General features: G+C 33.5%; 11 protein-coding genes across 15 annotated transcripts; 6 read left to right on the forward strand and 5 right to left on the reverse strand.

Moving 5' to 3' along the window:
• Window positions 1-448: 448 nt before the first annotated feature.
• LOC105158336 (S15/NS1, RNA-binding protein) lies at window positions 449-4,634 on the reverse strand. The gene is made up of 5 exons (XM_011075060.3): window positions 3,526-4,634; window positions 2,146-2,228; window positions 1,473-1,584; window positions 952-1,004; window positions 449-818 (listed from the first exon to the last, which is right to left on the reverse strand). Exons 1-5 carry the CDS (start codon window positions 4,481-4,483, stop codon window positions 675-677), a joined length of 1,350 nt encoding a protein of 449 aa, XP_011073362.1. The 5' UTR covers window positions 4,484-4,634; the 3' UTR covers window positions 449-674.
• A 9,332-nt stretch (window positions 4,635-13,966) lies between these two features.
• Window positions 13,967-18,556, forward strand: LOC105158337 (uncharacterized). The gene is made up of 5 exons (XM_011075061.3): window positions 13,967-14,566; window positions 16,568-16,618; window positions 16,855-16,917; window positions 17,013-17,081; window positions 17,910-18,556. The coding sequence occupies exons 1-5, from the start codon at window positions 14,225-14,227 to the stop codon at window positions 18,165-18,167; spliced, it is 783 nt and encodes a 260-aa protein (XP_011073363.1). The 5' UTR covers window positions 13,967-14,224; the 3' UTR covers window positions 18,168-18,556.
• Window positions 18,557-24,624: 6,068 nt separating this feature from the next.
• Window positions 24,625-25,792, reverse strand: LOC105158338 (Integrase-type DNA-binding superfamily protein). The gene has a single exon (XM_011075062.3). The coding sequence runs from the start codon at window positions 25,686-25,688 to the stop codon at window positions 24,816-24,818; it is 873 nt and encodes a 290-aa protein (XP_011073364.1). The 5' UTR covers window positions 25,689-25,792; the 3' UTR covers window positions 24,625-24,815.
• Window positions 25,793-30,508: 4,716 nt separating this feature from the next.
• LOC105158340 (acetylornithine aminotransferase, mitochondrial) lies at window positions 30,509-33,870 on the reverse strand. The gene is given in 6 exon segments (XM_088878460.1): window positions 30,509-30,971; window positions 30,974-31,151; window positions 31,852-31,982; window positions 31,985-32,270; window positions 33,148-33,244; window positions 33,246-33,870. Coding segments are annotated over 6 exon segments (1,329 nt in total). The 5' UTR covers window positions 33,524-33,870; the 3' UTR covers window positions 30,509-30,612.
• Window positions 33,871-34,579: 709 nt separating this feature from the next.
• On the reverse strand, window positions 34,580-37,405 carry LOC105158341 (RNI-like superfamily protein). 3 transcript variants are annotated; one of them, XM_011075063.3, is made up of 2 exons: window positions 37,304-37,405; window positions 34,580-36,509 (listed from the first exon to the last, which is right to left on the reverse strand). In XM_011075063.3, exon 2 carries the CDS (start codon window positions 36,466-36,468, stop codon window positions 35,065-35,067), a length of 1,404 nt encoding a protein of 467 aa, XP_011073365.1. In that variant the 5' UTR covers window positions 36,469-36,509; window positions 37,304-37,405; the 3' UTR covers window positions 34,580-35,064. The 3 variants fall into 3 exon arrangements, with proteins under 3 accessions (XP_011073365.1, XP_011073367.1, XP_011073366.1); XM_011075065.3 differs by lacking the exon at window positions 37,304-37,405 and adding an exon at window positions 37,180-37,297; XM_011075064.3 differs by lacking the exon at window positions 37,304-37,405 and adding an exon at window positions 37,125-37,143.
• Window positions 37,406-39,067: 1,662 nt separating this feature from the next.
• Window positions 39,068-44,185, reverse strand: IMD2 (isopropylmalate dehydrogenase 2). The gene is made up of 11 exons (XM_011075068.3): window positions 43,888-44,185; window positions 43,653-43,782; window positions 43,428-43,539; window positions 42,306-42,381; window positions 42,094-42,182; window positions 41,699-41,785; window positions 41,024-41,140; window positions 40,833-40,940; window positions 40,675-40,728; window positions 40,410-40,562; window positions 39,068-39,479 (listed from the first exon to the last, which is right to left on the reverse strand). Exons 1-11 carry the CDS (start codon window positions 44,093-44,095, stop codon window positions 39,405-39,407), a joined length of 1,209 nt encoding a protein of 402 aa, XP_011073370.2. The 5' UTR covers window positions 44,096-44,185; the 3' UTR covers window positions 39,068-39,404.
• A 1,559-nt stretch (window positions 44,186-45,744) lies between these two features.
• LOC105158343 (pentatricopeptide repeat-containing protein At1g80550, mitochondrial) lies at window positions 45,745-50,736 on the forward strand. 3 transcript variants are annotated; one of them, XM_011075070.3, is made up of 3 exons: window positions 45,745-47,632; window positions 48,705-48,942; window positions 49,951-50,736. In XM_011075070.3, the coding sequence occupies exon 1, from the start codon at window positions 45,840-45,842 to the stop codon at window positions 47,274-47,276; it is 1,437 nt and encodes a 478-aa protein (XP_011073372.1). In that variant the 5' UTR covers window positions 45,745-45,839; the 3' UTR covers window positions 47,277-47,632; window positions 48,705-48,942; window positions 49,951-50,736. The 3 variants fall into 3 exon arrangements, with proteins under 3 accessions (XP_011073372.1, XP_011073371.1, XP_011073374.1); XM_011075069.3 differs by having other exon boundaries at window positions 48,712-48,942; XM_011075072.3 differs by lacking the exon at window positions 48,705-48,942.
• Window positions 50,737-52,502: 1,766 nt separating this feature from the next.
• On the forward strand, window positions 52,503-54,416 carry LOC105158522 (putative UPF0481 protein At3g02645). Its single transcript, XM_011075304.3, has one exon. It carries the CDS (start codon window positions 52,574-52,576, stop codon window positions 54,290-54,292), a length of 1,719 nt encoding a protein of 572 aa, XP_011073606.1. The 5' UTR covers window positions 52,503-52,573; the 3' UTR covers window positions 54,293-54,416.
• Window positions 54,417-57,393: 2,977 nt separating this feature from the next.
• On the forward strand, window positions 57,394-59,459 carry LOC105158523 (putative UPF0481 protein At3g02645). The gene has a single exon (XM_011075305.2). It carries the CDS (start codon window positions 57,443-57,445, stop codon window positions 59,168-59,170), a length of 1,728 nt encoding a protein of 575 aa, XP_011073607.1. The 5' UTR covers window positions 57,394-57,442; the 3' UTR covers window positions 59,171-59,459.
• A 3,784-nt stretch (window positions 59,460-63,243) lies between these two features.
• LOC105158344 (uncharacterized) lies at window positions 63,244-67,219 on the forward strand. The gene is made up of 9 exons (XM_011075073.3): window positions 63,244-63,637; window positions 63,741-63,928; window positions 64,750-64,931; window positions 65,027-65,311; window positions 65,397-65,455; window positions 65,549-65,585; window positions 65,708-65,779; window positions 65,877-66,201; window positions 66,570-67,219. Exons 1-9 carry the CDS (start codon window positions 63,550-63,552, stop codon window positions 66,939-66,941), a joined length of 1,608 nt encoding a protein of 535 aa, XP_011073375.1. The 5' UTR covers window positions 63,244-63,549; the 3' UTR covers window positions 66,942-67,219.
• Window positions 67,220-68,496: 1,277 nt separating this feature from the next.
• Window positions 68,497-68,799, forward strand: LOC105158524 (uncharacterized). The gene has a single exon (XM_011075306.1). The coding sequence runs from the start codon at window positions 68,497-68,499 to the stop codon at window positions 68,797-68,799; it is 303 nt and encodes a 100-aa protein (XP_011073608.1).
• Window positions 68,800-70,438: the final 1,639 nt, after the last annotated feature.

Here is a 70,438-nt window from a genome sequence, read left to right on the forward strand (position 1 = left end):
TATTAACATCTATCATGATATTCAAATTACTTCACACATATGTAAATTACCGAAAAATAGGATAACTACACTTTCTGGTCTCTATATTTTGGGCTAAAATTAATTTTAATTCATAAATTTTTCAACTCATAATTTTGGTCCCTAAATTTTTTGAAACACGATTCTGATTCATAATCTTTACAAATTATTACAATTTTTGTCCATCCCGTTCCCTTATTCTTAAACATCTTTAACCTAAATTTTAACAATTGAACCAACATCGTAATAAATTAGAAACCAAAATCAGATCTTGAAAAGTTTAGAGCCCAAAATCAAATTTAGCCCAGAATAGGGACCAAGAGTGTAATTTACCCCTAAAAAATACATGCCTAAGGTAAAAATGCTTGACGGAGCTGGATACTCAGAAATGGCATTCCGAATTAAAAGTTTAATAGCAAGTTCAAAGGCATCGAATAAAATTTACATTTATTGCCTGCCTAGAAATATAAAAGTTCTGGAGCTACAAATCCCATATTTTCCCTGTGTTTTCACGTGATTTGGATGGAAAAGCTCATATTCGATAAACAAAACTGTGTCATTCCCATGAAGAGTGGAACTTTGGAAGAACTCAAATTCACTAGAGAGGTTTAAGTACAACAAAGATTCTATTTCTAACGGAACATAAAGCCGATTGTCTAAGCTTTAATATCAGGGTTGTCACGAAGACCGAGCTTTGAGAGAACGAGGCAGTAAGAATCCCAGTCAGTTCGTCGCAAATATTTTAGTAGCTTCTTTCTTCTCTGAACCATTGCTTGGAGGCCCCGCCGAGAATGCTTGTCCTACAATTGAACAGAGAAACATATCCTTAATTTTGCATAGATACCAGGCAACAAAGAAAACAACTGGACAGAATTTGGGGATATTTCATCCCAGATTTATGACAGAAGTGTGACAATTTGCGAGTATGCTGACCTTTTTGTGTAGAGCAGTTGACAGATGCTTAATCTTCGTGGTCAGCTGAGCGACTGCAACAGAAGGAAGATTGTGTCAGAAAAAGATTTGTCTAAACAAATTAGATAATATATGATTAATTCGTTAGCAGAAATATTGTTATCTAACACACATGCAACCACATTTTGTCTGGTTCAACCGCACAGCAATTTTAGCACAATGATCATCCTCAAAAGATCTTTACTCAATGCAATCACAGGACCCAATATAGAGAAGAAATAGGAAAAATAGGTCATAATTTGCTCCCATCCACTCCTGGGCCAGGACTCTTCATAAATTATATGTCACAGAATAGACTTGTTTCATGCTACAACGAATGCACTAAAAAAGAAACATAAATTGGGATGAACTATTTAAACCTAGGGAACAATATTTTTTAACTTATATCCATAGTGATTAAACCATTTGTAAATTCTTCGGCATCATTGACATGGTCTATCTAAAGCTAGCGACTACAGCGATAAGAGCTGAGAAAACTTTACCTTGGACGCGAGCAGAACCACAATCTGACTCCGACATTTTAAATTCATCTCTAACTTTTTGAAGCTCCAACTTTAGTTTCTCAGCAGATGACATATTGTCAGGATGAAAATACTGCAAAACATGAAGAAAAATCATCAGCCCACAACAGCTTATATTTTAATATTTGATGAAATTGACAGACTGAAGGTTAGTGTAATAAAACTTCATTGAACTTTATGTGCATATTATTCGTCACAAGATAACATATTTGCGTTCACATCAATTATATTCATCAGATGGTGGATCACTCATAAGACCACTGCACATAATTCCATGTCATATATCAAAGTCAATAGTATCACCAAGCAACTTAACAAGAGAAACTAGCATTTTCAAAATCCAAAAGCATGGTCTGTTTTATCTGCAGAGCCAAAACCAGGCAATATCTTTTCCCAAGCCTTTCAGCAAACACTCATTGAAATCAACAACTTGCACAGAAGTTGAGGGGAAGAGACAAGCGGACAATTCTATCATTCTAAAGCAGTACATGTTTCAGGTTGATACCAGCATATTACATGATTGACCTCCAGTACATAACTTAATTTTGAAGGTGGTACATAAAGGGGCACACCAGTTTTAAGCAATGGCCTCGACAATGTAAAAATAAAATTAAACCAAGAAAGCAACACTTACCTTCTCAACTAATTCGTCCTTTGGTGCTGACAACATAAAGCTTGGGGTTCCACCTAACTGGCCCAACACATCAAGTCTCTGCACTGTAACAGTGGTGATCTGTTAACAGATTAAATTGCTAGGCAATCAGAGTATTTATCCACTCCCCACAAGATATCCAGAGAGAACAAAAGAATTAGTTCGAAATATTTCCCAATGCAATACTTGAGAAATTAGGAGATGACAACTTTCGTTTCATATTGAATGACACAAAACAAAGTTTGAAGCAACAAAAAAATTCAACCTACAAGAGACTACATGAATCTGCTACATTGTTGAGAATTTGACAAAAAAAGTTTCATTCTCTTGAAGAAAACAAACAAGCAGGTAAAGCAGGGACAGGAGACCCAGAGAAAGAGATATGAAGCAGGGCAAGCAAGTCCTTGTTAGAGTTGGCTCTGTCTCACTAGTGGTTCTCTATTATCCATGTACATTTCTAGAGTAAATTTCTTTACATTGTTTATAAATCTTTTATCTGGTCCACGCTCGTTAAATAGAAAAGGCAAGTATTTCCCATAAGGCTCACTGGAGAAACTTTACTTTTTCTTTTGGTCATTGTAGGGCAATATTCACACTGAGGCTAGCTAAAAGTACTCCATTGACACCCTTATAACAGCAGACAGTCAATTTATTTCCAAGTCATGATATGCTGTTGGCATGTTGCTCAAGAAGCTTGAATATCTTCTTAAATATTCTTAACCTATCTTTATGATTCTTTCTGCAAGTAACTCACAGCAGAAAATCCAAATGCTAATTCTTGCTTCCCTGTATCATGTTTTGTCTGGAAAATTCTACAAACAGCAGTTCAAGAGATATTTGACTGCCCATATAACTAAAGATTAATTATTGGTGCTGTAATATAACTTTTCCAGAAAGTTCAGACAGACAAAAAATATATCTACATAAAAACACATATACAGGTAATGGCTAAACAATTTCACTGCCGAAAGTTGCTGTACCTTTATGTATAAATGCCTGATAATCGAGTAAACATTGTGAATACCATGCTCGCATGAATCCCACAACCAGTAACCAAATACAGAGGTTATCAATTAATAAACAGAACCAAATTGAAACTTATCATGAATTGTTGAGTGTGTCTGTCCAATTGCACATTTTACCATTTCCTACATTAACACAGAGTAACTCATCATGAAACTGTAATGCTCCATCCATAGTCTCTTGGGGCCATATTGATCAGTGAAGACAATACTTGAAGAGTAGACTCATTTTTTCTTGTTCTGTCACTCTCCAATCAATTGGTAAATTAAACTCTGTCGTGTATAGAACAATGTCAAGCACAAAGCAAAATCAAAGTTTTATGCCAAAACATTAACTTACTCTTTTTCTTCTTCTTATCCTCATCCGCCAGACTCAACGATACTAGAGTATCCCTCAAGTCCTTAAATGAGATGCCTCCGATCGTCACCTGACCCTCCTTCTCTTCTATCTCCCTCAGTTTTGCAAGCCTCTCATTTAATTCATTCAACGAAAACCATTTCCCTTTCTTCTTTTCTGGCCTTAACATCTTCAGCTTCGTCCCCAACTCTGAATAATCGTACATCTTCACAAACCCAGTCCTCTTTGCTGCCGTGCTGCTCACATTATCATCCTCACTGCCTTCCTTCTCCTTCCCAAAAAAAGAGGGTAAACCACTAGTTCCGCCAATGATCATCGGGGATTCAAGGTTCCCATTTTGGTCAGGTTTCAGCTTCAAACTCTCCTTAAATCTAGCAAGTGACAATGGGTCAGTGGTTTTCCCACGAGAATCACTTTGATTTTTAGCAAGAGCGGAGTTGGCCCGCAGCTGACGAAGGCTCTCGCGTATGGCATCATACGAGGGGCCCGAGGGTGATTTTGCCGCTGGGGAATCCGAGGATGCGGCAGAATCATCGTTCTTGGCAATGACATTTCTTTTGTAGAGCTCTTGAAGTGAGATGTATTGACCAGAGGCGGACGAGGGAGGTGGTGGGGCAGACCGGCTGCGGAACTCGGAAAGGTTTCGGCGGATTTCTTCTAAAGAAGCGAGTTTAGGAGGCGGCGCATTGCTGGAAGATGCGACGGGCTTGCGGAAAAGTTGGGGACGGTTCTGCTGCGTAGGCTCTCTTTGGAGAGTGGATTTTACGTCGCTGAAGTATGAGGAGAATGAGGGCTTGGGTCGGGATTCGGATTCAGATTCGGGTTGGGGAACGTAGGAGGGGGGTCCGGAATCGGAGGATGAGGAAAAGTGGTGGAGGGAATATGGGTGGGGGCGGAGAACAGGGCGGAGATGGATGAGGCGGTGGGTGATCGCCGTCATGAGCGGTGTCGGCGGCGGAGCTTGAGGTTTTAGGGAGCAGCAGTTAGGGTTCTGGGGGAGGCCGGAATGCGAGGTGCGACGCCGTTGGGAGTGCAGGCTTAGTGAACAATAGCGATTGAATTACTCAACAGGGTGAGCCACACCCGATTTAGCGAGTAAATTCCACCTTTGCCCCTCGAACAAAATCTTTTCTCAAAGTGTAAAATCATCAAAAATATGTAAAAAGAACATCATAAATATATCTTCTCCTTGGGGATCTCTTTATTTTTAGGCAAACATGAGACATATTGGAGAAAATTATAAAGAGAATGAATCCCATCAAATTCGATAGAGAATCCCTAGCAGTTAGCTCGGATTCGTGGGAATTAGTTGGAGTTCGCTGAAAGTATTTTTTGGGGATAAGGATATTTTTTTGAATTTTAAGAAGTTAGGTGGTTGAGGAGCTCATGGAAGCTATATGAGATGAGTTTTTTGACTTTAATTGGGGGCTTTTAAGTCCCTAAGCTTACTTGTGAGCTTGTGAGGTATTCTTGGATCTGAACCCTCTCAATGGATCGTTTGGACTTCTTTTTATTCAATTTATATTTTGGGAGATCTACCTGGACCGAGCTTGGGTCCTTCCCCAAGCTAGGCCTCCTGAAGCCACTGTGACTTGCCTTTCTTTCTTCTTTTTTGATATTTAACAGCTCATTTTTATGGACATCAATTATTATTAAAAAAAATATTATTGTGAAATGTTCTATTTAAACTATAAATATTACTTAAAAAATGATGTGGAATAAGAAGCAAATACATTTTACAAGCATTTGAATCAATAAAAATAAATATAGTGTATGAAGTGTATAATTTCCGTTGCAATTTCAATTAGTCAATCTACTTATACACGTAATCTTTTTTTCTTAAAAGATTCTAAAATCATTATTCATTGCGAAATTACATCATTTCAACCACTTTTGAACCTTTCTTGACTTTTTCTATTTTTCAATAAATTTTATTTAATTTGATATTTTGTTTATAGTTATATTCTTACCTCTACTTTACCATGTTTTTGCTGGTATATTAGGGTGTTTTTAAACCAAATTTGGTGATTTCCTAAATAGTACAAAATTAGTCCATTTAAGGGTCCATTGACATGTAAGAATTATATCGTGAGAATATCCACAAATTTTTTTATATATTTGGTACTCATTCAAAAATAAAAGTATTTTTATCAATATTCAAGAATTAAAAATAAGTTCTCCAAATTACTTTTTAAATTTTATCGCTTCCACTCCGTCACAAATGATGAATCAATCACTGCAATTTAACAGAGATATAAAATGAATCGAGATCACTTTATATAATTTAATATATAAGTTTATTTTTACAAAAAAATCATAATTTAAATTAATTTGATCACATATTTTATCTGATAAGAAAATGCAAATTATCTCATTTTAACGTCCAGATAAGCTCAGACTCACCTCAAAATTTTCATAGTGGAATTTCACCCTAAAAACCTTGGCTTTGGCCCCTACTCGCTGGCAATATGGACAGATTCTTATTTTTGGGCTGGGCTTGTTGTCTGCAAGCCCAGCCCACTTCACTCTTTGCCCTTTTATCTTTTTTCTACTTTTTTAAGTTTTGAAGCTCCTCTTTTAAATTTAATTTTTTCAGAAAGTTCTCTTATCGAAATTACTAACAGGCATTGCACGCCGTCCTTGCAAGCACATGGGTATCCCCAATAAATTTCTACTAGATTTGCATCGGCTGATCTATCAACACTAGGTAAAACAGATTCCACAATACTCGCCTTTTTTTGTTGGCTAGCTAACACATGCAACTTTCAAACGGTGTATCATATGCACCAGTTAACTTTCAAATTCTAATCTAAGGCGATCTGTAAATAAAGGTCATGTTATAGCCATAACGGTAACTTTTGTCATTTTCACTCACACACTCTTTTTCTCTCGATCGGTAGCAAGGCTACGAGCTCCCTGCTCAAAGTTTGCATTGCACACGCATGTTTTCACTTATATTGTCTATATTTTACTATTTTAGCCCACTTAGCACACCATGATTCTTACGTTATTTCAAATACTCTTTTTTTATTCTTTGTAGATTCATTTACATGAACACTTGAATGCTAACTCTGTTTTACCTATTAATCCTCACTTTATCTAGGATTTCTTTAAAAAGAATTTGACCAATATGGTATTGTTAGATTTCAATACGCATCATTAATATCAATTTAAATTATTAAAATATCTTAACAGTTTCGTAATCTTATTTTATTAAATTATTTTAAAAAAAATCAAAATTAAGTTTATGAATTATATTTTATTAAAAATAAATTTAATTAAACACACTCTCTTTTAGATGTAGTTATTTATTTACCTTGGGAAATACATCTAAAAACCCAATGAACTTAGGGTAGGTTAGGAGTTCAAGAAGAAGGGAAAATGCTTCAGTCCACCATCACTATTCACTACTCACTATTCCAACTTCTCCTTAGTTAAAAAAACATCCTGCGGACTTACACGACAACTAAGAAAGAACAAGAAAAGAGATTCTGGTTTTGACAAAGTAATGCAAAGTCAAACTCAGTTGAATTTTAAATTTATTAAATTAAAATAAATGAGGAACAGGGTTTAGGTTTGTGCTTGCCATAGCTTAGACATGCAAAGTCCATGTAGCACAAAATCAGAAAACTATTTTATTCCTTGATTATGCTAAGGTTGACCAGTTGAGTTTTACACTGAAAAATTCATCTTTTCATGAAATTTAGTTGAATCCAACGAATTATATAGTAAATACAACTACACTTATAATGTGATTTGTCAGTTTCTTTGAATTGTTTATCAATGATGTAGCATGTGTATTACATTTATTATACGATTAGTTTAAATTTGACTAGATTTTATTCGGATTCGCACTTCTTGTTGATAGTATACATTGACTGGTCTTTAATTACACTTATTATGTGACTGATCGTTCTCTTTGAATTGTGCATCAATCGCTTATCATGTAATAATTCAGATCAGGTCAAATATGTTCCGTCTGTCTAGAATTTTCCTGTTGATAGTATAGATTGACTGGTATATTCTCAACTTCTTTCAAAACTTATATATAAAAAAGAGAAAATGATAGACATACCAAAAATATTTTTGTGATCCGTTGATATTTTTTCGTATTTGTTGTCACTCGGGGGGAAAAATCATTTAAGAGTAGGGGCTAAAAGGTAAAAAATGAAAAATATTTAAACGGGCAAGATAGAGATAAAAGGTGAAATATGAAATTAAAATTTGACCCCAGTAAATAGTGAAAATTACATCTTAACATATAAAAGCGTGCATTTTAATGGGGTAGAGATCTACTTGAATAAGATGGTGATGGGTGATGAAAATGTCACCAATGCTATGGAAAGTAGCTCACAATATCATGCTTGAATGCTGGACTTCAATTTAATACAGGTATTTAATGCACATACTTTTTTTTTTTTTTTAGAAAAAATGAGGGATCTACCCGTATAGTTAATCGTATAATCTTTCCCAAATTATATTATTTATTTTAATTGGATATAATTTATAATAAAGTTGAAAAGGTGTTTGTTTTTTTCATTTTTGTAGCTTTATTTTAGAACGTTGAAAAGGAAAGTGTTTTAAAATAAAAAAAAAAGTTTAAGTGTTTGAAAAAACAGCTTAATACTTACAATTTTACTTATAAACTGTGGAAGTTGGTAGGAAGTTATATATAGCTTTTAACTTAAATTAACTTAATTTAAGCAGTTTAAAAACCACTCATTTCAGTTAATTATTTCCATCAATAAATTGATAAACACTTGAAGTAAACGTTTGCAAACACCCCTTACTTTTTGCTTTTAAATAAATGTATAAGTTATCAACATTATACATGTTTTTTATTTAATAAGTTCAATTTAGTAAATAAAAAATGACTGAATATTGAATTTTCAAATAAATAATAATTTCTACATAAATATCTATGATACGGTTTCCAAATAAGAGGGTGTTCGACTAAGTTTATTTAGAAGATCTTATGAACCCATACATCTTATATGATATTTTTAGAGTTTATGAAATGCAACATCTTATTTTAAATTTATAAGTATTTAAATAAAATAAGATTATAAAACTTATATGATGTTAGTAATGATAAATTTATAATTAATTTGAATGAATTTATTCAGATCTTATAAATAAATTAGCAACTCGAAACCTTTTTTTTTTAAAGAAAAAAGAATAACTTATAAACTCATAGCATCTTATTTTTAGACCTTACGAGATATTTACTTAAAAAAATAGCAAATACTATATAACATCTTATAAACTTTCAAATATCCTATAAAATATTTTAAAAAGCTTATAAACTCGCCCAAATACCGTTTGGATTATGCATAAATCAAGATTCAACTTTAGTTTATTGTTTAAAGAAGTAGCGACTTTCCAATTCAAAATCAATCAGTGTGATGTGAATACTTTATCGTCTCTATGCATGACTACTCGTGAGGACGCGCCCACACAATATTAATGTTCTTTTCTTTCTTTTTCTTTTTACTTCTTGTAGATATATCAAAAGAATTCGATGTTTGAGGCCTCACGATAAAAAAATATATATATTATGAATTTCATGAATGTATGTATATATATCTATAGTATTTTAATTTTAATTTTAATATACTTATTGATTAAATTATTAATAATTTAGTATATAGTTGAGAGCACATTTGTAAAATATATTTTCAATAAATATTTATTTGTAGAGAGGAGTGAATCTTATTTCTCCTATAATAGTTTTGCTATAATCTTACTGCAATTTTAGAAAATAATTAACGCTCAATTAAAGTTATTTATGATTTTCCACAATTTTCAAAATCTAGCAAAAAATTTAATAATGACTCAAATCTCATAAGGGGTTTATTTTCATTTCTCCAAATGGCACGTGACTAGCAATTAGAGGGCGTTTGTTTGAATTTATATTTTTTTAGAAAAATATATCTATAATCATATATTAAAATATAAGATTTTTAAAAATTTATATAATATTATATTTTATTCTCAATAATATTGTGGATATTGTGTTTATAATTATATTCTCAACATAGTTTTACTTATTATAAAATATACACAATTTCATAAGCAATGAAATATCGATAAATTAAAAAAAACTGCACAGATGAATAGTCACGACACAGTCACTGACATAAAGTTATAATTGCCTTCCTACGACTGTGACTCCAAGTCTCATCCCACGTGCACGAGCAGGAGGAGATTGGGAACTAATTTTTAGTCATGTTGTCGAAACACTTGTGGGAAAAAAAAATATTTCTAGAGCTCATTTGAGAACTCCTACTCTATGTACCAAATGAAAAGGATGATGGCCTTTTAAATAGCTTAAAAAATCTGACCATTATAAAATATTATGCTGACTAATTAAAACTCATACTATAATAATATACCCAATATAATGGCCAAATTATTAAATCTCATAATATCGCAATTAAATCATACAATAATGGAGTCATAAATCTCAAATAAATATTAAATTAAACTGACACATTTAGTTGAAATAAAATATTAGAAATAATTCGGCAATTTATAAAATTTTACAGTTTATTGCCAACAAAAATAAATTTTCATAGAGTTTGAGTAAAATAAAACAACAAAAATTATAAAATATTAATTAGGAAACAATTTTTTTTGTCTTAAATGTTCGAAGAGTTTATTAAAATTTTAAAAATAAATTATGAACTATTTTTTTTTCTTATAAAAGAAAAACTTATATACTCCTAATATTTTATTTTTAAATTTAATATGACGCTCTTTCTTAAAAAGAAGGATTCAACATTCTATAAATTTTTAAATTATGGTATAAAATATTTTAAAGAATTTATAAGAAACCCTCCAAATTTATAAATTTTGATGATATTAATTAATATAAAAATTTATTATAATTATTGAGAAATGAATGTATAGGAGTGTAAGTACAGTTTGATGGCCCATTTTAGGACAGCAACTTCAACTTCAATAGTGTCACATGCTGCATTAATGTATGCATATAACCTGCGGCCTCCTAAGGTCCCCACCTCCACATCACCCCTAACAGATTCAAACAGATAACGATATTTTTTCCTTTTTTTTTTTCTTAAAGAAAGGAAAGAGAAAAGAATGAGAAAGAGAGAGAGTTGCTGGCTGTGCATACATTGATTTTGAAGGGTATTCCTGTCTTTACACATGTTAATCAAATATGGGGGTTTACAGCTATTTTTTTTAAATTTGACATAATTATAAATATATTATCGTTATTTGATAAATTATAAATATTTTTTTAATTTTAGTATTTGTCTAACAATGATTCTATTAGCATCCGTTAGTTTTTAATCCAAATTTTATAGTAAACTGATCAAAATGTCATTTTGGATTATGAAGTATAATTTTATATATTTTTTAAAATATTTTGTGGACTAATATGTCCTATGAATTATTTCTTTTACCCACTCTTTTTTTTTTTAATTTTCTCAAATGTTTTTTTTTTTGGTTAAAAAAGTTAATAATGGTAAAGTAGTAATGTCACGTCACTGTTTATGGGTACATAATTATTTTTCATTTGACGGAAGTATTTGTAATTTCTCAAACTACGATAGAGTATTCGTAGTTATACCAAAACCTAAATAAGTAATTGTAATTTAGCCTTTTTTTCAACTGGCTGACGACGAGTGACCAACATAACAAATTTTCTTGAACGTAACGATAGAAGCCCTTCATTATAAAATGTATAGTTTGAGCTATAACTACTATGAAAAAAACTCCATTGAGATGCAAAGTGCATAAAAGTTACATTTTATAATCAAGTTATGAATGTACTATCATAGCTTGGTTGGCGTTTAAATCAATTCGATCCCAAAACTTATTTTATTAAGAAAAATTCAGTCGTTTTTACTCAAAATAGTCAATCCTTCTAGTCAAATCCATTTTAGCTCGTAATCTATTTGAAGTTTAATATGAAAAAGTCTTGAAAACATGCTTTTATTTTAAAGGTAAATTACAATGGACTCTCCTGAAATTTGTCATAATTACAAATATCCCCTTATTATTTCAAAAATTACAATACATTTGTTGGACGACCCTAAATTTCAAGAGTATTTATAATTATTTAAATAACAAAAAATATTTATAATTATAGTAAATTTCAAAATAGCCCTTTATAATTAACTCTATTTGGAAGAATAATGTTTCATTCTTTATTTGTGGGTGGTCTTTTTCTTTGTAATTTACCCATCAAAGTTGAAGTATGGAAGATTGCATAAAGTGTAAAAGTACTGTCCCATGCATGATTTTTGAAGCGCAAGTGCGGAAAAGAAACATATGGAATGGGCTTTTTATTAGATTCCCCATCTCATACCATTTTTTATTATTAAAAGACAATAAACATTTTATATATTATTTTAAGAATTTTCAACCATTAGTTTAATGTGTGTATATATATCACAAATCCGAAAATTCTAACTTAGTCGCTCTAATTAAATTTTAACTGATCATATATTGTATAATTCAAGAAGAATGGTCTATTACATGACAAGTGTAATTCTCTTCGTCGAAATCGGATTTTGATAAGAACTTTTCATTACATGTTACTAGAAAAAATATAACATTTATTTCTATGGTTAAAAATAAATAGTCGTAATAGATAGTTGTTGAGCACGGCCACACAACCGTTGCTGGCAGTAGTTTTTGCGAGTGTTGCTAAAATATTCTGAATGACTCATAATCTTGATAAAATTTGTGTGTATTATAATGAAAAAATTCACACATCAACTATTTATACTATAGCGCCAGTAAAATACTATGAAATTATATTTTCATCCTTTCAAAAGTTTTTTTAGGTCAACCTCCAAACCCCCATCTTCAATTGAATCGAAGATATTGAACTAAAATGTAATATTAGATCAGACTCTACAATGGTCGTGCATTTGAAACTGGGTTGATTTGTGAAATAAAATGGGAGGAGTGGAGGAGGAATGAGTATCACACATCTTTACAATTTTTACTTTAAGAAGGGACAGTGGTAAGGAATCTTCATCATCAATCACATGCCACTTTCAAATGTAAACAATGTTTCTTGAAAAATGGACATTAACTGTAATCATGCCTTTGTTTAAACACACCATTCAAATAGCAAGAGAGGGTCTGCATCTTTTTTACTGCTCGAATAAGAAAACAATATTTTTAAATAATTTATGAATTTTCTTTATAATGAATTTTGTAAAACCATCCCATATTAAATAAAAGAGATAATTACATTGCCAATTTCCTAAACTTGGTGTAATTATTCTTAAAAAGTTACATTTTGGTAATATTGATATTTATTTTCGACTAACAAATAGATTTTTAACTAGTCAAAATTCATCGAATTTGCTGATATTAGCAAAAAAAAGATTCAAATGAGAATCTATATATACTTATGATTGATTACTAACTCATTACAGGTCAAATAAAACTTTTTTCTGACAAAACTATCCGTGTCCATTTTCACACTTTAATGCATGTGAAGAGATACATTTTTATTTTTATAAGGATAGTTTGGTACGAAAAAAATTTATTTAACGTGCTATAGGTTATTAATAAGTTAATCAGTGGTAAATATGAATTTTATTCATTTTGTTTTGCTAACATCAGCAAGTTTGTAAATTTTTGAATAGTTGATGAATCTATTTATTAAATAGAAACAAAGAGTAAGGCTATTTATGTAGTTATCTTTCGGGCCGAATATTTTACTGGAGCATTGCTACTGTGGTAAGGTTTTCTTGGCCAAGTTTCGTAGAATTTTGAGACAATCCAAATTATTGTCGGTTCTGTGGTTGTGTTTACCTCTACTAGGATTATAATTCTTTTTCTTGAAATGACTGATAACTCTGTTAAAAAATTCATCCAGCAACAAACTAATTTTACTTTCTACACAAGTTTTCTAGAGTATCGGAGACTTATATTTTCACTATTATTTACTTTGAATTGCTTTTGTCCCGTCAATTATTCAATCAAATTTCTTATGAGTTTCACAATTTTATATGAAAAGAGTATTTTGTCGACTTAAGACTTATATACAATTGATATGTAAAACTTGTGTATATCATACACTACAAATTAAAATGTATTTAGTTGAATTGCGATGAATCAAATTGGATTTAAATTAGAATTTTTGAGAATAAACTTGGAATTAAAACAAGGAAAGGGGTGGGGGTTGTATTGTGTAATACTATGAGTAGTAAGCAGCATAGTAATAAAAAAGGGGAGGTCATGCGACGTCTTTTATATGGGGCCCGGCCCATCCCATCCCCATTGTTACAAAACAATGACTCCCAAGTCCCAATTAAAAGATAAAAGAAAAGAGAAAAGGAAAATGATGAGCCCATCCTCCCATTTACACCACCACCACCACCACCACAAAGTCACCCCCCAACAGCACAAGGAGTTGTCAATAAGCATCTTCACCCCCCCCACACACACACCAAGGACGTGTATACGTATATATATATACACATGTGTATCTATATATATTTACATAAACACACGACATGTCATACTCAAACCTCTTTGTATTTATTATTCTTACTATAAATAATTCATAACTCATAACTCTCCCTCAAAGTTTTCTTTGCCACCACCATTCCATTTTCCCTTTTCCTCTCTCTCTCTCTCTCTCTCTCTACCAAAACCCTTCTTTCTCTCTCTCTCTCTCGAGACAGCCATGGGTGGCGCCGACGAGGAGTGGGTTAAAGCCGCCATGACGGATGACATGATGGTGGTCGAGCTCTTGGTGCGTCTTCATCACGCACCGCGGCGGCAGCCGCCTCTCAAGCCTGTTGCTGCTGCCTTGCCACTGGAGTGGAGCGTCCGTCAACGCAGGTCAAAGTCCGTTTCGGTTAACAACCACCCGAAGAAACCGGCTCACAGGGCCAGCCCCACCACGCCGCTTTCCTGGAGCGGCGCCACATCCTTCAGCGGTGGCTCCGCTGGCGCCGGAGGCGTCGGTTCTGAAGAGTCTAGCCGACCAGTACCCCTCAAACTCTCCAACACAGCAAGATCTAAGGTTCGTACTTTCGACATGCGAAACTGCTTACCAGAATACGTATTTCTATTATACGTATCCGTATTTTAGTATTTTTAATCTTTACCGGTGGCCGGCGTCGGTGAGTCAGCGGCGGGGTTATGGTATTCTCCATGCGTCGTTTCTTTTATATTCTTTCTTGAAAATCTCGTGTCAGGTGTCATTCGATGACGCCTGATGAATTGACGAGAATATCCCTTCAGAATTTGGATATTTACTGCCACGCCCGTGGGAAGGAATCAGATTCAGCCATTGGAGGCCTTGTTTGCTTCTCTCACTCAATCACTTTCCCACAGTTCCCCCCTCACCTCCCGAAATGACAACAATACCCCTCCCCCCTCCCTCTGCATGACGCCAACAATCCAATCCCAGGACATTCCCAGTAATTTCAACCGACTTACTTGACCGAAATGCCCTTCCAAGTTTCCATCCAAGGGGTAAAAATGGGGGTGACTTAGTTTCATCGCATACGCGTCAGAACGACTCTGTCACGTGTTTTTTCCACCACTTTTCAGCCCAACCCCATCATTATTATTATTATGCACCTTGTGTCCACACACCCTTAATCAAGCCAAATGACGAAAATAGCCCTCTCCTGGAAGGGCACATCCGTCTTTTAATCTGTCTCCGAAGTATCGCAGAAACTATCCTCCTCTGTGGTACATGTAGTAAAAGTCAGCATTATTGCTTGGAACCCAATTTCTTGAACTAAGTCAATCAATCTGACCATCTGTTTCTTGATGTAAGTGGGGGCCATTGGAGGGCAGTTGAATGAGAGCCGTGAGATCTACAAGATAATCAGAGGGGTGAGTGTAGGGGTACTTTGGTCAATTGAGGGGGTGGGGTGGGGTGAAAGTCGCCCAGCATAAGCGGTGGCGTGTTTTCGTGGCAAATAGGTCTGCGTTTGGGTTTGGTGGAGCGTTGTTAGTGGTTTGTTTGCTTTATATAAAAACCACTGTCCTTTTTCCAGTATTTCCCGATTTATTTATTAAATTAAATTAATAGGGTGGGGACTATCGGGTGTGGTGGGGAGCAATTTGACCAACATGCAACCTCAACTGTGTGTACATACCAATACCATACCATATATCTGCTTGTCTCTATCTATCTTCAAACTTCGAACCATCCCATGCCATTTGTACACAACACAAACAACCCCCCACTACAACATCTGTACGACGTCGTTCTCTTTCCTTTTTCTTCTTCTTACTCATTTGATTACTCGACATGCAGAAGACACGCTGGTGGGGTGGGGTGGATTGGTGCAAGTATAGATTGTTGGTAATTCTTTCTGGTATCTGCCGAAGGTCAAAAGCTGGAAACTACCTTATTTTAGTCTCTGTAAAAGACGGTGATTAGCGCTGTAATTCTCATGCATGACAGTGTTTTAACGTGGGTGGTTGTTCTTTTCTTGAATTTGATATTCCTCCTTTTTGCGGGTTCAAGAGAGATGTAGCAATTTTCTTTTTTCTTGTCCTTTTTTGGTTCAAACAAGTTCAACGTGCATTAAGGGCTTTGAAAATACCATGTCTAGAAATCTATATCTTTGGGAAACTGTGTGGTGTGGACTGCGCATTGTTGTTGGAGGTGGGGTGGGGTGAGCGGGGACCGGTTTTTATCCACTAAACTCTCTGTTTCTGGCTGATAATATATTGCCAAATCAATTGAATCTCAATGTCCTCTTTAACCCTTCACTTTCTGGCTGTAATTTTGATTTTTGAGCTTATCCAAGAAACACCCTTATTTAAATTTGAGCTTTCTGTGGCAGAACATTTAGAATTGGAGGAAATATGAAAAAAATTTATTGATATTTTGCAGTGTCGTTAGGATGGTTATTGCTGGCGCTCTTTGTCTGTAAAAATCTCTGTTGCGTATATGTTGATTAGCTTGCAGTTTGCACTTATGGATACTTGAAATACATTTTTTAATTTATTGTCAAAGAATATGAAGTAATCGAGCGCTGATCTTAATTCTCTGTTGCAGGTTAATGCCGATAATGACAAAACCACCTCCAAGAGGTCAAAAAAGAAGAAGGTGAATATATTAGTTTTTATTTAGCTTTGTAATGGAATATATTTTTGTCAAACTCGTTTGTTGTATTGTCTGCATGACCATTCGATCCATAATACAAATATCAAATATTATGAAATGTTACTTGGTATTTCTGAGTATCATGAGTAATTGATTCACATGCAGAAATAGTGCACCATCAACCTTTATCACGTAGGTTCGAGAGTTTAATGAATGTGCTCTTTTTGGTTTGTTTGCAGACCTTGGTAGAACTCAAGGACGAAGAAAGCTGGCTGTTGAAGGAAAGAATAGATTTGAAAAGGGTATGAAACTTTCCTATACCTATGTGATAGTTTGACGAAAATTTTCTGATATTAATTGCAAAATTCTGACATCATGAACAACCTTTGCTTCTCAGAGAATGGCAGCGTTACGGATGAATTTGGAGAGACAAAGGGCCACAAATGAAAACTTGAAGAGAATGAAGGTAACTGCCTTAGACACCATTCTTCATTTCTTCTCTTAGTGACTCTTGACACAACCTATTGGGTTTAAACAATACATTGCTGATTTCCTGTTGGTTTGAGCTCCATCTTCCTCAACTTAGTTGACGAAGACGATAAGTTTTAATCTAGTTCAACTCTGCTCACCTACTAGAATTTGGGATTCATGCCTTTCATTCTCTTATGAAAGTTGGTTTATGTGTGTGTTGGAATAATAGATGCAATTTTCTGGGGGGGCCACGTCTGTAGTAATGTACAGGTTGGCCTAGAAGAAATTATATGATTGAGATCTCAAATTTAAGTGCACAACTTAAACGGCAAATAGATTAAGAAAGAGCTCATGAAGCCTTTGCAGTTGTTAGGCATGCTTCCTGCTACCATGGTCTGCTTGAATTTTACTCGGATTTGGAATGTAGAAGGATCAATGATGCAAATGGAGTAATATTGGTAAATTACTGTAATTAGATGATTACTTGTTTTGATGTCTTTTTATTTTCTTGGTTCCGATACTCATTTCGTCACTGAAAGTAAAACCTTGAATTTCTTTAGCTTTGCTACACTGTTGCACTGTACTTTAGGACGTCGGATTTTCATGCTCTTGAAAGAGAATTTGCTGATTATGCTCTAAGGGCACTGGTAGATGAATACATTTAATGAAACGTCGGAAGTTAAATTCTTATTAAGCAAGAAAACTAAAATCTTCTCTGTTTTATCTTGCTGGTACATTACCGTCATCATTGTACACGATTTTTGAGTCTCTTTTCCTCCCTTCCTTTCATTATTATCAACAATAACATCGATCTCCTCTGCAGATTGACTTGCAACCCCATTTGAATAGAGAATCTACATCCGCAGCCGAGGAATCAACTTCTGGTCAACCTCAGCAGGACTTGACAACATTTGTGATGCCTCCGGCTGTCTCAATCAATGATGGTTCACTACAACCGTCTACATCAAATGCCCATCCTGACGAAAATGCAGATGCAGCATCGGATGCTAAATTCATCCTTCCGGATCTAAATATTCCGTTCGATGAGCCCAGCCCTGATGTTGTTTGTGGAGTCAGCTAGACCGTACTGGTAAATCTGTTCTCGGCTTAGCCAGAATTATTACACAAATGGCAACCATACTACACAAGGGCTAACTTTTCTTTAGGACGAAGTAATGTAACTGTACGATAGAACGAATCCCCCCTCCAACATTCTTTTTGTTTAGTACGTACAAATGGAAGTTCTGAGGATTAGTATAGCGATCCTAACGAGTTAAACGCAGCCATAATTCTTTTCTTCACAGTTTCTTTACTGTCTAGTTGACCGAGGGGAGTCTCGTCCTTCCTCGTCCTCCTCCATTTGTATTTCCTTTCTGGAAATGTTTATAACGAAAGATGTAACCTGTCTTATGGAAGAGTTTGGATGCACATGTTATTTCCTCAAAGGAAATACTTTGAGGAGGTTACTTACTTTTGTTGTTCTTACATGACATTCTAGTAAAAGAACAGTCTATAGTTATGGCAGGAATTCATTGAAAATGTGAAATTATATTTTTCTTAAAAAAAATTAAAATTACACTTATACTCCTTTTAAGAATTCATTATTTTTATTTAACTGTTTTTTATGGGAGTTTGGATGAAAAATATTGATGTTAGCAAATATATATACATATATTTAAATTTTTAATTTTACCTCTTATTAAATGTTTTTATGCAATAATTTTATAATTATAAAGGAAAAATTATCATGATGTTACTCTTATTATATATATATATATAAATATATTACAATTAATCCCTTAGAAGTATAAAAATATGAATGTGAATATTTAAATTGGTACAAAATTAATAATTTATATATATTTTGCCAACATCAACATTTTAAGGGGGGTTAGGTGTTAACGGAGAAATTTGCGAAAAGAATTTATGTGTAATTTTAAAATTTTTTTGGAAAAAAGTATAATTTTACATTTTTAGAAGGGGTTTATGTATAATTGATCCTATTTTGTTATTAAAGATTTGAAATCATAATATTATCATCAGCCCAAACTCTTGGATTGATTGATTTCAATTTGAGGCAAAGATTTGGAGAAATAATTTACAATTATGTATTTTGTTTCATTTACATCCTAAAGTATGAAAGGTAATAAAAACACCCATAATAAAATAATTTGACATTTGATAAGACAAAAATTTACTTCTCACTTACCCACATATTTTTTTATTATACTTTCTAAAATATATTTTATTAAAATATCTCCCCCAAACTATTTTTAGTGATTTAAAATGTTACTCAAATTTTATTTTAAAAATAATAGTATTTATAAGAGCAATATATGCAAATATACTTTATAAAGTAGATAAATTATGTTAAAAAGTACATGTAAGTATGTGTCAATACATAATGCATATAATATTATAGAAAAAGTATGTTATAAACTTATAAATTTTTATTCAATTACATGTTCACATAATAAAAATACATCATATCATTACTTAAAAAATAGAATATTATATATTAATTATATTATAGATTTACATATTTTACATTATATATATGTTCAATGTAATATTTGAAATTTGTATTGATAATTTATTATAAAAAAAGTTCAAAATATATAACAACACATGCAAAAATTATATAAAATTTTTATCAATTGTGTAAAAAATATAAGAATTTTAAATTTATGGAGTTTAAACAAAATGTATACTCAGTATAAAAATTATAAATTTTGAGTAGTGTTTATTTTAAATAAAAAATATTATAATAATTCAAATTATATTTAGAAAAATAATTGCAAAAGAGATATTTTAAGGGTGTAAATAGTAAGGGCATTTCGTTATAAAAAAATTAGTATATATCACGAGGGATCATTTTGTTATCTTTCGTAATTTAGGAATGTAAATGCACTTTATAGGTAATTCAAAAATACAAAGTATATTTAACTCTATTTTTAGTTGTACAATTTATAAGACAGATAGAAATTGGAAAGTGGTCTAACGTTTTTGTAAAAGAATGGACAAAAAAACACCTGATGCCGGCAGAGATCATAATTCATATATCCAAACCCGATTTCCTTATTTGGAATTGGACCCATTGGTGGAGCTGGACATGGGAGTGGGTCATGGGTTCTAACCTTTTGAACGCCAAGTGGGCCGTAACCTGTCATGGATCTTCCCTAACCGGGTCTAATTACATTATCTAAATATTATATTAATTTGTATATATCTCAAAACCAATACCCTAATTTTGGTTCTCTTTCTGGGTGTTTTGAAAAATTCATTTTTCTATAGGAAATGAATTTTTGAGTATGGATTCGGATAAATTACAAAGGCCTTTTTTTTTTCTTTTTTTAATTTATCATAATTATAATTACCCCTTATTATTTGAAAAGTGATAAATATATTCTAGAATTTAATATTCGTCTAACAAATAATCTCTACAATAGGCTGTCACGAGAGAGTATTTATTAGACAACAATTAATTTTAAAAAATATTTATAATTTTTCAAATAATAATACGATAATAGCCTATTATAATTTATCTTTAAATTTTTTTCGAAAGATTCATTTTGGAAGAAGTCCCCCCCACCCCCTTTTTACGTAAGTTCGGGTTTAACACATTAATTATTTGTATTATGTTATATATTCATAAGTAGGAATATAACTTTTTATTATGATCAATTACTATGTTTAAAAATATAACATTATGTTTATATTAATTAACTACGATTGCACAATGATAATTAGTTATTGTTTCGTAATTTGACTTTCAAGGGTATCAATTTAGTCCTACATATTTTTAACTTTTACGATTTTAATTATTTTTTCAATATAGTTCACCCTTCTCGTAAAAAGAAATACACATGACATTTAAACCTATTATTTCTATTGGCTCGTTTTCTCCAGTATTTTTATTTTTTAACTTTGTAGGATAACATTTTAGTATTAAATATTTTTAATTTTCATAATTTCTACTCTTTTTCGCCGGAATTCACCCAATTGCTCTGGGAGGTGAAATCCAACAAGAAAAATGACTATAATTGCAAAAAAGAAAATGGCTTAATAAGAATGAAATAAAAGTTAGTATCGCGCTATAACAAGTAAAATTCTCGTTGCTAATTTATATTATTTAATATAAAAAATTTACTTGCTAATCAATTCAACAACGAAATATTTGTTTAAAATATATATTAAATAATATAGATTAGCAATGATAATTTTACTTACTAATTAGCTCGATAGTGATTTAAGCATCAAAGTTTTTCGTAGCTATTGAATCATTTTCTTGTAGTGAATAATATATGACCAAAATGTTATCCTAAAAAATTAAAGGAGAAGAACGTCAAAGAAGTTATGTTACAGGATAAAAAATACATTTAATTCCTTACAAAAAATACACTAACTATTCAAAGACAAAATTGTACACAAACATAAAATTACAATACAAAAAATAAAAATATTTATATAATTAGAATGAATGAAGTAAAAATAAGAAAGAAGTTGTGGTTGCAAAGTCAAAAAGTTGAATCATGTGAGAAGAGTGATGAAATGAAAATATAACACAAGACTGACACAAGTAAAAGCACTGTGGGTGACGCTTCATGCTGTAACTTGAGCAAAATTGTTTGGCTACTCATCAGCTTCTGCTTTTACATCAAGCAATTAATATGAATAAGTGATTACACGAAAAGTTGAAAAAACAGTAGCACTAATCAGCTTCTCCGGATATCTGACCCACCACACTAATACCGCTTCTGCTCAGTAATACAACATCAAAAAAAGCAGTGTGGAACTAAACAAACAGCCCCTCCAGAAGTGTCCGCTTTTCATGGGGGTTTCTTTCTTTCTTTCTTCTCTCACTGTTTACTCCAAAAGCTGCCACCATACCTTGGATTTTCCTTTTACGTTATTTTCACTTTGCCCCCTCAACTTGCTCATATATCACTTTGCCCCATCAAGTTATGGAAATATACATGCACTCTCACTTATTATCCTTCACTATTTATTTAACACTCACGCACCCAACACACACATACACACTCAAGAGACTTTCCGCAAAAAAGTCTTGTGTTTGAATCATTGAGTCATCCCCTTTCAAATACTGTTTAGTCTAATCAAGCAGTAGCATATAAATAGTTTGATAGAGTTTCTTCACTCATACAATTTACCAAATACTTCAAAAATATTTAGAAAAAGGTTTAGAAAACTTGTGAATTTAAATTAGAGTGTAAAAAAGGCTTACTAAATATTTTAGGTTAAATTACGATGGACTCCTCAAAATTTGTCATAATTATAAATATTCTTTTTTTTTGAAAAATTACAAATACTCCTGGAGCTACAATGGGTTGTCGTTCACAAAGGGGATATTTATAATTTCAAAGGGTATATGATTAAGCTCAGGGGAGCATGTTGTAATTTATCCAATATTTTAATATGTTTTATAAGATAATTATCACTAGAAGAAAATTTACTTGTGCTGCAATTTTATTGGCTATAAACTAAAATCGTAATAGATAATTATTATTAATGACGATGAAATATAAATCAATACAAAAACTTAGATTATTCATCATGAAAACTATTTTTATCATGATAAATATAGTAGCACACCTGTACAAACTACGATCAACAACGGCTATATTAATGACTACTTAGTATGATTATTTATTTTTAATAATAATTAAATATTAAATTTCTTTTAGGTTGTCTTTACAATTTCAAACCTCAACCAAAATTACCATAATAATTCTTTCCACTCCCACGTGTGTACAATATGCATATTTATAATCGAACGCTCTATCTGTATAAATAACATAAATATTTTTTTTATATTTTAGAATGTATTATAAATAAAAATAAAATATATAATCAATAAATTATATTTTTTTCTGAAAAAAAGAATTATTATTTATACAATAAAAAATTTAATATTTTAATGTCACAAATTGTCATTTATGAGTAAAAATGACATTTTCTTTTCCTTTTTATACTAAATGTTGCGGCACACAATTTATGCGTATATATAATAAATAATCTCACGCTTCAACATGAATTATAAATAAAAGTAAAATATATAAACAATACATTGCATTAAAAAGAAAAGGAAAGAAAACTAATTTATAAATTAATGTAAAATTTAAAAAATGAATAAATTAATTATCTTATAAGTAGAAATATATTTTTGACTTATTATTCAATATTTGTGAATACGGACAATTCTTTTTATATTAATATAAATTAATATAGATAGATCGAAACTTGTCCTTTCGCAATATTTTTCTATATGGGGTTTTTAATTTTGGGAAAATTAATTCAGAAAAGTGGGAGAAATGGGATACCGATTTTAGTGGGAGTACAGAACAGTATAGTACAGTAGCACATAGATACGGAATCTAAGCTTGTCTTTGATACACGATTCAGAGACAGAAACCTCGTCAGAGTATCTTCGGACCCGCCTGAAATCCGGTTAATGTAGGTACGTACGAGGTAGGCCCCTCTAATACATATTTTTTTTAATAATATATCAATTTCACTAATATATTAATATAATTAAAATTAATAAATAAATTGTGAACAAATAAATTACAAAAAGTTATATAAAATAAAACAATATCTACATATTGAATAGAATTCTAACTCTTTAGACTTATGAATCTCGATCTTATACTATTATACATTTATATACCCAAATTCTCGAAAAATTACATCAGTGACCAAAATTAATCATATCATATAGTTAATGCATGCATTTATCGATAACAATAAATCACAAAATTAATAGTCATAATTAATATACAATTAAAAATAATAATATCCAATGACATAGAACAAAATTACATTACTTATTAATTATGTGATTAATTCACGAATTATGATTTTCTATCGCAGACTGATTATTATATGCATTCTACTGTAAACATACTCATTATATTCTGTACAATATTTTTTTAAATATACACTTAATTGTAAATCTTTATATACATAAAAAGTATAATATAATATATATAAAGTAGAAGGCCATCTTGTAGTGAAAGATTTGAATCAAAACATTACAAGAAAATGAAAAAAATAAGTTTCCAACTAATTAATAAATAAAACTTTTATAATTAATCTATATTATTTAATATAATAAATATACTTATCAATAAATTTAACAACAAAACTTTACTTAATAACAAATTTAAGAACGAATTATTTAAAATGTATCTTAAATAATATAACTTAGCAACATAAACAAAATTCTTACTTATTAATTAAGTCAACTGATAAAATGTTTACGTATCTATTGCAGTGAAAGAAGCAACAAAACTCGAATCGAATGTCTTACAAATTTAAAAACAATTGCATTCTATTCTATTTTAGGTATAGAAATATATTCATAAATATTCAAGTGTAAAATTTTTATATAAATTGACGATGTAATCTTTATATATTAAGAGTATATTGTGTATGTAAAATAAAATAAAAAATACAGCATTTTTGCAGTTGAAAACACAAAATGGCATAAAATTAATAGAGAAACAGGAATCTGATGAGGACTAGTAAACTTCTTGTTGTCATCATTCATTACCTTCACAGCAGATGTCAAACACATAAACCCAACACAATTACAAACCCTAATCACCCAGAATTAACAACATACATACCAAGAACCAAGAAACCCCTACCCACCCTATGTATAAAAGATCAAACTACACATATATATATATAATTATTACAGTAATAATCAAACCACCATTGAAGAAGCCCTGCTTGTACTCTCACTAAACCCGCCACCAAGTTTCAGACCAAGCTCCAAACTAACACCACCTGACCGTTTGCTGTCCGCCACCACCACACCGCTCCGACTTGGGCCAAACAGATGTGCTGCACACGTTACAACAGAACACTTCTTCCCCACACTACTCTCCACCACTTTCCCTTTAACGTTGTTGCTGCCTCCTGATCTTGATCTCTTCCTTGTCTGATCACATGATGAGGATGACGAATTATTCAAAGAGGGCTCCGGCAGAACCGAAGGTATCTGAAAGTTGGTCCTCGCTTTCGACCCTCTCAGCCGCCTCGCCGCCGCGTCGTACGCGCGCGCCGCTTCCTCCGCCGTGTCGAATGTTCCCAGCCAGTGGCGGCACCGCCCTATGCGGTCGCGTATCTCCGCCGACCACCTTCCCCAGGGCCTCTTCCTCACACCCCGGTAGCTTTTTTTCACCCCGACGGCGCCGTTCCTGTGATTCCCATCAATTTCTTTCCTCGGATTCTCAGCCCGAAGGTTCTCGTCCACTAATTTCCTGCTGCCTCCGAAGAGAACGTGCTCGCCCACGACAGCTGCAATTCCTTCAAGAGTCACCGGAGGCTTTGATGAAAAAGCATCATCTGAAATGCGATTCTGGGGCTGTGGGAGATGGTCTTGTTCGGGAGCTCGAACCGGAGAGAAGGAATGGAGGAAGGATATTGCAGGAGGAGAAGTAGGGTGATCAAGAGGAGGCCATTGATGCAGCATCTGCATCTGCTGATGAGGATGAGGGTGTTGCAAGAATTGTAGTATAGGAAAGCAAGGGAGGTCTGCAGGCAACAACGTTGGGAGGGAGGTGGTTTGATTCATGGTTTAGTACGCAGTAGTTGTGCAATTAAGGATTTCTGAGGAGAAGAGAAAAGACAAAGTTTTCTCTATATATATATATGCATATTGTAATTCAATTGATGGGTAGTACTAATGAAGAACTCGAAGTTGACGTCCACAACGCAATTTATAGTCAGTGGGAAATCATTGTTTAATGAAGATAATTAAGTAATGGTGGAGGGTTTTTTGAATTTTTCTTTAACTGTAATAATAATAATAAAATAGATATTGTGGACAAGACCACAATCCCTGGATTTGCATTTATTTACTATTATTACAGACAGTACATACTCTCTGTCCATTGCTTGACAGACGGGATATACTCGTGACACCACCATTCCCATCACATTTAGGATTCATGACTCACCTATTTACGATATCTAGCGGATAAATTACAACCAACTTTTTAAAATTTATTATAATTATGAATTTTTTTTATTATTTAAAATATTGTAAATATTTCATGATACTTGATGAATTATTTATGTTTTAAATGAAAGTATAAAATTGTTAATTTTTTTATTGTATTTTTTATTTTTGAAAAATTAGAAATTTATAAAAAAGTTGAATTGGGTGGACGAATTTTTTTTAAAAATTATAAAAATTATTTACATATTCCATAAAAAAATAAAAACAATTTAAAATATTAATAAAACTACAATTCTTAATCCCAAATGGAATTTTGGTCAATTCAATATAAAAATGGATAAAAATCAACAAATTGGGTAAATTGTTAGACAACAGTTAAAATCAAGGAGTATTGATAATTTTTCAAATAACAAAAAATATTCATAATTATGTCAAAACCTTAAAAGAATCGTTGTAATTTATCCTATATATATATATATAATTGAATTTATATTATGTGTTCTTATGTATAAGTAGATGTGCATGATTATTACTAGAGTTGGGATTTGGTTATTAATTAATAAGAATTTTTGATTCATCATCAGCCCACTTATTTAAATGGATTAACTATCTCTAGAAAAAAAAGTATATAATCTGGTTATAATTAGTAGTTGTAATTAAAAATTATAATAAATAATTATTTTAATTATAATTAAATAAAATCAATACAAAAAATTATTTTTTCATTATAAAAAAATTATTTACCACACCTAAAAAAAATCATATATTTTAAGTCACTTTTGCTAAAACTACATACAACGACAATGGCCGAAGTCAATAATAAGCCATGATTACATGTTATGTTTCTTGTACTACATTCTTGTGATGTTAGTTAATAGTATTGTATGTATTCGATTTATGTGAAATTGAAATAAGAACGGAAAACAAGATTTTTGTTTATTTTGCAGGCTTATTACATTTACTGTTATGTATGTTGGGGGTGATAAAATTAGGATTTTAAATATAGAGATGACAAATAATATTATAGAATTATTAATTATTTTTTACAATTAGAAAATTCCAATATAGACTTTTTTATTTGAGACTTTTGTTGATTGAGTTTTTTTTTTTTTTTTTTAAGATTTCCTGAGCAATGATGTAGAAAAAAATGGGGGAGCTGTTCTATATGGGGCTTTTTTGAGTGGTCATTTTATTTTAATCTCTCATATGCTATAATTCGAGTATAAAATAAAATATTTAAGTTAAATAATTCGAATATTTAAATTAATGGGATTTATATGTTAATTTTGTGGTGTTTTGTGGTAAGAAGGGTGGCAAAAGTAGGCAAGTACGTGTCATATTGTCAACCCTAATTGGAAATTGATAAGGACATAATTTTAAAGCAGAGATCTTTGCATATCATCTAGAGAATCTGGTAGCTTTGCAGCCGTCGGATTACGTGACTTCGTGTAGTGCTCAAAACGTCACCGTTGCGTCTATTAGAAAAGATTGTTAGGGTACTGCATGGCTATGATTACTCGCTTTAACCAGAGAGAGATTTTGGGTGGTGTTTGGTGCAGGAATGTAACCGTGTGCTGCCACTGGAAACCCACAATGCAGAAGTAGGGTTTCTGATCATAACCTGACACAAGAGTTTGTGATAGGTTGATCAAGACCAGCAATTACGTGCATGGGGAAAATTCTAGGGCTCTGATCACCACATCAATCAAGGCTTTAATGGTGGCGTCGTAGATTAGTGTTTTAAATTGGGGGGTGGGGTTGGGTGGAGAGCGGGGAGGGGCAAAATCTGTTGTTAACAGTGTTGATAAAGACTCTGTAATCTTTTGGGGTGCAGTGAAAGGGACCTTTTGATGGTCATCTTTGCTTGTAGTTGTAGTTGTTGGAAACATATAATTCTTTCAGTTTAATTTACGAACAAAAATTATTGTTTGTATTGATACATATATCTTAATTTGTTGTGATTAAGAAAAACTTTATTAGGATTATTTGATCAAATTACGTATTATATTTGATTCGAGTGGAGGTCCTCACTAATTTGCTGATGACATGACGATGATTTGGAGTTAAGTTGGACTAGTAGGATTAGTCTACACACATAAAGGATTAGGTCAGTTGATGTGCTTCTCAATTAAAATTCTTTGAAACTTAAATCAGTTTAGAATTCGAGATAATAGAAGTCACACAACGCAATTTCTCTAAAAGATAATCTCATAGTAATGAAATGCATACCTATTATTTATGGGGATATATGTTTCATCAAAACTCGTATAGCCTATGTATTAGTAGAGTAGCCGTCGAATGAGTATTAAATCAATTGAAGTTGGTCGCTAGACCAGCGAGTCGAATGTGACCTGACTCACTAAAAAATATAGTGACCCTTAAAGTATAGATGATTTTTCTTGTTTCTTGAAGGGCATTTTAATCCTTTTGACTTGCCAATGCTCTTTTTTTTTTCTAAAGCCGCCTGTATCTAGACGGGTGTTTAATATGGACCCCTATCTATTAATTAATGCTTAAAATCTTCCCTATCAATATTTTTTGGGGCATTCTATCTGATCGAGTTAATTTTGGGTTGTTATATATATATGAACAAGATTTTTGAAATCTGAAAAATAATAATGTATAGCTAGTTAGAAAAATTAAAAAAAAAGAGAGAGTATATTTATTGATAATTAGCAATGAATTAATAAGAGATAAGAATTTTAAGTTCTTGTGATTTCAAATTTAATATTAAATATGAAATATTTCTTTGTTATAATCAAAAAGGAAGTTTATTATTGCAAAATTTCGTGGCGGATGGTTTTGAGAAAACAATTGAAAAATTCCCGTAAAAAATTTTACTAACAAATATTTTCTTTAGCAAAGTTTCTAGCAAAATCAACAATTAATAGAAAATACTTTTGTTAATAAAAATTAAATGTTAAAATCAGTAACGAGCTAAGTACAAAGTAAAATACTTTTTTTTGCTAAATTCATTGTTAACATAAATTATCAAACAAATAACATTATTTTGCAAGGGATTTGTTTAATTGGTGATCATCATACAAGAACAACTTGAAGATATATAGATAAAAAGAAGAAATAATGAAAACAAAAGTACCACAGCTACAAGATAGCTCTGTCCAAACACAAAATCCATTCATGCATGTATATGTGTATGTATGTATCTTATTTCTTTCTTTGCAAATGGCAAATGTTGGGTTGTTTCGGGCACATATTCCCAATGTAGGAACCAAAATTAGGGTGGTCCGAATTCTCAATATTTAAAGAAACATTCGCAAGGAACAAAATGGAATGTCGGTCTACAAAACCCTACTAACTCAATTTCTCCTCAAACACACCAAAAACCATATATAAATGCAAAATTTGAGGTTCCCAAGACAACACTCTTTGAACTGAGAGATCAAATGGTTGTTTTTGTTAGGAAGATCAGAGAATCCCAAAGAGGAAAATCAGACAGAGAAAGTGTGTTGTTATTACATTGAAATTAGGGTTTTGCAAATCTTAGGAGGTGTAAATGTTGCATATCTTAGGATCTTTCCTCTCTCTTCCATCTTTTTTCTTTCTTTTTTTTTGACAAGTTTTATAATGCTTAATTCTTGCATCATGGGAAATGTAAAAGTTGGCATGAAAATTTGAAAACCATGTTTGCAATTTTTGGCATTTTCTTGTTGTGGAGACATTGGTATTAGCTACATCTTTGCTTTTTTTAAATAAAGATGTGTGTGTGAGTTTTCTTGAGTATGTGGGGTTGGGGTGTGTGTGTGTGTGTGCAAGAAATAAGAATCGTCTTGATTTTTGAAGCGTGAAAAGCGGGGGTCAAAGACAAAAGGGGGGCATGTTGGATTATTAATCCACATAAATACAAATTTTATTACGTAATATATAGTGAAATAAATGTTTGTTGGTTGGGGTAAATGATTTCATGAAAATGTGTGATCAACCATAACTTTTTAATTACTTTTAATGAAGGAGTGTTACTCTTTGTTATGCTATGTTAGAGTGATAAGAGAATGGTGTGAACATCAATTGTGGATCAACATTACATTCATCAAATCTCAAAATGTAAATATGAATCTACCATCGGTTAATAATTTTTATTTTCTCATTTTAAAAATCTATGCATTGACTCAAAATTACTAATATATTAATCAGCTTTTGATATTTGTGGATAATTTTAAATCATATTGAATTTGGCCAAACCTAAATTGACTATACGAAAAATATCATAAACTTGCAGTATAATTAATATATAATTTAAAAAAAATAACCAATCACTAGCACATTTTAACTCACAAGATGTGTTGGACGGAAAAGTAGTACCTTTCGTGGTGAATGAGAGATAGTATTCGTGCATTGAACAAACAAATTCTAACCAAGCTCAAAGCACCATATGTCCAGACACTAGGAATGAGAAATAAAAACACTTGATCAGTTCCATGAAACACAATCTACTTAAACATAACATCAATACCTTAAAAGTCCACATTAATGAGGTCAAACGTTCAAGATTAATCCTCTAATAACATCATGGTATTTATTTGCTGCTTGCCTCATCAAGCACAGGCAAACAATCTATCATGATTTCAACAGCTAACTCGACTTCCTCCTTTGAAACGATCAAAGGTGGGACGATTCTAACAACGTTTCCTTTGGCCGCTGTCAAAATAAGAAGGCCAGATTTCCGGCAGGCATCCACCAAGGGGGAGGCAGATACGTCAACCTCTATGCCGATAATTAGCCCAAGACCTCGTATTTCTTTGACATGAGAGTTTCCTCCTAATTTTTCAATCAGCAACTCCTTGAAATACTGACCTTTCTAGGACACACTGGCCAAAAAGTTCGGGTTCGATATCTTATCGAGCACAGTGATTCCAGCATTACAAATAAAAGGCTACCTGCAAAAGTGCTGCCGTGTTCTCCAGGGTTTACAGCCTTCACAACCCTTTCAGTCACCAGTGCAGCACCGATCGGTAGACCTCCAGCAAGAGGCTTAGCAAGAGTCATTATATCCGGGGATACACCGTAAGCTTCATGGGCCCAGAGATAACCTGTTCGACCTAAGCCACATTGTACCTGCGGGACATTTATGCACCAATCAGCCTGTTAATAGTGCGGTTGAATATCTACTTTTGGCGTGCCACATTCTCATATACTGGATTGCGGAAGATTTCATATAACAGAACTAAATTACATGATGTTATGCAAATATACATTTTCGAGATGTCCGCTTTAGAACAGAATTGGTGGGATAGACATCATCTGAAATGCTACAAGCCATGTAAGAGAAATTAGCTTTTGTATCCCAGCATCTCTGATGTAGAATGCAGCAATTTTTAAACAAACTAAAGGCCAAGATTGCTATGTATGTCACATCTGATTTAGGGCAGGTGTAAATTTCACCGTATCCTACAAACTATGCTTATGAATCGTCGGTGGGCATGCCCATTATCGTATAATAAGGCAGGAGCATCTCATTTTCGGTTTGTGAATTTTCCCTAATAATAATCATGTGAACTTTGGACATCGTGAAAAAGATCAGACATCAGTGTACTTCAGTTCACTACAGATTATACTGGCAAAGAATGTATTCAGAAACCAAGCCCTAACATGTACTCCGTTCCCATAGAAGACAAGCACGGTCGTTAGAACACATATCACTGGTGAACCAAATGATTTCTATGTTGAGCTCTCTGTTCTAAATGCATAAGGCATCCTACATCAACAATCATGGAAAATGAAAGCAGTAACATCATATGATGAATCAAATTATTACCTCATCAAATACGAGAAGACACCCAGCATCATCGCATGTTGTTCGCAAGGATTGCAAAAATTCCTTTGTCGCACTGTACACGCTGCCTTCTCCTTGAATTGGTTCCTCAAATACAGCAGCAATCTTTCCACCGCTGCTTGAACGTTACCATATTCTAAGAGAGTTACTCCAGGCATAACGGGTTCAAATGGTGATCTATAGTGCTCTTTGCTCGTCAATGCAGGAGCACCCATTGTTCTACCATGAAAGCAATTCTTGAAGGCAATTAACTCCACAGGAAGGTTGGTATCGTCAGGACGCGAGAACCTCTGGAACTTTCTTGAAAACTTAATTGCAGCCTCATTAGCTTCAGTCCCGGAATTGCAAAAGAACACACGATCAGCAAAAGATACGGCAACTAGCCGTTTCGCAAGCTCTAGCTGAAGAAGCAAAAACACCCTAGTACCCAACAATGCAGTAAAAAACAAGTTAAACCATGCTCAAGTAACATCCAGCCATTTTGTCTTTCATGACGATTAATCAGCAGAGACGTAGAAATCAACCAAAAACAAGACATCCCAATCTTTTACCTATTAATTACAATCCCAACTCCAATTATTCCATTACATTCTCATGCGAATCGAATCCATCCAGTATATCCAAAGTCCTACTGTACCAATAACTTTTCACTTAGATTCCTTGAGTCAAGACAAGAACCTGGATCTTGTCCTAATTACTTCATAATGAGCTTCAAAGAGACTTCAGTCTTAAAAAAGCATGCTTGCACATCATATAGGACAAGTACACATAAGTTTCCACCCCAAACATACTTAACAGAGAAACAAACACCTAATCACTCTGCTTTCTGCAAGAAAGTATTCCTAGAATGTTTTGCACAAAATCCATGAATTTATTCTATATACGAAGTAATTTCCATCATTAGTTGCAGAGCAATTGCTCTTATTTTGCGTAATTAACAATCCATCAAGCATACTCTTTCATCCCGTCAAAAATCCCAGATGATTCTTGTCCCATTCATAAATTGTTAACTGCTACATTCCCATATTCGTTTCTTGAAAATTAAACAAAATGAAAAAGTACGCTTCGATCTAATCAAAACCCAAATTACATTTTTTGTCTTGTAACTATGGATTGTTAGTGCTTTTTGGTGCCGTAATTTACTCTAATAACAGAACATAAAGTACAATAGAACTAAAAATACTAGCAACCTATAGTTATTAAACAAAAAATGCAATGTTTCAAATAAATAGAAAGTACTAAAGCAAAAATATAAGACGAAGAGAAAAAAAATTTTACCTGTGGAACAGAGTAATAAATATTGCTGACATGCGTGAGCACGTCGGCGTGCTGCGTAACGGCGCGCACCCAATCGAGGTCCCCATGGCCGAGGGCACTCCAGATACTGCCGCCCTTCAACGTCGTACAATTTACACCCTTTGCCACTCCACAGCACCACCGGCGCCCTCGCGTACGTGCCCACTATAAATTTCTTCTCGTCGGCCATTATTTCCTCGTTCGTCTTCACGTGAACCGACGGCTTTCGCTGTGCGCGCATGTCCACGTTGGCGCATGCTGTTGGCGCAGCGTAGCATTTGGAGGGTTTCAGAGCGAGTGAGCGGTGAACAGCGGGCGAGAGAGAAGTGTTGAATGGAAAAAGCGCAGAGCAGCTCATTCTTGGTTGAACGAAAAGGAAACTCCGGAGGTGGGCAGCGGGAGTTGCCGGCGGCGGCTGAGTAGTGGCACCGTGGTCTTAAACCACGGTGCCATAATTTATAATTAAAAAAAAAAAAATTCCTATGCCACTTACTTTTCTAAAACTTTTCAAATCACCTTACATTTTTTATTTTCTTTTTTTTTTTTGTATTTTTTAAATAGTTACCCCTAATCTCAGGCTCTGGATTTTGTAGAAATCAGGGTTGGAAATTGGAATTTATCTGGAAAATATCGATGAAATAGGCATCGACGACACTTTTTTATGGGCGATTCGCAGTTTGTGTTCCCGATCATTTTACATTTGGCTGATTACACCTCTGCAAGACTGAAACTCTCCACCTTTCCAGCAAAACGTTGTCCAGTGATGTCATTTTATTTATTTAATAAATTTATATTTTATCCGACCAAATAAATATACAATAAATGTAATATATTTATTAGCACATATTACGTACTCTATATGTGTGTACATTTCTTAATTAAGTATTAATGAGTGTGATGGATTTTACGTATATATATAATTTGTAAAAACAAATTAAGATAAAAAATATTTATATAAATTATATTATTATTATTATTATTATTGGTAGAATAAAAAAGTACCTAAAAATTTATATTAAGATAATGAGTTAATATAAATGTTTTAATTTATAAAAAATATTGGCAAAAATAATAATAATATTGGAGAAATAAAAAAATACATGACAAAAAATAATTTTTGGATGTATGTGTAATTTTTTGTAACATAGGAATAATTTTTGTAAATGAGATAAATATTTTTTATGAATGTATGTGTAATTATTAAATTGACAAAAATAATTTATATAAATAAACAATAACTTAGGGAGTATAAATGTATTTATCCCTTGTTTTTTTCATTAAAGCCACATGTGCCTTAGGTGAAGGACTTGGCTGACTCGTACCCGTTCATTAATATGTCATACATAGTGTTATCAACCATATTCTCATAATTCCTGATTGTTGTTGGATTCAACAAAATGCAAACATACAGCCCTGGTGACTAATTTTCTTTATTACAAGCAAACAAACAATAATTCCACCAGGAATAAATTTGTACAAATCAACACCAACAGCAACTCTAACCTCTGTAATGTTGTAGATACAACTGTTCACTAAATACAACTAAACAGGAAAATATTTTCAGTGCTACTGAGAAATTCGGGTGAACAGCAATTTACCGTCCTGTGATATTGAAAATGAGCAAAATAACTCCTATAAAAAATAAATAGTAACTTACCCCCTATATTTAAAAAAAGGTAGAGAGGTAAATTGCTTCATTTTTTAAAACATAGGAGAGTAAATTGTTATATTTTGAAAAACATAAGGGGATAAATTACTATTTTATTGTTCATAAAGGGCTGTTTGCCTATTTCCCACAACACAGGAAGGTAGATTGCAATTTACCCGAGAAATCCTCATAAAAAATACTATGTCAAAAGACATACCACAGCAACCATTGAGATATTTCACAACTGGAAACTAATACATCCATGAGAGGTCCTGCTTGAAAGTCACTGAATCAGCAGCTCCGTGGACACCCCTTTCGGATATCTGTGGACAATCATCCACTGCTAAAAGTTTTAATTTGTGGGATCCGACAAGCGGTTTCAGTCCATCATTAGTTACTCCCAAACACTTGCTAAGCTTTAAAACACACAATTTAGGAAATTGTGCTACAAGCTGTAGTCCTTCATCTGTAATCTCTTGGCATCTACTCAACTCTAGCATTTGAAGATACTCGGCTGAGCAAAGAGCTTCCATCCCAACATCATTAAATGAATAAACATGATCCAGAGCAAGTTCCCGTATTGGGCAGTTTTGTACTAAAGTAAGAATTCCATGCAAAGTGAATGAGGAAAAGGAAGGAAACTCGCCATCTGAGAAAGACAATCTCACGGATTCAAGATGTGAGCAATTTCGAGCCAATGCCTCTAAACATTCATCCGTCAGCCTTATTGGGTTATTCATCAAAAGAGGAAGAGAGAAATCTGACGGGACTCGGAGTGAAATGGACCGTAGGTTGCTTGAATTTTGAGCCAAACCTGTAATGTCGGAATCTTTTACCCCCACGCACATGTCTAAGTGAATTTTTTCCAAGTTGCTGCATTTCCCTAATACACAAGCGAGACCTCTGCCAGGGCTGATGATTCCATTGACCAACTTAAGTTCTATCATGCTATCACATGGAATCCACTGCGTTTGCCACTGATCTACTGCTAGCCGATCGTAAACCTTCATGTAGCGATAGTTAGCATCTACCTCAAATTGTAGTCGTTTTAGTTTTTGCCAACTAGGCCCAAGTTTGATGAGATCACCTTCTCCAATAGCCCTACAATTTTTGATGCAGAGATCTTCAAGTGTTTCAAGCTTGCCAAGATATTCCAGCCACTCCATGCTGGTAATATTTAGACAACGATTAAGGTGAAGCAAGTTAAGATTTTTACAACCCACTACCACTGATAATATCCCAAAACCACTAATTCTTGGAGTGAAGATCAACTTCAAGGCAGAAAGATGTGAACAGGAAGCCAAGTGACTTAAACCAGCATCAGTGATAAAAGTGCAATAACTTAAGGTGAGATCCGTCAGAAGGGGGCAACTAACTGAAAGATTATAAAGCCCTCTGTCATCCAACTGTTTCCCTAATTTGGACATCCAACCGGAGTAAGAGATTTCCACTTTCTCCAAGTTTTGGAATCTGTTGCAGAGAGAAACCAACGCTTCATTGGCGGGATTCAAGCCACAGCCCACTCGTATACATTTTCGCTGCTCGTTATCCAATTCATGGAGGCGCTTACAAGTCAAAGATACAGAGTTTTTATCTACTGTTCTCTTGATCCTCCCCAGTATGTCCCAAGCAACTTGCTCTGGCAAATTATCCATGGCAAGAACGGCAAGATACCATTGAGATTCAAAATAATTACCTGTAGATGCAAAAGATCATTTACCCTCTAAGTCAAATTTTATAAGTAGAGGGAAAAGACCAAGAAACAATTCCAGATGAAACAGCCGTTATTCATCAGCCAATCCTCTCTTTCACAAAATGACTCATCACTCATGCTCAGTTTAGCAACCGGAAAAAATTCTTAGGATATAAAGTACAACTTACTACATTAGTGATGTCTATATGTGTACGGATATCATCACAACGATACATTACTAGAATAATCACTATCAACATTTCATCAATTCCGATTTCATAGATACAACATTTATGCTGCCCCGAGAGACACTTCAAATATAAAACTAATAACAAATAAGATTCATAATTCTGATCCAATCTCTAATGCTCAGGGGAGGAAATCCAAATCACATGAAAATGCAAATCACAGATAACCAACGGGATAATAGCAAACAATTCTGCATAACTTGACGGATCATATGATTAAAAATCTCTATGGTTACGACGAAAACACCAACAAACTCAGAAGAAAAAGAAATTCCTTTTCCTCCAAGTCGGAGAAAACGAACAAAGAATCCAATTCGTCAAAACGATATTTAACAAAAAAGAGAAAAATCCAACACCGCAATTCACTAACACCAGCTTTTATCAAGACCAATCAAGAAAAACTACTGCTCTGGACAAGGATGGACCTCGGAAGCAGAATCCAGTTTTGTGAAGTTTCTTGAAAGCGATTAAATATAAATTTAGTGCGGAATAATGAACTCAATTCTGTGGATAACGAGAAAATTAGAAAAAGAAGTTGTTGGAATTTACCTGGAATGGATTAAGCGAGGAGAGAGAGAGAGAGAGAGAGAGAGAGAGAGAGAGAGGAGGAGGATGAATGATTGGGAAAGGAGAGAGAAACTGAGGCCTTTTCTTGTGGAATTTTTTTGTTAGAAGATACAAATTTTAGATATTTTTGTGGGGTCCTTTTTGAAATCAGATATTTTTGTGTGCTTTTATTGGAAATATTACTGGAAAAGGGGCTGAAAGTACAAACTAAAATTTAACTCCAGGTCAAAATAATGTCAATTTTTTTACAATTAAATTATTTTGTGATAATTATTTATTTAAGAATAAATTATATTTATCATTCGAATTCGTTTATACGCTTTATCATTTAAATATTTTTTTATCTACTTAACTTCGTACTTTGCTATTATATGACCATTTTTTGATTAATTTTTTCTGAAAAAAAATCACATATAATGCACATGTGATGTTTTACTTTTATCCATAGGTTGGCCTTAAATCTCACATGTGTAATGCATATAATATTTTTTGAATATAAATTTTATAAAATTGATATAATGAGTTGACAAAAAAAAAAAACCCTTTAAATGGCAAAGTATAAAAAATTCAAATTGTAAAATATAATTTACTCTTTATTTAATTAATGTTGTATATTTATATATCTGGACCCTATATTTTGGCTCAAGGTTTTAGAGAAACTATTTTGTTATAGACAAATGTGAATTGATTAATATGTTCTTAACTCATTTTACTTTTTTCTTCCACAAATAATTATATGTTTAATTAATTAATTATAACAATACTTTTTTATTCATGTATGTAAGTTAGTTAATTTTATAAAATATGATAGGGTATTCATTTTAATTTTTTTCCTATTTATTTAATTAAACAAATACAATAGAAAATTTTAAATCATACATATCTATGGAGTGTAATTTAATCACCAATATCAAAATAAGAGGCTGCAGCATGTCTTACTGGAGTCAATAGCTAAAACTTTTGTCATTTTTCCTTCTACACAGGGAAATGCCATATTTCTTATTTCAAAATTAGACATAATCGGATGACTACCAAATGCATAGAAATTTAATTTTTTTGCTATATATGTATTTATAATAATATTTTTTTCACCTTCTTATGATCTTTCAAATTAAGTTTCGCATTTATTGCTCCATAATTGGAGGTATGATTTTTCATAACTCAGGGATAGTAAGCCAATTATTATAAGGGATAATTACTCTCTGCTCCTATGAAGTTTGATGCAATTACAAATACATTCCATATAGTTTAAAAAATTACATCTAACACTTTTGAGATTTGTTTTCGTTTAACAAATAAATCTCTCTGTTAGTAACAAAAAAAATAGAAAAAAAGTATGTTTCAACTCCTAATTAACTTATTATTGATTTATTGTGGGTAAAATAAATTTATTTTATGATCAAATTGCCCTAATATGTCCTCACGCGTTAATAAATGTGAGGAGGTATATTTTCACCATTATAAGAGTAGTTTAGATCGAAAAAATTTGTTTGGTCTGCAATAAGTCAGTAATCAGTCAATCGAGGATAAATATCAATTTTCATTCAATTTTTTTGTTAATATCAGTAAATTCAATAAATTTTAACTAACGAAAAGACTTATTTTTAGAGGGCAGCAAAGCGTATTAGATGTAATTTCTCAAACCACAAGGGGTCTAAATGTAATTAGACTAAATCTTGAGGAAGGAGAGTGTAATTATTGCTTATTACAGATAGTATTTGGTAATTGAGTCAATTGTGCCAAAGGTTCAGAAAAACAACTTTATTCCAACTCCAACAATGGTCCTAGTCATTGTTGTAACATACATAAATTGGAACACTCTAAATGGGGGGTTCTCTACTAGGTTACAACATTCACTGCTACAAAACGCAATTAAAATCCTATAACAACTTAACAAAAATCAAACCCTCGTTTCATCGTCATTTCTAATTGAGCCGAATAACGTTTCTCAAGTTCTTGAGATCCAACGGATAAGATGTTGAGATAGACATTTCAATTGCGCCAAGGCTTGACGCCGGAGATAAATGTAAAAGAAACAAGTTCGATACCTTCATCAAAGGGTACTATGGCTAAATGATAAATTTCACAAAGCAGCAGCGACTTTACACTCGATTGACTTCAAGACTTCTTCTCCCATCTCCTTGCAGCCGACTAATTTCTGGAGAATGAAAGTCTCAGCAACGCGATAGTAGTATGTGTCATGTGAACATTTGCAGTAGTTAATGTATGCAAGATTCATTACTATGTTGTTAAATCTGTGATAAGTATTACAGAATATAGAACAGTACTAGAAATGAGGAAATTATCAATTTTAACAGGATTTAGAAATAGAAGAACATGATAGAAAAATACTTCCAGATGCAAATAAATGCAGTAAATATAGAAATATGATAATCAAACGAAGTTATGCAGAAGGGAAATCAGAACCATGAGGATACTGAGTGGAGAAAATGGAGATAGATAAGGTGTCTAGTGACAAAAATCAGTATCAAGCAGCACAATACAAGGAACAGGGCTAAATACTTTATCGTAAATCTAAGGTGCTATCATTTCATCCTTTGTACAAAATGAAATTTTCTCCTAACCCAAATAGATGAATAATAAGGTTCAAGATTTTAGAGATAAAGATTCTATTTGGTTTGTTATCATTTTCATTTTTGGGAAGTGAGACTGATTTAGGTTATATGGATAGCTGAAGAAGAGATTTGATCAGTTGATTTGGAAGGTTGATGTGATGATATAAGAACAAAATGTTTAAACATTTAATGTTTTCCAAAATTTAGGTGTGGTTTCTGAAAATATTAAAGTAGTATTGGTACGTCTTTTCAGAAAATGCAATGGGACAACAACTCAAATGAACATCTTCTGCATTTCCCGTCTATCAAACGTGAAAACTTTTCTAGGAAACAATACCAAACATATTACAGAGACACCAAAATGGTTATATTCTACTGTATATACATTTATAGACATATACCTCGGTTGCTATAAAAGCAAGAACTAGCAGAACCACTGGAAAAAGGTCATAGAAAAGTATAATAAAGAAAACTGAGCTCAATCAAAGAGGGCTTATACAGGAGGAGCCTACCAGTCCAGCCGAGTATATGTCACCCGTACGGTATCCTCTATCTAGAGTATCCAAAACTGCAGCCTCAATCCTCTGGGCAGCCTTCTCCTCTCCCAGGCCATATTTCAAAAGCATGGCAGCACTGAGAACTGTTGCCAAGGGATTTGCTTTGTCCTGAAAATTTTATTGCCACCACAAAAGGTTCATAAAAGTAGAAAGCTTTCACGTTTTTCTCAGGATGAGCTCTTTAGTCTTTAGTATCAAAACATAGCAGCACTGAACCAACCTGCCCAGCAATATCAGGAGCAGAACCATGTATTGGCTCAAACAATCCAGGTCCCTGTAAGACCAGTTTTCTAACATTAAAAATATATATAGAGCTGAAAAGCAATTCACCATCAACATGGATATTAATTTAACCAAAGAAGAGCCATCTGGTCATACCGATTCACCCAGACTTGCAGATGCAAGCATCCCTATACTTCCAGTGATCATTGATGCTTCATCAGACAGAATATCACCAAATATATTATTTGTAACAATAGTGTCAAACTGCAATGACAACCAAAGCATGTCTTTAACGTTCATAAAGTCTTTTGAGAAGCCTAAGACAGAGAAACTATTGACCCTTAAACCTGTTTTGGGTTCCTAATAAGCTGCATGGCCGCGTTGTCAACATACATGTGAGAGAGTTCAACATCAGGGTATTCTGAGGCTAACTCCGTAACTCTCTTCCTCCATAGCATGGAAGCCTGCCCATTATTACATAAAAAGGAATCACATAGAATGTAGTAACATCAACCTAATTGCCACTGATAAACAAATTCAAGAAAAGATGTAACCTGAAATTATGTCAAACTTATGACTACTTGCAGCAGAATGATTCTTTGAAACTATGAATTAAATATATGGAAGACAAATATACAGGATATTTGAAACTAAAATCCAGATTGAATTAAGCACAAAGATTACTTGAATGCTCTTTTCATGAAAACTTGCACCACTTACAAGCAGCATGAGCAATATCAGAGAAGCGTGTAAATGTACAAAAACTTTAAGCTTCCCCATAAGTGTAACTGAAAAAGAGATTGAAGAGCTCAAAAGTTGCGTTCCGCCCAACTAATGTGAATGAATGATGCTCCATAAAATGTCACTCAACTTGTAACACTAGTGGATAAATTCAAGAGCGAGATGCTTTTCTTTATCATTTAAAATGAAACACATAATACACACACAGCCCAATAGATATAAGTCTCAGCCAAAGGGAAAACTTGAAAAGAGATTTGGGAAGAGGATTATCTATAAATTACCTCCAAAACATTAGCTTTGTCAACAGAACAAAGTTTCCCACGACGTTTTCTAGCAGTTTCAAATGCGACCCGAGCAATGCGATCAATCTGACAAGGAATATTTCATATCAACTAAAAATAGAAGAAAAGACATTATAATGTCAAAATGAAGTTCATAAGATATTCGTAGTTATTAGTTATTGTAGTCATGTATTCTGAGTTAACCATGAATTAGCATGTGTTAATTGCAGGATTTTCAAAGATAACTGGGAGCAAAGAAATAGTCTCGCAAATTAAGTATTACCAGGAAAGCTAACAGAAAGATACTTGCAGGAAAAGAAGAAAAAGAGAAAGGCTACCAATTCAGAGGTTTCAAATGAAGTAGTTGAAAAAAGTTGAGTCAGAGGATTTACTACCTCATAAGTTGCATACACCTCAGTGTTGAATCCAATTTCTTCACCATTTTCATTTGTGCCAAAACCCCTTGGCTTGCCAAAATAAATGCCTAATGAAATGAAGTTTCCATGAAGAAAAATCACATGTCATCATAATGTGACCAAAGGAAATATTTCAAAATTAAGTGAGAGTGAAAATTGAATTGACATTTTCTAGATCAGTTCACACTAACCTCCAGTCAATTCCCTTACCACCATCAAGTCCACTCCGTCAGCGACTTCCTTCTTCAAAGTTGAAGCATCCACTAACTGATACAAGTGCAGCAGAGACTAGTAAAATAAATGTACAGTAGTAACAGTACTCAAATTAAGGAGGATATATTTTCTATTGACTTCTTCTGTTCTTCCATTAAGTGTAGACTAATAATGAGGTACAGCATTTCCATTAATTGAAATTTAGCTGCTACATAAAAGAGGAGACAAGATTCCTGGAGATCCATTTTGAATTTAGTCTTCTGTTGAATAAAATTTTATGCAGCAATATGAGCTCAGCTGAGCTGATCAGTATAAATTTAGACACCACATAAAAAGTTAATAAGACTTCACACTTATGAATAATGCTTGGTTTAAGTTGCTGCAGAACCATGTATAGGTCACTTGTAATTTCAATAACCAGTTGGCTCATTTAATAACAAATCTAGTCAAACATGATTAGCTAGTTTTTCATGTTCAGACACCAATTGTATGCTGCCAAGTTTTTCTGGAGGGCAAGTCTTCAAGATTTAGATAAAAGGATAAGCTTTAAATGATGCACCGTAACATAAAACCAACAGTTGAGGGACAACACAAGCAAAGTGAATGAGTGCCTAAAAAACAACCCAATAGACACACTTAGATAACAGATAATGCCAAAAACTTTAGCACTTTTGTTACCTCCGCTGCTTGTACACAAATGATTACCAGCTAGAGTATATTTAATGATACTATCTAAATCAATCATCGCAAGGGCAAAGGAAAACCAATGCATAGAATATGTTCCACCTATACCAAATTGAGTGCCACGGTTTGATTTCTCCAGTTAACAAGGCTTAATTTCCTTTTTATACTGTTTTCCCAAAGTATTGTAACAGAAAACTTTAGTCTTGCCTCAAAGAAAGTAAGGCCAATTATATTTCAATACGAGACTAATCCAAAGATTGGAAAATAGAGAACAATGCTGAAAAACCTGACTATCGTTGACATCCATCTAATTTATCCCACATAACATAGACAATGCATTCATCATTGACATTAACAGAACATTTCAAATCAATTGTGCACAACAAAACCCAACAGCCTCAGCTCAAACCTTTTACCTGGGGTAGAACAGTAGCCGGCCTCAAGTTCGCAAACACCTTAAGACCAGCTCGAATCTGAAGGAGACCCGTCTCAGGCTTCAAATGTTTCTCGTTATTATCCCACTTATACCTTTATATCAAATTTATAAGTCAAACTATGAAGAAGTGTATAAATAAGAAAAAGATCAATATAAAAAACCTAGTGTTTAAATTTTTCATCTTTATTTCACAAATAACATTTACCCTCCAATAGCTCCAAGAAGAACGGCATCAGAATCCTTTGCAGCCGAAAGAGTCTCTTCTGGCAAGGGCACCCCGGTCAAATCTAAGGCGGCGCCACCCATTGGCATTTCCTTGAACTTAAAATCAATCCCTGCCGTAAAATTCCACCTTTTTAAAATCAATCTCGTACATACTAAATAAGCAAATAAGAATCAAACTTATTTTCAATTAACTTTGGTGTATATTTAATCCTTACCTTCCTGGGAGGCGACGAGCTGGAGGGCGTTCTTAGCAACGGAGATGACTTCGGGGCCAATGCCATCACCGGGGAGGAGAGTGACGGTATAGCTTCTCGACGCAGCTATGGCGGAGCAGCGGACCCTGGAGAATTTGGGGGCGGAATTGGAGACGGATTTTGGTGGCTGCAGTGAAGGTTTGAAGCTGAGTTGCAGAGAAGCCGCCATTGTCAGATAGCAGTGAGTGAGAGTGGAGGTCCAACAACTACGCCGTTTAGGCTTAACTTCCAAGTGGGCTAAGGTTGAGTTTGTGCCGCCATTTGTACGCTAAGACACATTTTTCCAATTTAATTATTGTTAGTGCGTATAATAATTTTGGTTTTTTATATTTTTTTAATTGATTAAAATAAAATAAATTAAAAAAATATGAAAATATATTGAGAACAAAACTAGATAAGAAATAGAGTGTAAAAGTTGAGAAAATAAGAAACTAGAGAAACCATTTAAGTTTCATTTGGATGGACAAATTTAAAATTATAAATTTTAGATCTTCAATAATTTAAAAACTTTATTTCTAAATGATATTTTATTAAATATTAATGAATTTTAATTACTTTTAATATGAAGTTATATATATATTTTTTAAAATTTAAATCCATCGACATAAATAAAAGAAAATTCATGTGATGGATTGAATTCCAAGTTTGGACGTTATAAAGCACTTTTGTTAGAAATAAATTGTAATTCTTTTTATTTTGTCTTTTTTGCATGTAACATATATTTATCATATAGCGTTTTGAGGTTCAATTTTTCTTCCATCACAATTCTATTGGGTGTTGGAGCTTTTGCTTGGATGGTACTATTTCTACTTGACTTAAGGCTACGTGTTGCTTCCAGGTTGCTTCTTACATCAAACTCCATAAGTCGAACTAGTAATAGTATTTAGTCGCTATTATAGTGCTACTTTCTTGTGTTTCTTTGGTTTTTTTTTTTTTTTTTTTGCTATATGATATATTATGTGTTAAGGGATTGATCGATTAAAATTATAATTATGAATCAACTATTTTATATATGCTTTGTTATAGTACTACTTTTATTAAAAAAAAAGCTTAATTTCAAAATTGTAATGGGATTGGATGCATTAATACTGAATTCAAAATATGTTAATTTCGAAATGATAATGAGATCCAATTCATTAATGTTGGTATAGTGCATCCAAACCTTGATACATTTATCAATTGAACTGCAACTAATTTGTGAAACATATAAATACTCCAGAGAATTCCAACTTCGGTCTTCTTGTTGAAAACTTGATGCCCTCACCGTTCCAAACACTTTTCTTAAAATTGTGGCTGTGTTTGGTTTCTTTTTTTTTTTTTTTTTTGTCCATATTCAATATGAGTCAAAACACATCTAATGTTTATTTTTTTTTTTATATCTTATTTGTGTGAATTTTTTATTTTGGATTTTCTATATTATATATATACACGCACATATATAAATATAATATAAAAAAAGTATGATTTGATAATAAACAATAATTTTACTTATTTTAAATTATCTCTATAAGTAAATTCAAATATACGCATATTTCCAACACATACTTATTTATTTTTATTTTTCTTTCTCTATTTTCATAAAATATAATAAAACACTCGAAAAATGAATCAAAACGCTATGGTAGTTTTGAACCACAAATCGAAGTTTTTTTATTTTTGAATTTTTTTAATGCAATGGATCGAGCATAGGATTAGGCCTAACTGGTTCTCCAAAGCAGAGTTTAGTATTTGAAATTTTGAAGGGAGCAAAGTGTAATTTTTCAAATTTAAGAGTAAAAAGTGCAAATAAACTGATCTAAACTCGCTCGAGCTGTTTGTGTTGCAGAGATTGAAGTTTGGAGTGTTAATTAACAGTTTCGGACATTTCCATCCTTCCCATTGATTCTTCAGTAGCTTCAAACTACTCCCGAGTTATGCATTCTTCAATCACCTCAATAACCCGCCATTTCCGCTTATACCACTCTGTTGTTCTCTCACACCTTCACACACTCCTCTTTTACCACACCTCTCCTCGCAGAAACCGTCTGTTTGCTCCCAAGCCCACGTCGGAATCAGTTCAAAACCGGCCCAAGTCCGATCTTTTCACGAGTCCGACTGTGACCCGCTTCAGTTTTTCGGACTTTGAACTCGATACAGTTCTTGAAACCCTCAATTGTTATGCGAATGACTGGAAGATTGCATTAGAGTTCTTCAACTGGGTTGAAATCCATTGCGGGTTTCAACACACCACTCAGACATTTAACCGGATTGTTGACATTCTTGGTAAGTTTTTCGAGTTTGATACTGCCTGGAATCTGATAGAAAGAATGAGAAAGAGTCCATCTTCTGTACCTGATCATACAACGTTTCGGGTGTTATTTAAGCGTTATGTCTCTGCTCACCTCGTTGAGGAAGCAATTGATGCGTTCTGTAGATTGGATGAGTATAATTTGAGGGATGAAACTTCCTTCTCGAATTTGATTGATGCTTTGTGCGAGTACAAGCATGTGATAGAAGCTGAAGAATTGTGCTTTAAGAAAAATAGGGATAATGAGTATGATGGCAAGCTGTTTGGGTTTAATATGGTAAGTACAAAAAATTATAATATGATTCTACGTGGTTGGTTTAAAATGAAGTGGTGGAGGAAGTGTAGGGAGTTTTGGGAGGAGATGGATAAGAGGGGTGTGAAAAAAGACTTGTATTCATACTCGATATATATGGACATTCAGGTCAAGTGTGGGAAACCATGGAAGGCGGTAAAGTTGTACAAGGAAATGAGGAAGAAGGGTATTCAGTTGGACGTGGTGGCATACAATACTGTAATTCGTGCTATTGGGATTTCTGAGGGGGTTGATATGGCTGTGAGGCTTTACAAAGAGATGATTGAATTGGGGTGCCAACCAAATGTTGTAACTTTTAACACAATTCTAAAGCTGTTGTGTGAGAATGGGAGGTATAGAGAGGCACATAAAGTTCTCAATCTGATGACTAAGAAGGGTTGTCAGCCCGATATAGTTACATATCATTGCTTCTTCGTGTGCCTTGAAAAGCCCTGTGAGATTCTTAAGTTGTTTGATAGGATGATTGGAAGTGGTGTCCGACCGAGGATGGACACATATGTTATGCTCATGAGGAAGTTTGGAAGATGGGGTTTCCTCCGGCCAGTGTTTCTTGTCTGGAAGAAGATGGCGGAGCATGGACTGAGCCCAGATGAGTTTGCATATAATGCTTTAATTGATGCTCTGCTGCAGAAAGGTTTGGTTGATATGGCACGTAAGTATGATGAAGAGATGTTGATGAAAGGGCTTTCAGCTAAACCAAAAGCTGAATTGCAGACCATAATGGATAGTGAAGTTTCCAGCAATAGGTGACTTTCTTACGTCAGTTCATATGACTAACAATTGTGAGAGTCTCGATCTCATGCCCAAGTTGAAATAGCAAAGTGAACTTATGGCCATAATAGGAAAAGAAGTAAACTATGAGGCTTGCAGTGTGGTATTGGTGGCTAGCATGGGCAGAGATATGCTTGTATTGATTTTCATGGGAGATCATTTACTGAAAGCCAACTCTAGGACTTAATAGGAGATTGGGGCTTGTGGTCATATCTACCAACTATTTCTTGTCTGAAGCGCAAGTTCATGTTTTGGAAATGCTGCATGCTTCTGAGAGTTACTGACATGTAAAATTTAGCTTACCGCTGACAAGAGCCTTCTGAAGTCAAACACAGGTTTGCAATAGCCTCACAATGTTCTGTATACGTCTTATATTTTTCAGTTCAATATTCTAATGTAATATTATGTTTTCACCTTTTGCATTAGTACTTTGTTAAATTGATAACTTTCTTGCTTGAACCTCATTTAAAATGGTACATGTAAGTTGCACACTTGGTGGTAAAAGGCTAAATTGCTCTTTGGTCCCACAAACAAGAGGGGTTTGCTTTTTTTGGTCCCATGATTCATGTTTTTTTTATTTTTTTGTCTCAAAACTGTTATGAAGTTTGCAACGTTTGTCCCGAAAGTCTGTTTCCGTCAGTTTTTAACGGCAAGTGGCAAAATTCTGTTAACTCCCAACTAAACCCTTTGTCCTATGCTTTTTTGGTCCCATGATTTACGTCAGTTTTAACCACAAGTCTTTCATATGGTTTATTAAGTGAGATGAAATACTGTGGACAAGAAAATAATCCGTAAATCATGGGACCAAAAAAGCAAATCCCGCCTTCTTTGTGGGACCAAAAAGCAATTTAGCTGTTATTAAAAATTGAACTAGTTGAAAAATTACATTTTATGAGATAAGTTGAGTTGATATGGTTTATCGAGCGAGATGAAATACTGTGGATCAAAATGCTTATATCAAAATTTTAGGGCAATATAGTTTCTGGACCTGTTCATTAAACTTCATAGATCATGACTTCATGGTGTTGAAGTGAAAAATAGGACTTATTTATTTACTTGATGAATTTGAACTATAAATAAGGACTTTTTTTATTTCTTTTCTATGATTAAACTACCTTTATGACTTTATCCCATCAGAATATACTAGAATCTTAGAACAAAGTAGTGTTAGGAAGCTGGTGTCTGCAGCTCATTTTTAGTCAGAACATAACAGCAGTCACACAGAATCCTGTTTAGATGAGAAAGGAGCTGCTAGTGGTGAAATCCAGTAAAATCTCATAACTAGTGTAAACAACAATGGTAAAATGCTGATGTTCCTAGCTGAAAAAATCTCTCTTTGCTTCTTGGCATTTTTCTTTTTGTGCTCCTAATCCCACCCTTCCTTCATGTGTAAACATCTGTTGCAAGTATACAGAAAAATCAGAAGCTTCCCCTGGATCTTCTCCTCATTATATCCACAGCCAAGTGTTGCCCACCTCCAAAGTAGCAACTATATTCATTAACTGGAAAGGCCATTTGCTGTGTGCCTCTATCCTCTGGTTCTAAGTCAAATCTCGAGAGTTGAGATTTGTGGCATTATGCTGATCCATACTAGTTAAAGTTGAATGGCTTATTCTTGAAGAGAACTCGACGCATGCCAGCTTCAGTAAGAATTGAGTCTCCCGTTCCTTTTCCTTTATATGATCTTCCCTTTGTTACAGTTTAAACATGAAAAAAAAGAGAAAAAGATGCAAAATTCATATTGCTGCTCTAACTATGAGAATTTTGAGTATACATATATACTAAATTAGTTATTCACTCTTTTGTCCGCTATAGTTAGCCCATACGAATGAACGAATGGGAGAAATCCATGATTGATCAAAATAAAACACATTTTTCTGTTCAAACTTTTGACATTTCTAAATTTATATGTCCACTGCATTATATTTTTATATTAGTAATGTGGCATAAGCAGCAAATGTGTATGTATTAAGGTTAACTTTTTCTTTTAAAATCGTATTGAGGTATCCTTGTACCAAAGCTAACTAGTACTGGTCCACCACAACCTCTGTCTACCACAGATTCCAAATTTTCATCTTATCTCTCCACATTCCACCCCAGGCATCATGCAGGACTATAATCAAACCCCTTATTCAAGAATAGAGTTGTGAATTAACTATGCCTAGAAAAACAAATCAAGTGCCTTTATGAATTCATAAGTATGAAATTTGACAAAGTATAAATACACAAAATGGCATACTCCAAGTAACACACCAGTCCTATAAATACTCCTCAAAGGGTACTTCCTTGACTGATTCAGACTTGTAGATATTTACAATTGGCAGTTACATGATTTTGCTTCAATCAAACACAGTGGTTGATGGCCCAAAAAGCTTTACCCATAATGCTTTAGCTAATGCCACATTGATCAGTTACATTATAGTGTCTTTTTAAAAGTAACAGCTACTGAACCACATGCATAATGCTTTTGAAAAATGTAACATGCTACAATATAAAGTGTGATGGGTCAATTTATGCTTCTATGTCTCCAACCTTTTCAGTTTTGTTCATTCATATCCACAATCCTATAAGTCAATTGATGTTAAGTATTATTTTCAACTTTATTCTTTTTACGGTATGCTGGTTTTAGAATTACCATCTATCTCTATCACAGGTGAGTGCAGGCAATGAGACAGACCACTATTGGCTGCGTACCTGCCACGAACATTCACTGATTTTCACTCCAAAATCCCAGATAAATCATGGTGGAGAGAAGTAAGCTTCTATTTGTGTCGTAAACCAGTTTTTGGAGCCGTCATATAACTGCAGCATAGACTGTGGTAGTAAAATTATCCTCCACAGACCATGTGTCGAATTGCCTAGATTGGTTGAGGATCCTCGCTTCCCTGGTCACCTACTCACTCCGACTGTATATGAGCATGAGGATGGCAAATTTAACATCCGTGTCTGCCATAATTATGGAAAAGATTTTAAGGGATTTGCCTATCATGGCTATTTGAGGAAGGATTCGAGTTCAACATTTGCACCGTGTGACTTTTTCAATTACTTATTAGAGAACAGAGGCTGATATGATATCCAAGTCGCTAGACGTTCATTATCGTTTGGGATTTGGCGTATGTATTCAACCTCAACGTTCTAGTTACCAAAGAGCTACTTGTTTCTGCACACACCATCTCTCCCTCAATTGCTATCAATTACCATCAGAGTTGGAGCACCTTCACATCTAAGGTCACCACGCTCTATTGCTCAGTGCAAAAGGTGTCTGCTCCTGGACTCTGCCAATTGTATACACAACAGTAATGAGTTGTTTTTATGAACGTGAAGAATGTGAATTTGTGATAGACATCAAATGTGCATCCGACCCCACACTATAGAACATGTAGCTTGCCAGTGACACAAACTGCTCGCTCGATTAAAGGATAAAGAAAATGTCATACTATGTGATGCTTGTTGATACAACAATCCTTATCTCAGCAGGTACGCCTATATCTGAATTTTGCCTTCGATTAGGACTATGAATGTGCTGCCCTGCGAAGATCGTTGATGCACAGATGGGACAAGCACCCGCTCAAGTTGATCTACGGGCATTCGTTTAAAATTTTTGTGGTCCAATTGATGTGAACCGTATTAAGTATATTTTGTCTAACTCTTTAATTTATGGTTTCTTTCTTTTATTTAGTAGTATATGAATTTTACTCATGAAAAAGCAGAAGATTTGTCAAACAACTCCGAGTTTGTGTAGGGACAGTATTTTGCTGTGAGAAACAAACATGTCCAAACTACATTTCATGGTTTCACATCAGCAAAAGAAACAATGTGGAAGTAGTGGTCAATGCCTATAAGTACTATGTCCTACATATTGTATTAATCATGGTGTTTCCCAGAAGAATGTTCATAATTCATTTATTATATCACATGCATGGATTACTCTTAAATTACAATTAATAATCACAGTCAATAACATATAGATATAATAAGAATTAAATTAGAAAGTAAGTGTGATCACAGAATCATTGTGGTATCATAAATACATCTACATAAAATAGGTTGAATTGTATTTTTTGTCCTCTAATACATGTTTGGTATTTTAGTCTTTTTATAATTTTTGGGATTGCAAAGTAGTTCTACATATTTTCAATTTTTACTAGTTTAGAGTTAATTTTTTGAAATATGTAAATTGGCCGGAAAGTCTCATGTGCCTTGCACGTGTCAGTGGAAAACCGACAATCAATTTTAGATTTTTTTAGCCAAAAATGTCATAAATTTACGAATATTAAAAATATGCAGGATTATTTTACAACCCTAACAATATAAAGAATAAAAAATACCAAGGAATAATAATTGAAGAACAAAAAATGCACTTAAACCCATAAAATATATACTATTTCATCATATTGTACACATCATATACTAATATAAATACATATCATGTATCTCTAACTACATAATACAAAATAAAATCTAACAATATCCAACACCACAAAAAAATCTCGTATTAATTAATGTGAACCTAAATAAAGTATGACGGACCAACGAAAGCAAAAGCCAACATACTTTATTACACATCACTTGTTATATTCCTCAATATCACATATGTGAAACACGTGTTCTTTATTTCAGTTCTATTTTGGCCTATATGGATTTTTTAAAAAAATTCAAATTAATGTTTATAGGATTAAATTAAATTTATAATAAGTGTACTATATTATTATATAATCGATCATTTTTTTTAAATTATAAATTGAAAAAAATAATAAATATATTATTTTTGTCGTGTAATTAATTTAAATATGAATAAATTTGAACTAGATTAGAATTTTTTTTCTTTATATATATTATTATTGCACGAATATCACAAATTGAACTAATGGACAAGCTTGTCAAGGTCCAACAAGCAACAATGAAATGTGCCATAGTGGAGATTCAAACATGAATCAATTGAATGATAAGATTTAAGTGAATCACAGTGAACAACTCGTCCATTCAATCTAAGTCTATGCAATTGAATATATTTTTTTATTCAAATCTTATTCGATTCAACTAAATTAATTACAAAATAAGTATAATATATTTTTTATTGATTGATCATTTTTTTTGAATTACACTGTAAGAATATTATATTTGTCATATAATTGATTCATATCCAACCAAACCTATTTAGATTAGAATTTTTCAGTAATTTACTTTCTTATATATATTTCCATTCAATTTGATGCACACACCAATCACCATAACTGTATATTTTCTGCAATTTTCAGACATTCAAGAAACCAAACATGTCTTTCTTCCAACACAACATGCTCACAAGCTTAACCTCAAACTTCGACGAACGACAATGGGTTAAACAGATTCGTCAAACCCTAGATGAAGAGCTGGACGAAGAGACTGAAACCCCAGTGACAATCTTCGCTGTTCCCAAAACCCTATTCATCAGTTGTCCTGATTATTACATCCCACAGCAAGTTGCCATTGGCCCGTATCACCATTTGCGGGCCGAGCTCTACGACATGGAGAGGTACAAAGTTGCTGCTGCTAAAAGAAATCAGAGAGAGCTCAACAACCTCAAGCTCCAAGGTATCGTTGATCATCTCATCAAATTCGAGTTCAGGATTCGGGCCTGCTATCACAGGCCCGTAAGTCTTGGCGGGGAAGCTCTGGCCTGGCTGTTGGCCGTCGATGTCTCGTTCTTGCTCGAGTTTTTTGAGGTTTGTGGTGTCAAGAAAGGTAGGATGCTGACTAAACTCCCGTCAAGATTAGCACATTTGGTGGATTTATCGGGCAACAAGGTCGCCCACGATGCGATTCTTAAAGATATTGTGATGCTCGAGAATCAGGTCCCGTTGTTTGTGTTGAGAATGGTGTTGGAATGTCAGTTTTCGTCCCTGGATTTGGCGGATGAAGTCCTGCTTGACATGCTGATGGAGCTCAGTGGAGAGGTGTCCCCATTCGAGATGGCCAAGGCCGGCTGTAGGAAGATTGAAGTGAAAGAGTGCGCTCATTTGCTAGACTTCTTGTACCGTTTCATCGTGCCGGCGGAACCAGATGTTGCGTCTGAAACAATTGAAATTCATGACGAAGAAGATGGAGAAACGGAAGGTCTCGAGAACAAGAACTCGTTAGCGGAGCCTAGTCACCTGAGGCTGTTTCTTGCCGAGGTATGGGGAATCCTTTCCAAACTAAAAGCAGGGCCTGTGGGATGGATCAAGACCTTGGTTTGCTCTAAACCTATCAGAGTGTTTGTGAAATTGCCTTGGACGATTCTTTCGAAAATCCCAGTGATCAAATTGCTGAAAGAACCTGTTGAACACATTTTCAACGCCTACCAGAAGGAAAACAAGGAGAAGACAGACGATCAAGAATCAAGCTCGAGTATTAGCAAGAAGAACAGGCTCCCGTTGCTGGATGAGATCAAAATCCCGTCAGTCACTCAGCTCTCTGAAGTTGGAGTGCAATTTGTGCCCATTCATGAAGGGATCACAAGCATCAAATTCGACGCCAAAACACTTACATTTTACATCCCTGTCATAAACTTGGATGTGTATTCAGAGGTGGTCTTGAGAAACTTGGTGGCATACGAGGCCTGCAGCGCTTCCGGCCCGTTGTTTCTTACCCGATACGTAGAGTTGATGAACGGAATTGTCGACACGGATTTGGACGCAAAGTTTCTTTGTGGAAGAGGGATCATAATCAACCATTTGAAGAGTGAAGGGGAGGTGGCTGAGTTGTGGAATGGCATGAGTCAGTCCATTAGATTGACGAAGGTGCCCTCCTTGGATCAACTGATTGGAGATGTCAACAAGTTTTATGACGGGAGATGGAAGGTTAAATATGTGAAATTCATGAAGCAATATGTGTACGGATCTTGGAGGATTCTCACGTTTCTTGCTGCTATTATGCTCTTGCTGCTCACGATTTTACAGGCATTTTGCCAGGTTTACACATGTAGTCGCATTTTCCCCATCAAAGGCCTTGAACCCGTCTTGAATCGCCGGTAGAGTCTCCCGGCCGACCCCCCCGAATGGTATTGTTGAGGTTGTGAGCGTATATGTCTACTTCCAGTGTTTGAATGTATGAGTTGGTTTGAATTATTAATATATTAAATCAATTTTTAAATTTAAATATATTTAATGATATAATGAATTACATATTTAAAAAAAATCAAAAGAGAGAAATAATGTAAAGTAATGGTTGATGTGATTATTTATATATCCGCGTGTTTGAGTTTGTCCCATAAATTAAACTTGTGTGACACCATCATAAATTAACTAATAATATCTACAGAAAAATGTCAAATTTGCCGTTATTGACAGTGAAGTTGAACAACATACCATATTTAATTAGCATTTGTTTCGAACCCATATTTCTGCCACGGACTCTGACGCTGATATTACATCTACATTGTGTAATGTCTGTAGTTTTATTTTGAAATTATAATTTAATTTAATAATTCTTTTATTCAAAGAAACAACATATCTCAATATTCATATATTCATACTGTATTAATATTGAGACAGCAAAGTGTAATGAAAGATTCAAAAATCGATTCTTTAATAATTTCTCTCATCAGGATGGCTTCATGGACATAGTTTCCGATTTTATTCGGATTAAATGTATGTGACTTATTTGATGCATGTGCATAAATTATTAAAAAAATAAATAATTAAATATTATTTATTAATTTTTTTTTTTTTGTTGTACGTAGTTATTTGATTGATTTTTTGATGAAGCGAAAGGAATTGAAATAAAATTAAACCCTTTTGCAAGAAAATATCGAAGTAGGAGAAAGAGAAATATTAATTAAAAATAAATAACTAATTAAAAATATAGTTTTCACAATTGTAGATAGTGGAAGAAATGTGAAAAGTAGTGGTTTTTAAAAAAAAAAAAGGCAGATCAAGACACCAGAATGGTACGGTGTTGGTCAATAATATATACTAGTAATTTGTGTACATCTTATGTGTGTGCAAATTTTATACTATTTATTTAAAATAAAATATTTGTTATTTAATAACATATATACAAAATATTAAAAATATTAAATTTATAAGAAAATAGTGACAAGAAAGATGCATGAAAATTAAATAAAATAATCAAAAGATAATGTAGGAGTGAGAAGTTAGATGAATAAATAAAGAAATTAAATTAAATTAAATATTTAAAAAAACAACCAAATAACTATCAACGCATGTTGTGCACCCATGGCCATGAGGGGGTTGTCGTTTTGCTTATATATTTTTTTATAAAGGATGTTTTTGCAAACTATGTTGCAAATTATGATACCAATATTATAAGAGATCTTAAATTGTGGTATTAATATTGTAATAAATCTTAAATTATAGTACCAAAATTATAATTTTTTTTTAAAACCCCACGCATGTGTAGGCCGTCTTGCGTTAGATGTATAAGGCAAGTAGCAAAATAAATATAAATATTTTATTATTTTAGTATCATTTTAGATTATTTTTTAAATGATAGTATCAAGATTGCAAGGGGTAGCCTGCACAAAAGCATAGCAAAGCCAAATACTTTACTGTCCATTCCTAATTATTATATTCCTTTAAGACATGCACATATGTGAAACACATGCTACCTATCTCTTTCTCTCATCTATTAACTGCAAGAGACGAAGCATATGGGCAAAATACTTTTGAGTCCTATTAAAATAAGGGTGAATTTTTTTGAGTATCATAATTATGGTAGGTGACGTTTTTAGTCCTATGAAATTCTAAATCACGTCTTTTTAGTCTCAAAAAATGTGATTTTGCGTGTTTTTAGTTTCAAAATTAGAATGCACTTTTAGTCCCAAACAACGTCTTTTTAATCCCAAAACCACAATGCACGTGACTTTTTGAGACTAAAAATATGTGATTATGAGTTTTATGGGATTAAAAACAACACCTACCATAATTGTGATACCAAAATAAATTTTGTTCTTATTTTATTGGATTAGAAAGTATATATATGTGTGTGTGTGTTTGTGTGTGTGGACATGGCCACCATTGGAATCCAATTCTCTCAATTGATTAAACGATAAGACTTAAAAATGGGTCATAGTGAATAAGTACTTGTCCATTCTAAAGTAAGGCTCTGTTTGGTTAAGGATAGGTGAGATTGTTTCATTTGGATCGCAAATTAAGGTATATTTTCTTTGGTAGTAAAAAAGAGTGTATAAGAAAAAAGTTCTACGTTTGGTGAGGGACAAAATATCGAGGGTAGTTTTAATCATAAAATATTTATTTGGTTTATAATAAGTCAATTAAAAAAAAATATTAAATTTTATTAAAAAAATTATTAATATCAATAAATTCGATAAAGTTTGATTAGTAGAGGAACCTATTTTATTAGACTAAAACAAACACAAGATATACTAAATATAATTTTTCAAATTACAAGAGGTCCAAATTACACCAAAGCTCAGGGAAAGAGGTGTAATTATCCATTTACTTTACTCATATCAAATGTGAAGGTATTTAAAGTTTGGGTAGAATTATATTTTTAGTCATCTAACTATGGGGATATATATGACACATTTGGTCCTACATTTTTAGTCCTATAATTTATACCCCTCCCACATATTTGATCCAGAACATCACATATATTTGGTCTTACCTTGTCAAATGTGATCCTTTATAAATTTTTTTTATCAACATGTATTTTTAGGAAAAGACATATCATTGCCACGTGTGTTGGCACATCATTGTCATGCGCCACTGTTGCCGACATGTTATTGCCACGTCTTTTTTCGACAACACATTTTGATCAAAACAATTCAGGTAGGATCAACTTTGACAATTTCAAAATTAAATATGTGATGCTCAAAACCAAACGTGTGCGGCTCTAGATAATTAAGACTAAACTTGTGAGAAGTATAAATTATTAAACTAAGTTTATAGTTAGTAAAAATACGAAATTAAATGTGTCATATCTATTATCTATGTAAGTTACGGAACAAAAAATATATTTTTCGCTAAAATTACTTCACCCTTTATTCAACCAAAAAAAAAAAAAAAGTTTTATTCTCTGCCGTCACAATTCACGTTTCACTTCCTCACTTTTTTCGCTTGCATATAGAGTTACAAACTTCCACTCTTTCCCATACACATAACAGCAAATCATTCTCCATTCTTACACACAAAAGACAGAACATGCCTTTCTTCGAACAGAACTTGCTGAGAAGCTCAACCGCAAACTTCGACGAACGAAAATGGGTTGACGAGATCCGTAAAACCCTAGATGAAGAGATAGAGGAAGAAACTGAAATCCCCGTCACCATCTTCGCTGTTCCCAAAACCCTATTCATCAGTGACCCCAATTCTTACACCCCGCAGGAAGTTGCCATCGGCCCTTATCACCATTTGCGGGCCGAGCTCTATGACATGGAGACATACAAAGTTGCTGCTGCTAAAAGAAATCAGGGGGAGCTCAAAAACCTCAAGCTCCAACATATCGTTGCTCATCTGAGCGAATTGGAGCTTAAGATTCGGGCCTGCTATCACAGGCCCGTAAGCTTTGGCAGCGAAGCATTGGCCTGGATGATGGCCGTCGACGTGTCTTTCTTGTTTGAGTTTTTTGAAGTTTGTGGTGTCAGGAAAGGTAAGATTCTAACAAAAGTCCCGTCAAGATTGGCACATTTGATCAGCTTATCGGGACATAAGACTACCCATAATGCCATTCTTAGAGATATCATGATGCTCGAGAATCAAATTCCATTGTTTGTGATCAAAATGCTGTTGAAGTTTCAGTTTTCCTTTCCAGATGAAGTCCTGTTTGATATGTTGATGGAACTCAGTCAAGAGGTCTCGCCATTCAAGATGGCGGACGCTGCTGCCGGGAGGAAGATTGAAGTGAAAGATTGTGCTCATTTACTAGACTTCCTGTACCGTTTCATCGTGCCACTGCCGATGAAATCAGATGCATCTGATGCTGCAAATATCGACCTACAGGATGAAGAAGAAGGTGGAGAGCAGGCAGATCATGAGACGAGCAAGACTCCATTTTCGGAGCCAAGTCACTTGCGGCAGCTTCTTTCTGAGTTATGGCGAATCCTTTCTAGATTAAGTGTAAGGCCCATGAGATTGATAAAGAGGATGATCTTCTCTAGACCTGTCAAAGTGTTTGTGAAATTGCCATGGACAATTCTTTCCAAAATCCCTGTGATAAAACTGCTGAAAGAGCCTGTTGAACGCGTGTTCACCTTCTTTCAACAGGATAAGGAGAAGAAAGGTGACGAGCAAGAATCGAGCTCGACTAGCAGCAACACAAGCAAGCTTCCACTGCTGGAAGAGATCAAAATCCCCTCAGTCATTCAGCTTTCTGAAGTCGGGGTGCAATTTGTGCCTATTCATGAAGGGATCACGAGCATCAAATTCGACGCGAAAACTCTAACGTTTTACATCCCTATCATCAAGTTAGACGTGAACTCTGAGGTGGTCTTGAGGAACTTGGTGGCATACGAGGCTTGCAGTGCTTCGGGCCCTTTGGTTCTAACCCGATACATAGAGTTGATGAACGGAATCATCGACACAGATTTGGACGCAAGATTTCTCTGCCGGAAAGAGATAATCATCAACCATCTGAAGAGTGAGAAGGAGGTGGCTGACCTGTGGAACGGTATGAGCAAGTCCATTAGATTGACGAAGGTGCCCCCCTTGGATGACCTGATTGGAGAAGTGAACAACTATTACAAAGGGAGATGGAAGGTTAAATTGGGGAGATTCATGAAGAAATATGTGTTTGCTTCTTGGAGAATTCTCACGTTTCTTGCAACTATTCTGCTCTTGATGCTCATGAGTTTACAGGCATTTTGCCAAGTTTATAACTGCAGTCGCCTTTTCCGTATCAAAGCCCTTGAACCTGCCTTTGCTCCGCAGTGAAAATTCTTGTTCAGACTAGGTTTGAAACCAAACTGATCATACAATAAGTGTATTACAATTATCATATGATTAGTGATGGAGCTCGATGAATTTCCCAACACAGCAATAGACTAGATTCTCCTACCTTCTTTCGCCTTCCGTTAGCTTCTTGAAGAAAAAAAGGAATATATATTTTTGTTCAGTACAAGAAAAAATATTGCCAGGAATAAAATGTTGAGTGACGATGTCAAAAGTGTTACTAATGATATTAATAAATCATCAAATTACATTTTGCTATCATGTCATTTGATGACATGGATTAAATATCCACGTCATCCCTCTTTTCTTTTCTTTTTAAATTCACATTGTCGCCACGTTGGCGCCATGTTGTCGCCACATCATCCGTTTCAGCCAATAAAAATGCAGCTCCCAGTTTAAAAAGTCATATGCCTGGCATGTGATTTTTTCCGGCGAGTGACTCAATTTTCCGACGAAATTTGTACCAAAATTGAGATGGAACCTTAGTAAGTTATGGGACCAAAATGAGAATAGCCTGAAGTTAGGGGATTAAAATTACCTTTAATCCATAATAAAATATACTTGAAAATGTAAAATTACTCGAACTCTATTCATATTTGATCCAATTAATGTTCGTTTGAGCTCGATTATATTAATAATCAAAAACTAAATTCAATCTCAAATTTTCAAGCTCGATAATGATTCAAATAAACTTGAACAATGATATGTTCAACTTGACTCAAATCATTTAATTTACAATCCTATTTATTAGCAACGGTGATAATTTATTTCTATTGTTAATTAGGAATGTGTGTAATATAGGTAACATGTTTCTAATCGATTACGGGTGAAGAGTTTGAGTGGCTTGTAAGCTCCTCTCCTTAGCGAAACACCTTAATCAAATAAGACCATAAGACTCATACAAGTGAAAGCAAACAATTAACCTCGCGCAACAAACACCAATCGCATCACATATTACATTATTTGGCACCATTTGTGGGAAACGAGATTTGCGCATCCAAAATCCGTTGTTTGGGGGTTAATAATATAAGCAAAGCGGTCCACATGGTTGCAAATTCAGGAACTTGATTAACTTACTATAAGCGAATTTCTCTCCCTAGTGAAGCACTGATAGAAAAAAAGCAAAACTACAAAATTAGTCATTTATGTATAAGGGATTGGCAAAATTGGAGTCCTATTTATGAGACTGACCATTTTAATTCTTTATATTGTAAATTTGTGATGGTCCCAAAAGGTGTGTAGGTTGGACAACATCAAATCAAGAAAAGAGAGAAAACGATTCTGGATTTTAAGGCAAGATTTTAATAAGCAATCGAGGGTTTGAACTCCGATTGGAGCACGCGATGTAGCGTTGGAATTAGCGTCAGAAGATGAGTTTAATGATGGTGCACATGATTAAGAACTCACTGGAAAAAAGTTATGGCAATGACGATGAGGTTATAGGCAGTAAGGTGGTGGTGGATGTTGGTTAACCAATGGCCTCCTCATCGATTAATTTTCTTGTCCTTTAGCACGTCAGCATTCATGTAGGATATTAACTATATAAGTGAGGTCTATTTAGACATCGAAACCCTAAGCTCTGATTTGATTTGTTGATTTAAAACATAGTCAAAATTGTCAAAAGTGGCCGAAAAGACTAAAACTACTACAAATTAAAAATATAAAAGATTAAAATTACCAATCTCGTGGTTAAGGGACCAATTTTGGCAACCCCATACATACAAACTAATTTTACAATTTTACCTAGAAAAAACCGTAAAGATCATATAAAACCAAAAAAACAATAATTCAAGCAACGAAAGCGCCTTAATTGAAAAAAATTTCATAATAAGCCAAAACAAAAAATAATTCACAACGGAACATCAATTGAATTGCATGGCCATCAATGTGTATAGTAACAAATTTAGGGACAGAATAACCATATATAGAGCATATATAAGTTAATAATAATTGTTTATACAACAAAGCTATATCCAATTCTCTTTTTTTCCTTTTTTTTATAATTTCATGTGGGCTGAGATGGGCCTTTCGCCTAATTTGTGTATGGGCTTGAGACAGGCCCATGAAGCCTTTACAAATCCAGCCCAGTAATTGAACACAATCTCCGGTAGTGAAGGAACCCTGCCTTTCTGATTGTTTAAAATAAACGGCTATCAATTTATTACTAAGAAGTGAGGGAATTTTATTAAAAAAATTTAAAATTTAATATAATTATAATTTTTTTCTCATTTATTTAAAAATTATCGATACCCCTAATATGTGATCTATCCTTTGACAGTAAGGTGGAAGTATCAATGTTACCCTTACGAAAATTTTAACTTCTGTTTTTTTAGAAAAAAATAAATTGATAAAATATAAAAAACATATTGAACGAAAACATAATATAAAATTTTGATGTTGGACAAACGTTATTATTTAAAAAAATATATAGAATTTTAAGAAAATATGTAGAAAGTATAATTTGTGGTTCAAAAGAATATTTTGAGCAATTCAGTATAAATTTTGAATGAGATCTTAAGGGAAGCTAAAGGAATTGGACAGACGTTCAATAATTTCCCAAATATTAAAGGTATTTGTAATTATATTCAATTTCAAACGAAACTCGACAATCTATCCTTAAAAGCAGGTTGAAAAAAATATTTTTAATTTATAGTTTTTACTTTTAAACTACTTAAATTAAATCTATTCAATCCAAAAATTATAAAAGAGCTAGTTACCGACTTTTATAACTTATTGACAAAATTATAAATTTAAGTTGTTTATTCAAATCTCCCAACTTCATTTTTTTTTTTCATTTCAAGAACTCCCAACTTTTACCACCGTTTAATTTACAATTTTCTTATAACTTATTTCTTATCTACTGAAGCAGAAACTAGTAAAGTGGCTCATAGTGATATTTATGCAGGGTATTGAATGTGTTTCCTTTTATACTTAACTAGATGAAAATATAAAAATACTGTAAAAGAATGTTATTCTAATAAAAGAAAAGAATAATTATATTTCACTCCACTACTATAATTTATTTATATAAATTACCTCTATCTTTTATATTTATAAAAACCACCCCTAACAATTAAAAAATAATGATAGTTTATATAAAAATATTGATGTTTTTAGGAAATGTATGTATAATTTAAAAAATATTAATAATTTATGTAAATGATATTAATCATTCTAGTAAATGTATGTATAATTTTTTAAAATATATAAATAATTTGCATGAATAAATTATAAATTAAGGGTGTGAGATGTAATTATCCTTAAATGAAATCCAGGTTTTTCGGCAATGCAGTAACTAAGCAACATGAATTAGTGGGCAATCATTACAAAAACGCGTGAGCAGCTCTACTTATCTTTCCTTCTTCCTTAAGTTTAACAATTATTTTAATAGATGATTACATTGTATTATTCTAAAATTCAGTGTAATTACACATAAACAGATAAATAATAGATAGTACGGCTTAATTGTTTCTATACAATGAATAGATTATTTTATTTGTTAAATTTTTTTATAATTTACTGATATTAATAGAGAAATTGAATAAATAATTATATTTACCCCAATGAATTCTTTACTCACTTATTAGAAGGTCAAAGATTTTTATGTAATATCATCGAATTTTTTAGATTTTAACTAATGAAAAAAATTATTTATTGAATAAAAATAAATATCACGATTACTAAATATAATTTTTCAAATTACAAAAAATTTAACGATTTCTTTGAAAAACTGAAAGCATAATTTTGAATATTCTCTCGTTGTTTGAGAAATTACTAATTAAGATGTATTTTTAATTTTTTAAATAAAAAAATATTTATAATTATGTCAAATATCATAAGAATTAATTGTAATTTAGCCTAAAATATATAACATAAAGTCGAAATAGAGATCCAATATAATAGAAACGTCCAAATGGAAGAAAAATATTCTGCCATTAGTCACCACCTGAGTGATAACAGTAGAGAATGTTATTCAAACGCTTGAGTGCTCTGACAAAGGTCAAAATGAAATTACTAGACTACCTCATCGACAACTTTGCTTAATCACTTCGACAAGAAAAACAAAAAAATCTTCCAACACTCGCTGACTGCAACTGAAATACTATTATCTATACCATAACCCCACAACCCAAAACGCGCCATCCACACAGATTTTCACCGCCTAATCCCCACGTTTCTGTCTCTGTCTCTGTCTCTGTCCAGCCTCAAGAAACAGTAAACGATTCCAAATATCAGCCTGCCCCAGTATCCACCAATCAGCGGCGGAGCTTCCAAAACTCGGAATATATACATCTACAGATACATATATTTGAGGCCCAGAAGCTTTACTTCACGTTTCACGGTGACGGGCTTGAGACAAGATGACGTTTTGTGTGAAGATTAAACCCTCTTCGTTTCTGATTCTGACAACGTTAACTCTCGTGGTTTTGTGGTTCTTTTCATCACCAGGTGGGTTTTGTGTAGTTGATGTCAATTGGGTTTTTTTGTTTTGTTTCAATGTGCGTTAATTCTTGTGGGAAAGTGAGTTTCTTTGGTTTTTCCCCACTTGTAGGAGCGGCGGATGCTGCTGAAAACGGTGTCGTTTCGTGGGGAAGCCAGAGGTCTGTTCTGGAAGGAAGCAAAGGCGGGAATTCAACGTCTTTAGTGCTGGCTAAGGATAGAACGCGTAGGAAAGATCCTCTTGAGGATCTCAAGTATTATACAGGGGGATGGAACATCAGCAATGAACATTACATAGCTGTAAGTGTTTCTTGGATTATTTGTTTTTTCCCTTGAAATTTATTTATATTTTTTTAAAAATTGAAATATTTTGATATTGCTGGACAACTATATTGGATTAATTTTTGTAGTTCCTGCCTGGTAATGCTGTAGTTGCAATTTTGAAACTTTGGAATGTGGATGAATTTGGGAGTGTTCTTCTGAGCTTTGATCTCGATCAGAAGTTAAATTCAAAATTTTAAGGTTGTATGTGTATTATTTTTGGTCTAAACAAAGTTGTAGGCATGTTTGTGATTTTGCATGATAGATAGGTTTGTAGCTCTTTTTAAATGTGTGAGCACATGTGTTGTGTTCACATGTAGCATTGGTTGGAGTTGACTAGTGTGCTCTGTTATCACCTTAAACTTTTGCTTATTTCTTGGGGTTCAAATGTTTGGGTTGTCATCACACAATTTGATGTTTTTAACTTGATAAACATGGGAATCCTATTGTAAGAATCACTTTTCAAACTTATCGTATTTTGTATTATTACCAGAAAATTAACATTCAAAAGAACATTGAACTTCATCAGAAAAAGATGTATAGAAATATCAGTTTGAGAAGCGGGATGATGAGATTCTTCTTGATATAGAGGCAATACTGAAGGAAATTCCCTACAGTGGGATGATTGTGGATGTTGCGGAAAATCTGGAGTGATTGAAGATGTGTTTATATGAAGCCCGATGAAGGAGATTAGTTTCTTTATTTCCTGACTTTGGAATAGACCAATGTTTGTTGCAATTGTCGTCTGTATTTTCAGCATTTTTGCCTAATCACTCTTGAAAATTTTGTTTGATGTGCAGTCTGTACTTTACACCGGTTCTACTCTTTTCCTCGTTGGTGCATTCTGGTTTGTCGGATTTGGAATTTTCTTGCTGCTGGTCTGTATGTATGTTTGCTGCTGCCGTCGTCGACGTTATGGCTATTCTCGATCTGCCTATGCACTATCTCTTATTTTGCTCACATTATTAACTATTGCCGCAATGTAAGCCTCTTCGTTTTTTTTTCTCTTTTCTCATGTGATCTTGGATTGGTTATGTTCAACCTCTCATCTCTGTTTTGCTTTTCATGCATCATCAGAATTGGCTCTGCCATTCTTTATGCTGGACAAGAAAAGTTTCATGATAGTACTACAAGTACATTAGACTATGTTGTGGGACAAGCAGATTCCACCGTCAGCAATCTAAAAAATGTGTCGAATTATCTTACTGCTGCTAAGAAAGTTGGAGTAGATCAAGTTTTTCTTCCTCAAGATGTGCAGAACAGCATTGACAAGGTCAACAGCATGATTGTCTCTGCTTCCGACACTCTTGAAAGTGCAACGAAGGATAATAAAGATGATATATTCCGCTATTTGGATGCTGTGTAAGTATTCCAAACTCAGCTACTCATTGTGAATGTTTTGTCAGTGTTTTTTATGTGTTACTAAGTGTTTTATCAAACCACACAGGAGGCTAATTCTCATTATAGTAGCGGCCGTGATGCTTGCCCTGGCTTTCCTCGGCTTCCGTAAGCCCACTCATCGCTTTTATTATACTTAAAAGTGTTATAGAGTAACAAGTGAATGAACGTTAATTCGCTGACTTTGTAAATTTGGTGCAGTGTTATCTATTTCTGGCCTGCAGTTTCTCGTGTACATGTGAGTGCAATATGGCCGTATAATATTTTTACGGTGTTCGTCTCGTCGTTAGTTCACTTTTCCTTGAAAACAATTTTTATTCCGTTTACATGATGTAAAAAATCTTGCTGAAATTTATGCAGATTGGTTGTCATTGGTTGGCTTCTCGTTGCAATCACTTTCATCTTGTGTGGTGTATTCCTCGTACTCCACAAGTAAGTACGACATAAATTTGGATTAGGATAATGTTTGATTATGTCTGGAGGCTGCAATAGTTGAAATGCTAACTTTGGCATATTTATTTTGTGCAAGTGTCGTGGGAGATACGTGTGTGGCAATGAACGAGTGGGTTAATAACCCGACTGCTCATACAGCATTAGACGACATTATCCCCTGTGTTGATCCTGCTACTGCTCAAGAAGCACTCTCCCAGAGTGAAGAAGTCACCTTCCAAATGGTTTGGCTTGTAAACGGGATCATCGCCAACATATCAAATGCTAACCTACCTCCAAATGCTGGACCTTTATACTACAATCAATCCGGTCCATTGGTGCCTCTCCTCTGCAATCCGTATAATCCCGACAAGACGGATCGAACATGCGCAACTGGTGAAGTTGACCTAACCAATGCAACGCAGGTAAATTCGTAACTACTCCTATGTTAACTGAAAGAATTTGCAAAAAATCTTGGTCAACTTAGAATCTTAGGTTGTATTTGGGTCGACGGAGTTGAATTTGGGAATTTCAAACCCATAGTAGAAATGCCATTGACTTTTGGATGGTTCATTTTACAATGGACTTGTAGTGTCCACGAAATATTATTTTTGAGCTATTTTTTAAGTCATTCATGTGTTCCTTCAAATCCTTTCCTTTGTACCCAATGCCCACTGACTTGTTATCAAAGTTCAAGCGTGAAGAAACCTTTGCCCTCTAAACCGAACCCATCAAGTGGAACACCGTCCATATGATCATATCTGTCCTTGAAACATATGACTATACAATGCAGGTTTGGAGGAACTACAAGTGCCAAGTCTCCAGCAACAACATCTGCACCACCGTGGGCCGTCTAACACCGAGCATGTATGATCAAATGAGCGGAGCCGTCAATGTGAGCTACGGCTTGTACCACTACGGCCCGTTCCTCACCAACCTAGTCGACTGCACATTCGTTCGAGAAACCTTCACTACAATACACCAGGATCACTGCCCAGACCTAAGACATTACAGCCAGTGGGTTTACATTGGTCTCGAGATGGTGTCAGTTGCAGTTATGCTTTCTCTGATCCTCTGGGTGCTGTACGCACGAGAAAGGCGCCATCGGAAGTACACCAAGCTCGTCGACGCTACCTCAGCCCAAACCTCTTTCGAAAGTAAATGATGGAGCGTAGAGTCCCTTGCTATGTCAGGAAGTGAATTCGCTTCTTCTTTTGCACAGGTTTTGGCTTTCTGCGTTTGTTTATGTAGATAATCGAGTAACGTTGTAGATTTATACCCGTATGTTCGAGCCTCAGGTTGAACTGCTAACTCTGAAAATGACTTATGTTTTGGTGAGTCGTCTAGCAATGCTGTTTCCGAGCATAGTTTTTAAGTACTGGGCTTTCTTTCTCGTGTATTATAGATATCCCCATCATAGTCAGGTGTTGTCTATTTGATGCTCGACCTGGTCCATGGTCCCATGTTCTCGTCCCAATTTTATTCACAAATTTAGTCATCTAACACCAAACAATGAGAGGTATTCGTGACATATCAGACCCGGGAAACTAATTGTAATTTACGTGAATAAAAGTAATATATATATATATATATATATGTGCGTGTGTCTATAATACACAGACGTAACAACCCACAAATAATAACTTTCTGGAAACGGATTACAAACAAAAGCAATTATTGGAATTGGGCAATTACGCTTTCTACGAAAAGAGAATAAATTCAAAACTAAGGGATAAAAATCGGGCCTAAATAATTTAAAGGGTTAATCACATCGTGTTTTTTTTTAAAAAAAAAAGTGATGTAATTATATATAAATTTTGTATAATTTGAATAGCATCATATAAAATATTTTAAAGAGTTTATTTATAAATTCACAGAAACACGTTCGAACATAGTTTTATTTTTCAAGTATTTTATAAGATATTTTGAAGAGCGGAAGAGGAGAGAATGAGATGGTTGATGGGATGAAATAGGAGAAGAAAGAAAATAGGTGGAGTAGGAGGGGAGGAGGAATGCATGATTGGCCGTTGGCGTGCCCAAAACTCCCAATTTTCATACGTAACGCCAAACCGCCCCTCATCCCTTCACATTCCACTTTATTAATATACGCATTTAGTGTCACAATATTACATCAAAATTATTAAATTCAATTACCAAAACAAAACCTCTATTATACTCACATAACGTATTTCTCACGCTTTAATATTTCTACATTTTAATTTATATATATATAAATAACATCTATATGTCTACGACACTGTAATTGCCTCATTTTCTTGAAATTTTCATTATCAAAATCTTATATAATTTATTTTACAGATTTTTTCATTCTATGTATTTATACTATTTATTAAACGAAAATAGCCTAAAAGACCTTAACTAATTAATTTATTAATAGTCTCTTATTCATACACATTTAAAACTGCTTTATATAATTTATCATGATAAATTATTTATTTCATTTTAGTTTTTTCTATTAGATAAAAATAATGACAAATTTAATTATGTAGACACAAATAACTAAGGTATTTTTATTTTTAATATATTTTACGATGTGAAAAATTATTTATTATATGTATTCTTGCTACGACCGCTAGCTAATATATATATATATATATATATATATATATTAATACAAACCACCGTTACATATTCAGCGGTTCTTTGCCTTTAATCTCCAAAAACCATAGAAAACCACACACACACACACATACATATTAATGGATTCAAGAAACTATTATGGGTCATCGTCTTCACCCGGGCGTGCATGCCTCTGCTCCCCCACCTCGCACCCGGGTTCATTCCGGTGCAGCCTTCACCGGAGCCCTACCCAGAAAGAACCAGCTGCTGAAAAGAACCGGGTCTTGGAGCTGGAGGCATCCAGCACTTCTTCCAGGATGTCCAAAATGGGCATTGTGAAGGCATTCGTGATGAAGTTGATAAAGCCTTCCACCAATGATAATCTTCCCAGGAGGAGGAATTTCCAACCCAAGCCCACCCGCTTTTTTGACCCGAATTCTTGATCATTTTTCTTTTTCTTTTTTGATTTTTGAGAAAATTAAGGTTAATTTTAGCTGTAAATGTCTATAATTTATAGGGACGATCAAACGGTTCAATAGCAACACTTATTCCTATAAAGCATAGGTGAAAGGGATTGAATTGAGAACCAACTTTGATCATTTTTCAAACAACAAATAATTACAATTTGTGTATTTTGGTGCAAAAGAAACTTGAATTTGATGGTATATATGTTTTAGTTATCCAGCCATTTTTTTTTATTTTCATTATCAAATTTCAAGTCTCAGTTAATGTGTTTTCGTTCATTCATGCATGTAAATACATATACACCATTTATTTCATTTCTTACATTTTCCTTATTTTAATTAATTGAGGTGATTGAGTTCTTGTCTTTAGGCTCTGTATGTTTAACACCTTAAATTTTAATACATTGGTCATGCTCTAGTTTTTTTGTTTTTTTTTTCTTTTTTATAAGGGATAATTATATCCCTCTTTTCTGAAATTTAATATAATTATATATAAATCTCTTTTTGTTTGGAAAATTTCATCTATTACCCTTGAGGTTTCCTTCTTTCTAACAATAAGTCCATCCGTTAGTTAAAATTCACTAAATTTGTTAATATTAACAAAAAACACTAAATAAAAATTGATACTTACCCTCAATTGACTTATTGCAGGTCAAATAATTATTAATATATGAAAAAATATGATGGTAATTTAGTCATAAAAATTTATTTGACCAACTGTAATATATCAGTAATAAACCGATTGGGGACAAATATAGATTTTTTTTTTTAATTTTATTGTTAATATCAGCAAATTTAGTGTTGGAAGCAAATCTCAAAGGTATTAAATGTAATTTTTCATAACATAAGGGGTCCACATATAATTATACCAATTTTTCCTTTTTTTATAAACATATGTATGGGTAAGAATGACAGAGAGTAGATTTGGCTAAAATTGAGTATTGTCTGCCCCAACTTGTCAACACTTATAGTTTTGTCTAATTGTACGATTTGCACTTAGGGCGTATTTGGATTGATGAATTTGAATTTGAATTTGAAAGAAGGATTTCAAATGACTTTATTTGAAAGGAATTTGAAATTCATTTATTTATCAAAATTTAGTTCAAATATAAAAAGAAATGATCCTTTACATTTAAAATTATTCAAATTTATTCCAAGAATTTATTATAAAAAAAAATTATAATTTAAAATCCTTATGCAAGCTTAGACTCCTGAGATAATGGATGTGTACTCCAATACAATTGAGCATTTGGGTTTTCGGCCGTTGAATTGGGAGGACCCTCCTACGTGTAAGGTAATATTTTTGTATATGAAGGGCATTTAAGTCATTACATATTTTCCAACATGACATTTGAACAACATATATTGATTTGTTCTAAAATTGATGTGGTTAGTACATTTATTATATCTTAGGTTTAAATTAAACCATTTTATTTTCATGAGAAATTCATTTTCTCCAACTGAGGGCAAACATATATTGGGATGGAGGGATTCCGTAAATATATTTAATTTTATAATGGTTTTTTATTTATGTCTTTTGATATTTCTAATTAAAATTTATGTATATAATTTAATCAGCTCGTTATATTTTAATATTACCAACGATATATATTATGGG

This window comes from Sesamum indicum, linkage group LG3 (assembly GCF_026168435.1).
Source record: "Sesamum indicum cultivar Baizhima isolate 11 linkage group LG3, ASM2616843v1, whole genome shotgun sequence".
NCBI classification, from domain to species: Eukaryota; Viridiplantae; Streptophyta; class Magnoliopsida; order Lamiales; family Pedaliaceae; genus Sesamum; species Sesamum indicum.

What these genes read in the sequence shown, in the direction of transcription:
- LOC105158338 (XM_011075062.3), bottom strand. Translation starts at nt 25,688, where the DNA reads ATGAATCAAACCACCTCCCTCCCAACGTTGTTGCCTGCAGACCTCCCT.
- LOC105158343 (XM_011075070.3), top strand. Translation starts at nt 45,840, where the DNA reads ATGCATTCTTCAATCACCTCAATAACCCGCCATTTCCGCTTATACCAC.
- LOC105158522 (XM_011075304.3), top strand. Translation starts at nt 52,574, where the DNA reads ATGTCTTTCTTCCAACACAACATGCTCACAAGCTTAACCTCAAACTTC.
- LOC105158523 (XM_011075305.2), top strand. Translation starts at nt 57,443, where the DNA reads ATGCCTTTCTTCGAACAGAACTTGCTGAGAAGCTCAACCGCAAACTTC.
- LOC105158344 (XM_011075073.3), top strand. Translation starts at nt 63,550, where the DNA reads ATGACGTTTTGTGTGAAGATTAAACCCTCTTCGTTTCTGATTCTGACA. An exon ending in CTGCAGTTTCTCGTGTACAT is followed by an intron (nt 65,586 to 65,707) that starts GTGAGTGCAATA and finishes AAATTTATGCAG; the next exon opens with ATTGGTTGTCATTGGTTGGC. An exon ending in GTATTCCTCGTACTCCACAA is followed by an intron (nt 65,780 to 65,876) that starts GTAAGTACGACA and finishes ATTTTGTGCAAG; the next exon opens with TGTCGTGGGAGATACGTGTG.
- LOC105158524 (XM_011075306.1), top strand. Translation starts at nt 68,497, where the DNA reads ATGGATTCAAGAAACTATTATGGGTCATCGTCTTCACCCGGGCGTGCA.
- LOC105158341 (XM_011075063.3), bottom strand. Translation starts at nt 36,468, where the DNA reads ATGGATAATTTGCCAGAGCAAGTTGCTTGGGACATACTGGGGAGGATC.
- LOC105158337 (XM_011075061.3), top strand. Translation starts at nt 14,225, where the DNA reads ATGGGTGGCGCCGACGAGGAGTGGGTTAAAGCCGCCATGACGGATGAC. An exon ending in CCAACACAGCAAGATCTAAG is followed by an intron (nt 14,567 to 16,567) that starts GTTCGTACTTTC and finishes TCTCTGTTGCAG; the next exon opens with GTTAATGCCGATAATGACAA. An exon ending in AAAGAATAGATTTGAAAAGG is followed by an intron (nt 16,918 to 17,012) that starts GTATGAAACTTT and finishes TTTGCTTCTCAG; the next exon opens with AGAATGGCAGCGTTACGGAT.
- LOC105158336 (XM_011075060.3), bottom strand. Translation starts at nt 4,483, where the DNA reads ATGACGGCGATCACCCACCGCCTCATCCATCTCCGCCCTGTTCTCCGC. An exon ending in AGGACGAATTAGTTGAGAAG is followed by an intron (nt 1,585 to 2,145) that starts GTAAGTGTTGCT and finishes CATGTTTTGCAG; the next exon opens with TATTTTCATCCTGACAATAT. An exon ending in TGGTTCTGCTCGCGTCCAAG is followed by an intron (nt 1,005 to 1,472) that starts GTAAAGTTTTCT and finishes CTTCTGTTGCAG; the next exon opens with TCGCTCAGCTGACCACGAAG.
- IMD2 (XM_011075068.3), bottom strand. Translation starts at nt 44,095, where the DNA reads ATGGCGGCTTCTCTGCAACTCAGCTTCAAACCTTCACTGCAGCCACCA. An exon ending in AGGTGTATGCAACTTATGAG is followed by an intron (nt 41,786 to 42,093) that starts GTAGTAAATCCT and finishes ATTCCTTGTCAG; the next exon opens with ATTGATCGCATTGCTCGGGT. An exon ending in TTATTAGGAACCCAAAACAG is followed by an intron (nt 40,941 to 41,023) that starts GTTTAAGGGTCA and finishes TTGTCATTGCAG; the next exon opens with TTTGACACTATTGTTACAAA.